The sequence below is a fragment of the Dama dama genome, chromosome 7, assembly GCF_033118175.1.
Source record: "Dama dama isolate Ldn47 chromosome 7, ASM3311817v1, whole genome shotgun sequence".
Taxonomy (NCBI): Eukaryota; Metazoa; Chordata; class Mammalia; order Artiodactyla; family Cervidae; genus Dama; species Dama dama.
The window spans coordinates 36666938-36739026 of NC_083687.1; the positions used below are offsets into that span (position 1 = coordinate 36666938).

Genomic DNA, 72089 nt, shown 5'->3' on the forward strand with positions numbered 1-72089 from the left:
TTCATCTTCACTACACAAGTCCTTGACTCAGTTTCCTTTTGCTGCTCTTCCTTCTTTCTCTCTTTCTCTTCCTTCTCTCTTTTTCATCCCCCTTTCCCTTCTATCTTTTGATTTCCCATATTTTGTTTACTAGGAATTACTGCTAAAGCCCTAAAGATGCTGCACAACCAGCCCAGCAACATCACTGACTTCTTAGGAGAGCCAGTCAAGAGATTGGCCCTCATCCCAGGTTGTCTGGAGGCTGTTGAGCAAGCTGAGCAACCCTAATCCAGTCACACTGCTCCAGTCTCAGTAGAGACTCAGTCTATTTGGAGGATTTTATAGTCCAGGGACCTAATAGGGCATGTTTGTAAGGCCAAATAATTACTGACTAGTATAGTTACTCTAAAAGGAAGAAAGAATGGTATCTCACTTCTCAGATAATTGTGTTTTTTAATCCAGCTTTCTGATCTCCTTGGTGTCTATGTGACCGGTTGGAGAATTGTCCAGAGGCCACAGGCAGGGGACAGATGCACACCAGTATTTCTGCCATTCAATGGTTCAGAGTGTTTATGATACATGGGTTTCCTGTGGGTCAGCTAGTAGGCAGCTCACTGTGGGCTACTTAATATTCTCCAGATGGTGCTTGCAGAGTGAGGGAAACAGAGAGGCTGTGGTCATAACTGCAGGTGGTGAGCTGTGGGGACCAGAACATTTCCCCTGATTAAAAAGGAAACTATGGCATTGGGGATCCCCAACTTGTGAAAGTCCGGGATAATCACAAGGACACCCCACAAGAGAAACACTTGTCAGTCAGGGGGAATTTCAGATCAGTCTGTCTCGACCAAGAGAAGGCTACAACAGCACCGTGTAAGTCAGTGATGTCAGAACTTTCCCATCTTGTTACCATCTACCGTTTTCCAACATGGCCCAAGGAATGAAGATCCAGAGAGGGAGAGAGAAGAAACCTTGCAGAAATGGACACATCGATGCTTCCTGGTAGGTCCCCTGGGCCTCAGCAGGGGAGAGGGAAACATTGAATAGGCTGAATATGAGATGGAGTTGACACTTGACTGACCTGGCCTTGTGAAACCCAGAGTGACAGAATGTATGGAACGGTTGCAAGATGATGCAGAAAATGAGGATGCAGTGGAGTGTGGGTGAAGACAGCCACTGGAGGAGGATGGAGCCAGTTCACGTTTCTATCTGCTATGGTCTCAAACTTTGTGTTCCCCAGAAGTTTCATATGATGAAATCCTGATTCCCATGGTTATAGCATCCGTAGGTGGTGCCTTTGTGAGGTGATAGCGTGATAAGGATGGAGCCTCCTCAATGAGATGAGTTCTTTTATGTATAAGAGACACACAGACCTCCCGAGACCTTCCCCCCATTTGAGGATACAATAAGAAGTGTGTGACCAGAAAGGACCCTGCATGACCACACTGTGGAAATCCATTTCCATATTTATAAGTTTGTGACATTTTGTTATAGCAACCCAGAAGGACTGAGACAGCATCCTAACAATCTTCAGACAGTTCAGTAAACCTCATGCTATTTGTACAAAGGTACGAAGCACTGATCCTGTCTGGTGTAACACTGTGACAGTGGGCTGACCATTCACAGCTGGCTCATAAAGAATCCTGAGGATTCAGTCTTCTTGGTTGCATGACCAGAACCATGAATAATTTTTAATACTTTGATTCTCATAACTTGACCCAGAATAATTTTCTGATTCTTATGTAATCTCTTAATCGTCTTCTTTGTAATGCCAGCTTCTGTTGTTTTTGACTAATTTTAATATGAGCTTCATTCTCTCAATTGTAGGGGTGGATTTTCTTTTGATTTTCAATTAAATGAAAATAAGAAAAGTTAACAAACTACCCTCTTAGTTTTGACATCTCTACAGAGTCTGTGTTTATTTTTTTTAAGAGGAGACCCATTTGTGTCTCTTTTTCTGTTTTGCATATCCTGTGGGAGAAGGTAAGGGTGGGATGTTTCCAGAGAACAGCATCAAAACATGTATATTATCTAGGGTGAAACCGATCACCAGCCTAACTTGGTTGCATGAGACAAGGGCTCGGGCCTGGTGCACTGGGAAGACCCAGAGAGGTCGGGTAGAAAGGGAGGTGGGAGGTGGGATCGGGATGGGGAATACATGTAAATCCATGGCTGATTCATGTCAATGTATGACAAAAACCACTACAATATGTAAAGTAATTAGCCTCCAACTAATGAAAAAAAAAAAAAATAGGAGACCCATTTCACAGAGCATGCATTAAAAAGCTGTAAATTTCAAAGAAGCTTGCTATGGGATAGATCATTAGGACCATCTCAGAGCTGGATGGGATGGATGCGGATTTAGCACTCGTCGCTGATTCGGCACGCCAGTATCTTGCTGTACATGTCAATTTTACGGGAATCCCTGCTCAGGCACTTCAACAGCTTATAAAATGCAGAATGATGCGTATCTCCATTGCTGGACACCAGGGATCGGTATCCTGACCAGTAAATGCGATTCTTGGTCAACTTCAATCTGAGTGGATCAACAATCTGAATACCCACAAGAAAATGACTTTTTATTCATTTTATCATTATTTGCTCATCTTTGTCCCTTGTAATTATAAATTAAGATTTGGGGAACACATACGAATAGAAAACTCTCTAGATATGGATTTTGGAGCCAGCCTATGAGAAAACAATTAGGAATCTCAAAGTAGAAACATAACTCAAGTTTAATTTTACTTTTCTCTTTTTTCCTTCCCATTATCATCCTTTGATTTCAGAAGAACAGAGAAAGAAGGCAAGTGGAAATTCAACAGCAGATGTACTGGGATACTTTGAGGAAAATGCTGAGCTTGGAAATTCTGTTCTCTAGTTCTCTTACTCTTGAAAATATTTCAACCACCTGTGCCTAGGAAGAGGCAAACTTTTGGTGGAATTGTGTGCAATTGAGGGAAAGCTGCACATGACAAAAAAATGCAGTGAAATTCTGATTCCTTTACAGTAGAATCCATCACTATGAATGACTAGGCTCCTGCTTTATGTACTAGCAGTCTAGCATACAGAAGTCATGAATCTTTTTCTTACAAAATGAGATATTTCAAATCTCCTTATGCATTACAGACTCATCAACAAAACAAGAAAGCCCTCTGCCGGATGCTCACCTGGCTGAATCGCATCTTTAAGATTATTTGAAGACTGAATAATTTTTAAAAATTTCTTTTGGCACTTGATAGGATAGTATCTGAGAGGTGTTTCTTAAACCGCACGTCATGGGCTAGATCATACAGAGCATCTCTCCAGAGGTACTGTAACATGAGTATCCCCTTAGTAAGGTCTTCATTCTAAGCAAACATAAGAAACAGCTTCATTAAAATAATCATAATTCAGTGATTTTGGTAACATGTGATCTTTGCTCAGAGCAGCTGACCTACAAGACTTCTGTTAATTCTTATGTGTATGCAGAGATTTTTGAAGGCAGTAACAGATGAAAAATGATAAAATGTAAGCATTAGCTCACAGTTCGCTGAATTATTAACAATCTGGTTTATTTTAGGCATTAATTCTTCTGATGAGTTTTAATTTATAACATGAAGAATATTCTTTTTTCCTCTGAAATTCTACCACCCACTGAGTGAGGTCTTTTATGTTTGTATATTTGCTTGAGAGAAATCTAAGTATTTTTTGACAAGTCAGTATGTGCCTGCAGTACCTGACTCAGGAAAGAGGCATTCTACCTGTGCCCACATCATTGTCACCCAGTGATTCTTTCGTATTAATTAATCAGATGAGTCATTCGTATTGAGTTTCGATTTTTGATCTGTTTTATGATGCTACCAGAAAGAGACAATGAAGAAGACATACATTCCCAAACAGGCTTTCTTTCCTCAGTTGATCCCAACACCAGCCCCCAAGCTGGTATCAGAAGACTCTGTCTTGTTGACCTGTGTCCGGGCAGAAAATGGCACAGCGTTGTCTTTAGTAACAGCATCAGTGGGATTCACAATGGAGGGTTTTCCCCCCAGGTTCACTACTACTAGTAGAATTGAGCATGTAAATGCCGGGAGGCTGAAGATCTCTAGTTAGTATGCTTGATTTCATTATAGCCTTGAACTGTTTTAGTGGTAAAGAACAGAGAACTAAGTAGGATGAAATATAGTAATGCACATAAAGTGCTTAGTAAAATGTATGGCCATGTAGTAACTCTCAATAGACTTTAAATTCAAGCTTATTGAAAAATCCCTTGTCCTCCTCCATTTTGAACTTTTCCTTTACTTAATCATCCTTATTATTAATGAGCTTAACAGAGGAAAAGAATGCTGATATCATTAAGAAAGTTGTAGAGAGAAAAGATAGAATTTTAAGGGGGGATGCAAGTCAAAATATTTTAAATAATGTTAAGACAAACGGTAATGCAGGAAATCAGAAAGGAGAGATTACAACGGTGAAAATTTGGAGCTGCCATTAATCATTGAGGCTTGTATGTAACCTGTGTTGTCCTCAGAACAGAGGCAATTGTTGCGGCCATGAAAGGCAAAACAATGTTTTATAGGCCATTGTGGGGGAAACTTACAAATTAAAAATAAAAGATGACAGAGGAGTCATTGAGAGTGACGAATGAAGGAGGTGTCATTTAAGTAGAAGCAGAGTCAGGAGAGCTTTGAAAGGCAGAGGCGCTGGCTCGAGTGGTGCAGTATAGGACTCCCACGTACAAGTCACTAGTAACAGGGAGTGCTCAAAACTGGGGTGTGTTTCTTACATACTCATGAATTTTGCAATCTTATATTTTACACATGGAAGTTCCCATTCTTTTCATGATTTTGTACAGAATCATAGCTGCAATCCTGTGTCTAATGCATTGCTTGAACTAAATTTGTCTGCATGGACAATTTATAGATCTGTTATTAATTTTGCTACTACGAAATCCCTTGATTTCACTCATGCTTCATCAACTGCATAATATAATTTCTCCTCAACTGCTTACAGTTCCTCCAACATTTTCTGCATGTACAGTTACCATTACCTTTAATAATCTGAAGCTTGGTAAGCTAGATACAGTCTCATTTGATCCGGTGTAAAACCCAGGTGAAAGACTCACGTTCATCTGTTGGATTTTTTCTCTTTCTTCAGGAGCATGGACTGAATTGGTGTGGCAGTCGTAGGTGGCATTGATATAATCTGGTTTACTCTGGGAATACTTTTCATCCTGAAAGTGATCAGGCAATTAGTTAGGGATGTTAGATATTCAGTAGATGAGCCCATTACCAGAAAGAACATTAACATGTTTTATAGACCTGCAATTTTTTATCGGAGGGGCATCACAGAATGTGAAAGTCATTCTTTTCCTACTTTTTCTATACATTGTCTCTATAAAAATGATTTTACATCTAACTTTTCTAAGTTCAGATTTTTCCCTTCTCTATTTTATTATTATCATTTTTTTTTCTATTTTTTAGGATTTGAACCAAATATAGTACTTTCGTACCAATACTTGGTGCTTCCCAGGTGATGGTAGTGGTAAAGAGCATTCCTGCCAATTCAGGAGATATAAGAAGCCTCAGGTTAGATCTCTAGGTGAGGAGCATCCCTTGCAAGAGTGTGCAGCAGCACACTCCTGTACTCTCACCTGGCGAATCCTATGGACAGAGGAGCCTCTTGGGCTACATCAGTAGGGTTGCAAAAGTTGGAGACAACTGATGTGACTTAGAATGCATGGATGCACATATATTTAACCATTTAATCTCTTGTTTACTGTGGGTTAGAGCCAACATATTCCCTTGTAAGGACTAATACTGTAATGACTCTAACTTATCTCTGAACACGCTCAGCAAAAAGCTTAGTGTTCATTCCAGGTGCAGAATACAATGCTGTTTAAGGTGACAAAATGGTGAGTCAGAAAAAAATGTTGTAAAGTTATAGGAAATACTAAGCAATGGACTGAGAATAATAAGATTAGAAAAATCTAGCTAACACTTTGATAGAGAAAAACTAATCTCTAGCGGAAGTTATGAACATTTGAAGAGATTACTTGGAAGAGGTGGAAAAAAATGGACAGTCCAAAATGGAGGATGAAACAAAAACTAGTGAGTACAAAGAACTACGTGAATTTAGTAGAAATCTTTAGCACCGCTTTTTATTAGCTGTCTGCTCTACTGTGTGCTCCTTGATTGACCTAAAATAATTAACATACAACTAGCAAATGCCTTCATCAGAAAAAGAATAATTGTGTCCAATTGTAAACTCCCCTTCTATTGTAGCATGAAACCTAGTCACTGCAAATCTTAAAGCAATAATTTGTAGCATTAAAAAAACTACCAGTATTCATTTTTGTGACCAGGATTCAGCTTTGTTTAACATGTTCCATCCACCCAGTTCACTGCAGAGCAGTTCTCATTTATTGCCTATTTACTCTGAGCCTGGAGAAGAAAGCCCAGAGAAATACTGAAGGACCAGAAAATCACCATGCTTCCTTTTCCCCAATCCAAAATAAAAGTGCTTTCTGTCAGGTAGTATTATGGACTGAATGTGTATTCTTCAAATTCATGTGTTAGAGCCCAAACTGCCAAAGTACTGTGTTTTGAAAAGGGTTCTGACTTTTTGGCACGCCATGGTCTATAGCCCACCAGACTCCCCTGTCCATGGGATTTCTCAGGCAAGAAGACATACAGATGGCTAACAAACACATGAAAAGATGCTCAACATCACTCATTATTAGAGAAATGCAAATCAAAACCACAGTGAGGTACCATTACACGCCAGTCAGGATGGCTGCTATCCAAAAGTCTACAAGCAATAAATGCTGGAGAGGGTGTGGAGAAAAGGGAACCCTCTTACACTGTTGGTGGGAATGCAAACTAGTACAGCCGCTATGGAAAACAGTGTGGAGATTTCTTAAAAAACTGGAACTAGAACTGCCATATGACCCAGCAATCCCACTTCTGGGCATACACATTGAGGAAACCAGGTCTGAAAGAGACACGTGCACCCCAATGTTCATCGCAGCACTGTTTATAATAGCCAGGACATGGAAGCAACCTAGATGCCCATCAGCAGATGAATGGATAAGGAAGCTGTGGTACATATACACCATGGAATATTACTCAGCCATTAGAAAGAATTCATTTGAACCAGTCCTAATGAGATGGATGAAGCTGGAGCCCATTATACAGAGTGAAGTAAGCCAGAAAGTTAAAGAACATTACAGCATACTGACACATGTATATGGAATTTAGAAAGGTGATAACGATAACCCTATATGCAGAACAGAAAAAGAGACACAGAAATACAGAACAGACTTTTGAACTTTGTGGGAGAATGTGAGGGTGGGATATTTCAAAAGAACAGCATGTATGCTGTCTATGGTGAAACAGATCACCAGCCCAGGTGGGATGCACGAGACAAGTGCTCCGGCCTGGTGCACTGGGAAGACCCAGAGGAATCGGGTGGAGAGGGAGGTGGGAGGGGGGATCAGGATTGGGAATACATGTAAATCCACGGCTGATTCATATCAATGTATGACAAAACCCACTGGAAAAAAAAAAAAGAATACAGGAGTGGCTCGCCGTTCCCTTTTCCAGGGAATCTTACAGACCCAGGGATAGAACCCAGGTCCCTCCTATTGTGCAAATATTCTTTACCATCTGAGCCACCAGCAAAGGACATTAAGGTTAAATGAGCTCTTAAGGTGCAACACTCATCCAATAGGTTTGTTGTCTCCATGAAGCGAAACACCAGAGAATTTTCTCTTCTGTCTCTGTGTCTGTGTGTCCTTTCCTCTGTCTCTCTTCCCCACCCCCACCCTGTGAGAGGACGCACGGAGAAGCCATCCTGGGAAGAAAGAGTTCTTACCAGAACCTCACTTTGCTGGTGCCCTGATCTGGGATCTAGCCCCCAGAGCTGTGAGGAAACAAATTTCTGGTGTTTATTCCACTGAGTCTATTGTATTCTTTTATGGCATTCCTAGCTGACAAATACAAAATCATTTATTTTAGAAATTTAAAGAGAAAATGAATGAAAGGAAACTGAAAATTTTATTGCACTTCTTAGGAGTCTTTGATATTTCACATAACTGGTACTTTCTTTGATATCCACACCTTATGAGCTGACTGCATCTTTAACCTAGAGAGTGTGTTATTTGAAGTTTGGCTGATGCAGCCCTCTTGTTGAAAGGACAGTTTGGCCCAGTCACTTATGTGAAGGTACCTTCTGGGAGCCTGGCGGGCTACAGTCCATGGGCTGTCAAGAGTTCGACACGACTTAGCAAATAAACCACCACCACCAGATTACTTACAAACTCATGGAACATTATCGTGGATAGGTTATGCATGTCATGGGACAGCCTGGAGACATGGCTAAACATTTTTCTAAGGAACTTCAGGAGGACACCAAATACATCAGGACCGCAGGACTGGCCTACGTTGCCTTGGCACAGGAGCAGATTTGACAGGACCAGCAGCAGAAGCAGGAAGGACCCTGCTTAAATAAAAACATGAGCTATTCTGAGATGATCTAGTCACATGAAGTTATCAATCCATCCTGTGGAGGGAAGCCTTCTTTTTCCCTGTTGCTCTGTGCAGGAATTGGAGCTGTAGTAGCTGGGGTGGTAAAGAAGGAGCACCTTCTGTGTAAATTTAGGAGGATGATGATATTTGCACAGATGGATATTTGGAGAAGTAGGTTACTCCCTGCATTTTTGTATTGCTCCCAGAAGTACTTCTGTGCCAGAGTATTTTGTCCATTCTTTTAAAACAGTTTAATGTTGGAACTGCAGACTATGAGCAGCCAGGCCCTTAGGAGTTTGTAATTTATTTACTCTACATTGACTAATGCTTGAATTTTAGACACTGAAATGACAAGAAGTGTACAGTTGTTCTGTGTGGTTTACCATCACTCTGGGGTAAGAGTAAACATATGACTGACTGATCGCTACTATTGAGTACAGAGAGAATACTAAGAGAAAAAGGTACTGTACCTTAGATCTGCTAACTCACCTTCCTAACCCCATGCATGTCTTTGATACTTTCCCAAAAGCTTTAAAACATGTTAAAATCTATGTTTCACGGTAACCTTGTGAGATAGCCTTCATCTTCACTGTGAACATCAAGTGATGTTAATGAAGATGCAATGTCTTGGAAAGGACAAATAATTTTCCCAGGTCCCACTATTAGCAGTTGGAGGTGACTGGGCACCAATGCAGTCATCTGTTCACTTCCTGACGTCACATCACACATGCCTGTGGGCTCTCAGTCTTCATGTGTGTAACCAGGACCATATCAGGAGCTGTGATGACTCAGCTTAAAGAGAAAAATATTTTGTCTTTGACTGCAAAACATCAGTGACCCTAGAGCACTGGTTTTATCCACTTGTTCTGCTCTGTCTATAAAACACTCACTGTTAACGTCTTTGACATTATCAGTGTGGAGGTCTGGTTCTCCTGGCTAGACTTTCTTCTAGGCAACGTGACAGCTCTTCTACTTTTATGCATCCTTAATCTTCTCATTACGTTTGTTTCTTTGAGAAAATGGCAGGTAAATCTCCAGATGGTCATCCAAGAATCTTACCTGCTCAGCAACCAGGACCCTGTCACTGACTCTGTGGACACGGCCTGGCGTTTCCTGACTGTGATGTTTCAGGGAGAAAATCCATCTGTCTGGTCGTGAGCACATCCTGACAACCATGGGGCTGAGTTTTCGAACCATCTCCAAACATCTCCTCTTGATAGGAGAACTAAAACTTCATGCTTCCATGGTGTATTGTAATATTTCAGAAACTATTCCCGGCCCTACCTTTGGCCAACAGAAGCATAAAATCATAGACTCTTGCAGGCATGATTTTAAAATTACTTTTCCTGTCTGTCCCTTGTAAATAATCAGAATTTAAGACTGAGGTGAGCCAGAATTAGTTTGGACAAGAGAACTGATAAAATAGAGATTTTATCCTCCTGAATGAGATCTCAACATGATTCTTTTTCCAATTTACCGGAAGAGTGGTAATTTAATTAATGATAAGATATCAGCATTTACTAGGTTTTCTCTGCTCTTAGTTAGTTTAAAGGGGCATGGTACCTAAGAATAAAATGGTTATTTAAAATTAGGTGGTGAAAACCAAAGAAGTGGTTCTCAAAAAGAAGATATATAAGTTGGAGAAATTTGGGACTCTCTCTCTCATCAACTAAAGAGCTTATTGTGACAGGCAAGAGGAACAATAGCTTGTATAACATAGACGTATTTGTGTGCATATATTTCTGTGCATGTGTACATGTGTTACGAATACATATATGCTTAATTACTAAATGGAACTTTGGACCTTTTAAAATTCAGTTTTATAACATGCAGTAAATAGAGCAGAATACCCTAATTCCTAAAGTATTTGATCATTTGTTTGTTGATGACTAACTATATGATTTTTTTTCTGTTAAAGTGTTATATTTGTGTTTGCTTTGGTAGTACATATATTTAAAAATTAGAATAATACTGAGAAGATTAGCATGGCCCCTGCCCACCGATGACACACAAATGTGTGAAGCCTTCCATATTTTTCTGTAACAACTTCCAGGGGTGCAATGTGAAGAAAGGTGGGGAGGAGATTCAAGGTTGATGGGACATAGGTAAACCTATGGCTGACCCATGTTGATGTTTGGCAATCCAGTATTGTAAAGGAATTGCACTTAATTAATGATCAATAAATTTAACTATTAAAACTGTTACTGGCGATCATATAACAGTTTCAGATATCCATTGTATGACTAAAGAGGATCTGACTGGAAACTGAGGTGTCAATTATCATTGCTTAGTGATTCATTAACTTTTTAGTTGAATGAGAAAAGTGAACTAACAAATATTATAATCTGTGATTCAGTATCATAGCAAGCTATAATCCTTGTCTGTGTTCACCTTTAGGTGGTATAGTGCCCAAACTTTGAAACTGAGGCTGTTTCCAGAAGCGCACATTCATGTGTCCTGCCTAGGGTTTCTGTTCCTGATGCTGGAGGCTTCTGTTCGCTGGTCCACTAAGTGGGAAACTTTCTCTCCTGAGCATTCTCTGGATCTATCATGTGCACAAGTCTTTGTATTTTGGTTGTCTAATTTGATTCTCTTATTCTTTTGATCAGACTACCAAGTCTCTTTACAGTTTACTTTTTAGACACTTTTGTACTTTGATTTTTCTGATGCTCATTAGTGTATTTGCTTCCATGTCTACCTCTCTGAGTAGTTTTCAGTCTCTACATATACAATACCTTATTCGCTAACTGTCTGGATTTTGGCATTCAGCATCAGCATATTTTTATGAACTTTGTTTTCCTTCTGGTGAAGTTTCTGGTATACAGCTTAAGCTGGTTGGCTCCCATCTGGCTTGTTCGAGTTGTCTCCAAAAAATTAGAGAACTCTGCTATCTTTCCACGCAATACTGCCCATTCTTTTCATACCATTGCTAAGTTTCTGTGATTTCACTTCCTGTGTCATAAGCTTTGTCTTTCTCAATATATTGTAAATTGAAGGCTATGTGTCTCTATTGGTATTACAATTTTATTTTGTTAATTTTAATTGGAGGCTAAATACTTTACAATATTGTATTGGTTTTGCCATTCATTGACAGGAATCTGCCATGGCTGTACATGTGTTCCCCATCCTGAACCACCTTCCCACCTCCTTCCCCATCCCATCCTTCTGGGTCATCCTAGTGCACAAGCCCCGAGCACCATGAATCATGCATCGAACCTGGACTAGCGATTCAGGTCACATGTGATAATATACATGTTGCAATCCCATTCTCACAAGTCATCCCACCCTCACCTCGCCCACAAAATCCAAAAGACTGTTCTATACATCTTTGTGTCTTTATCTGTTCGCATACAGTGCTATTGTTCCCATATTTCTGAAATCCATATATATGCGTTTGTATACTTTATTGGTGTTTCTCTTTCTGGCTTATTAACTCTGTATAATAGGGTTCAGTTTCATCCACCTCATTAGAACTGATTCAAATTTATACTTTTTAATGGCTAAGTAATATTCCATTGTGTATATGTACCACAGCTTTCTCATCCATTCGTCTGCTGATGGGCATCTAGGTTGTTTCCATGTCCTGCCTATTATAAACAGTGTTGCAATGAACATTGGGGTACACGTGTCTCCTTCAATATGGGTTTCCTCGGTGTGTATGCCCAGTAGGGGGATAGCTCGGTCATATGGCAGTTCTATTTCTAGTTTTTTAGGGAATCTGTACCCTCTTCTCATAGTGTCTGTATTACTACTTTAAAGAAATATCAATCTAGTATACCAGAGAATTAAAGGGAATAAAATTACAATAGTATTAATAATAATACAGTCCCCCAAATTATAATCCAGTAATGCTCCCAGTTTTAAATGACCTTCTACCCATGTATTATTGAGGTCCCCTACTCACTCCTTACTAAGTGTTTCAATTTTGAAATAGAATGTAGAAAACAATGGAGTGGAAAGTTCTGAAAATCACCTTGGATTTTAGATGCCTCAAGATTAAGTATGTAATTATTAGTTTTTTTATAGTTAGTAGGGCGATTCATAGCACACAGCTCAGTGTAGGGTGATTGCTATTGAGTGAAGGATGCATACTGTTAACTGCAATCACCAAACAGGTGATTGAAAATAAAGAAAGCAATGCCAGGAAGACAGAGGCTTTTATTCTGGAAGGAAAAACTTACAGTGTCTCTCATCTACAGTCTGATCTTCAGATTTTTCAAATCACTTACTCTTCCTTTCTTCATTTAATAATTTGAGTTGTTTGATTTTTTTTCCCACTGAGTTGCATGAGTCTCTTATATAAACTATATATGAAGCCCTTACCAAATATGTGATTTACAATATTTTTTCATTCCAAAGGTTGCCATTTAGTTTTATTCATGGGTTCTTTACTCTGAAGAAGGTTTTGATTTTGATGTGGTCTCAATAGTTAATTTTTGCAGCTCTTTCTTTCCTTTTGATGACTGACTTGTTTGAGCTGCTTGTATTTTGGAAAGCGATCCTTTATCAGTTGTATTATTTGCTATTACCTTCTCCCATCCTTACCAAAAGACACAGACTGAATGAATGGTTACAGAAACAAGACCCATATATATGCTGTCTACAAGAAACCTACTTCAGTCTTACAGACACACACAGACTGAAAGTCAGAGGATGGAAAAAGGTGTTCCAAGCAAATGGAAATCAAAGGAAAGCCAGATTGGCAATTGCCATGTCAGAAAAAATAGACCTTAAAATAAAAACTATTATAAGATATAAAGAAGGACACTACCAAATGATCAAGGGTCAGCCCAAGAAAAAGACAGAACAATTTTAAATATTTATGTAGCCAACATAGGAGCACCTCAATACATAAGGTAAACACTAACTGACACAAAAGGAGAAATTAACAGTAACACAAAAATAGTAGGGCATGTTAAGACCGCATCACTACCAATAGGCAGATCAAGAAAACAGAATATTAATAAGGAAACAAGCCTACAAGGAAATATTAGAGAAATCAGACCTAATTGATATCTTCAACACATTCCATCCAAATGCAGAATAAACTTTCTTCTCAAGTGCACATGGAACATTTTCCTCATTGTGGGTCACAAATCAAACCTCAGTAAATTTAAGGAAATTAAAATTATATCAAGCTTTACTCTGACCACAACACTATGAGACTAGATATAGATTATAGGAAAAATAAAACAACTTTAAAGAACACAAACACATGGAGATTCAACCACACATTTCTAAATAATAAACAAGTTACTGAAGAAATAAGGCAAATCAAAACATTCTTAGAAACAAAGCACAATGAAAACATGATGATTTAAACGTATAGGATGCAACAAAAGCAATTCTAAGAGCGAAGGTCATAGTAATACAAATCCTACCTCAAGAAACAAGTTGAACAGACAACCTAAGTTTACATATCTTTAGCTCTTTTTAAATTTCTCTTATCATTGTCTTAGAGGTTTCGTATAAAATCTTTATCACCTTGCTTAAGTGTATTTCTGTGTTTTATCTTTTTGTGATGCAATAGTAAATGGGCTTGTTTACTTTATTCAACTTTCTGATAGTTCATTCTTGATATATAGGTAGGCAATAGAGTTTCATATATTGGAATATAGTAAACATAATATATTCTACATCTTTATAGTAAACATAATGTGGGAAAAGAATAGACCTTTTTCCCACAACTAAGACATATAGATGGTCAAGAGGTATATGACAAAATGCTTAGCATTGCTAATAATCAAAGGAAATGCAGATCAAAAGCACAAGAGATATCACTTCACACCTGTTTGAATGGCTAGTACCAAAAATGTAATAAATGACAGATCTTGTGGAGGTTATGGAGAAAAAGGAGTGCTTATGCACTGTTGGTAGGGATGTATACTGGTCCAACTCCCATGGAAAAATACTATGGAGGTTACTCAAGAAATTTAAAAGAGAATTGTTATGTGATCCATTATTCCACTTCTGGATATACAGTCAAAGGAAATGAAATCATTTTCTCAAAGAGAGATCTGTATCCCCATGTTCATTGCAGCATTATTCACAATAGCCTTGATATAGGAATAAGCTGAGTATCTTTCAACAGGTGAATGGACTAAAACAATGTGATGTGACACATATAGGCAAATATTATTTAGCCATTAGAAAAAGAAAGAAATCCTTCCATTTATGGCAACATGGATGAAACTGGAGGGCATTACACTAAGTGAACTAAGCCAGTAAAAGAAAAATACAATACGATCTCAATTGTAAGGAATCTCAAAAAAAAAAAAAAAAACAATCTCTGAGAGAGTGGACATCATTGAGTGGCATACAGACTCATTGGACATGAGAGTCCGGGGATGGAAATGGAAGCCCGGCATGCCGCAGTCCATGGGGTCGCAAAGATTTGGACACAACTGAACTACTGACTCAACTCAGGAGAGTGGAACTTATCTGTATTCTCCTCAAAAAAAAGTTAAACATGTGTGGTGATGGCAATGTTACTTAATAGAAAGGGAAACTCATTTCTAATACATCCACAAATAGGGGTGGACAAGGTGATGGAGGGGTAGGTGGAAGTGGGGTACACCTCTCTCCACCAACGCATCAAGAAGGTCTGAAGACGCAGCTGTTCTCACAGAAGGTCAGGTGAATGCTGGCAGGAATCCCTGACTACTGAGAAGTAATATCTGGATCCATACAGAACTCGGCAGGACAAAGGAAAGAAGGCACAAGGAGGAAGGGGAAAGAAGGAGGAGAGCAAGTGGGACCAGCCTGCACCTTTGGATGAGGGAGCTGAAGCGCAGGGGAGAGATCCTCACCTCCATGGCCGTCCACTGGAATGGGGGAGTCATTTGAAGCTGTTAGGGAGTGAACTAACAAACCTGTGACTGACAAAGGAGTCAGAACCTCATAGACAAATCGTGCTGCAGCCTTTCATACCTCGGACAGGGTTGTAAGTCCACTGGTGTCCACGGAAGCTGGGAGCTGGAGACATGGGGATTGCGGAATGATCCCAGGGTGAGGACTCCTGTTGCCCGTGGGGAGTCAGCCGGACGGGATGGGATGGAGGAAATCTGTTGCATCAAATGCTTCTTAAGGAAAGCCACAAGGCCATAAAAGTAGGGTTCAACTACCTGTGGAGTAGAGCTATCTCTTTCTGCATGCTGGTACCTGTAGGTTGAGCAATAGAGAAAGACTTCAGTGAGGGTGGTCTTTGAGTGCCTGATGCACTAAGCAATGAAGAATTTGAATGTCTATATACCCTACGTTACCCTATTCTCTGTCTAAATTGTGGGTTTTAGCATTGTAATATTTTTGTGAACTTAAATTTCCTTGGTAGAGTTTCTGGTTTACAAATAAAGCTAATTCGTCATATCTGGCTTGTTCTTGGTGTTTGAAGAAACTTTGAGAACCTTCCTTCCTCTCAAGGCAATACTGCCCTTTACTTTACTACCATTGCTGACTTCCCATACTTTTACTTCTTGCCTACTATAGTCTATGTCTTTCTCTATTCACTATAACTTTAGTAGTATGTGTCTCTATGTTGCTATTAATATTTATAATAAATTATTACCTGATGCAGTAGAGAATCAAAAGGACTACAGTTTCAACACTAGTAATAAATTACCTCCAAATTATAATCCATGAATCCTCCCATTTAAAACTGATTTTCTGTTGATATATTAGTGAGGTCTTTTTTTTTTATTATTTATTATTAGTTGGAGGCTAATTACTTTACAACATTTCAGTGGGTTTTGTCATACAATGACATGAATCAGCCATGAAGTTACATGTATTAGGTCTCTTAACTCATTTTCCTTACTAGGTGGCTCAGTTTTGAAATGAAATATAGCAAACAATATAGTGGTCAACTCTGGAAATTACCTTCCTTTTGATATGCCTCATTAGTAAGTATGCAAACATTAGTTGTTTTTTTTTTCCCCTGTGAGGCTGTTCTTGGTACATATTATAGCTCACTGTGGTGTGATTTCTATTGACTGAAGAATGTACAATGTGAACTGTAATTATCAAACAAGTGAGTGGAGATGAAGAAAGTAATGCCAGGAAGGCACAGGTTTTTGTGGTTCTAGCAGGAAAACCTTGCTGTGTCTCTCATCTATAGTCTAATCTTCAAATTTATTGAAACTCTTACTTTTCTTATACGCCATTAAAAATCTGGGTTATTTGGATTTTTTGCCCTCGAGTTGAATGTCTCATGTATTTTTGGCTATTAAGCCCTTATGAAATATCTAATTTGGAAATATCTTCTGTCAATTTGTAAATTGCCATTTGATTTTGTTGATGTTTCTTTCTTTGGAGTTTGATGTGGTCCCACTTGTTTGTTTTTGCAGTTGTTGCCTTTGTGTTTAGTGTGAAACCCAAAAACTCATTGCAGAGGCCGATGGCAAGAAGATTACCTCAATGTTTTCTTCTAGGAGTTTAATCGCTTAAAGTCTTATGTTCAACATTTTAATCCCTTTTTAGTTGACTTCTGTGTATGCTAAAAGACAGGGGTACAGTTTCGTTGTTTCATAGCACTATCCATTTTTCCCAGTGCCATTTTGAAAAGTTTGTCCTCTCTGCACTGGATATTCTTGGCTCATTTTTCATAAGCTAACTGACAATATATGGGTGTGCGTTTCTTTCTGGCTTTGTTGCTCTGTTCTTTTGATCTATGTGTATGTTTTTAAACATTTCTTTCATGAGTGTCTTGAATATTTGCATACATAGATCTTTCAACACATTCCTTAAATTTATTTATAAGAATTTTATTTTTTTGATGCAATTATATTGGAATTATTTGTATTTCTGTCATTTCTTTTGCTGTATGCATAGGTAACTGAGTTTTATATATTCAAATACAGTATACACAATGCATGATATTTTTTACAGAGTAGACAATTTTCCCCCCAAATAAGACACACAGAACGCCCAAGAAGTATATGACAAGATGCTCAACATCACTATCAGTGAAGTGCAAATCAAAAATACAACATATACCACATCACTCCTAGTTAAATGGCTTTTACCAAAAAGTAAGAAATCAGTGTGATTGAGGATGTGTAGAAAATGGAGATCTTAATGGATTACTAGTTGGAATGTATATTGGTGCAACTTCCCTGGAATACCTTCAGGAAGTTTCTCACAAAATTTCACACTTCTGGATACATATTCATTTCTGAATATATATTCAAAGGAAATGAAATAATTATCTCAAAGAGAAATGTGTACTCCCATATTCACTGCAACAGTATTAACAGTAGCCTGCTGATGCTGCTGCAAAGTCACTTCAGTCGTGTCCGACTCTGTGCAACCCCATAGACAGCAGCCCACCAGGCTCCACATTCCCTGGGATTTTCCAGGCAAGAACACTAGAGTGGGTTGCCACCTCCTTCTCCAATGCATGAAAGTGAAAAGTGAAAGTGAAGTCCTGTCTCTTTGCAACACCATGGACTGCAGCCTACCAGGCTCCTCAGTCCACGGGATTTTCCAGGCAAGAGTGCTGGAGTGGGTTGCCATTTCCTTCTCCATCACAGTAGCCTAGAAACAACCTATTCTAGGAACAATCTAAGTATCTGTCAGCAGGTGAAGAGATTAAAACAATGTGATGAGATATATATATATATATACATATATATATATATGAATTATATTTACGCAGGTGAAGAGATTAAAACAATGTGATGAGATATACATATATATATATATATAAATTATATTTAGGCATTAAAAAAGAAACAAATTCCTCCATTTGTGGCAACACAGATGAAATTGGAGGGCCTTATGCTAGGTGAAGCAAGTTAGAGAAAGACATATACTGCATGATCTCAATTGTTAAGAATCTAAAATAAAAAGGTGGAACTCCGAAACAGCATAGGAAAGTGATTGCCAGGGCTTGGAGAGTGGAGGAAATAGGAACAGGTTTGTAAAAGGTTATACATTTTAACATATGAAAATTATAAGGTCTGAGGATCTAATGTGTAGCATGATGACTATAACTGATAAAATTGTGTTGTATAATTGGTGATGTCTAAGAGAGTGGAACTTACCTGTGTTCTCTTCAAAAAATAAAAGGTAAACATGTCAGATGATAGCTATGTTACTTAAGTTAATAGAAAGGGAAACTCTTTTCTAATACATATGTAAATGAGGGTCAGCACTATGGCAGAGGGGTAGGTGGAAATGGCAAGTGTACTGGAGTGGGTTGCCATTTCCTCCTCCAGAGAAGATTCCCGACCCAGGGATTGAACCATCGCCTGTGTCGCCTGCATTGCAGGCAGATTCTTTAGCTGCTGAGCCATCAGGGAAATCCTAACAAAACTACCATAAGACCTAGAAATTCTACTATTGGGCATATACCCTGAGAAAACCATAATTCAAAAAGACACATGTACCCCAAAATTCATTGCAACAGTGTTTACAATAGCCAGGACATGGAAGCAATCTAGATGTGCACTGAGAGAGGAATGGATAAAGAAGTTGTGGTACATCTGTATGAGGGAATTTTAATTAACCTTAAAAAGAAGTGAATTTGGGTCACTTGGGCTGCGGTGGATGAAAGGACAGCCTGTTATGTAAAGTGAAATAAGTCACAAAGGGAAAACCAAATATTGTATGTTAATATATATATATGGAATCCAGAAAAATGGCACTGGTTAACCTATGTTCAGGGCAGGAACAGAGGCACAGACAGAGAACATGTTTGTGGACACAAAGGGGAGGAGAAGGCAAGTTGAGTTGAGAGAGTCGCATTGAAACACAGTACATTACCATGTGTAAAATGTTAACGGACAGTTGGTGGGCAGTGTCTGTATGAGACAGGAAGCTCACCCCGTCTGTGTGACCACCTGGAGAAGCGGGACGGCGTGCGAGTGGAGGACTCAAGAGGGAGGGGGTATATGTACACTTATGGCTGATTCACATCATTGTACAACACATTTTAAAGAAACTAAAAGTAAGTTTGTAAAATAATATATACACATACCAAATTCTCATATTATATACTTTAAATATCTTACAGTTTTATTTGCCAATTCTGTCTCAAACAATACTCTGCTTGCTACTCACTATTCATGACATTTGATTTATACATGTTGGTGTCTACATAGAAAAAAAATAAAACTTTGCAGTATTTACTGAGAAAGGCAAAATGGAGACTTTTGATGCTTAAATATCACTTAAGCAAAAGGATTAATAATTAAGTAGTTACCAGTGGATGATTAGGCCCTCAGCCTCGCAACCAAAAAAATAAAAATGCTAAAAAAAATAGCCCCTCCACAGTGCAATCAAAAAATAAAACTGTTAAAAATAAGAATTGTTGGTATCTTTGCAGCATAGTGGCTTTAGGTATGAACTTTAGCGTCATTTAGCCCTTATGCATTCTCCCATTCCACCACTCACTAGCTCTGAATCTTTAGGCAAGCCTTATTTTACTTCTCTCCATAATGCCATTCAAACTAGTGTCCACCTCATGGAGTTGCATTGGAATTAATGAAGACAATGGAAACAACAACAACAACAATTTTCAGAGAAAGACCAGAAGAAGATAAATGCTTGACCAATGTTTCTCTCTTCACATTTTGTTATTGTGAAGTTACAATGAGAGAGCCTTGTCAAGCAAAACCAGCCACCCAGCTCTGTAGTGAAGGTCTCAGCCTCATCCAAGGGGAAGTCTGGACTTTGTCCTTGTTTCCTGGGAGCTCCTCTCTAAACCCTTAGGCTGTTTCCTCTGAGAAAGTGTGACTAAATGTCTCAAAGGTTGACATTGAGAAAAGTGCTTTTGTTTTTGTCAGGGTCTTTGGCCAGCCTGATAGGGATGTCAGCACTGTGATTTAGAGTAAAAACTTTGGGCCTCAAGAATGATGTGATTCAGGATGGGGGTTTTGGTCATGCAGTATCAGCTGCACCTCTAGAGAGGCTTGAGCCTGAGATCAGCTGTATGGACCGTCAGTCATTCCTTGGCAATGGAGCCCCAGTAAAAACTCTGGACACGGAGCCTGGACTGAGCTCCCATGTCTGCAAGTGCTCACTGCTGGCACATCGGTGCTGGGAACACAGAGCTGCCCATGACACCCTGGGAAGACGAACCAAAGTTCCATGTTTCACATTTCCTTTGACCTATATGCCTTTTCCTGGGCAGTTTTTTATCTGTATCTTTTAAAAAGCTGCAATCCCCTGGATATATACCAAAAGAAAATCACACTTTGTAAGAGAGGCACCTCAGTGTTCCTTGCTTCATCAGGGCTTCCCTGATGGCTCAGATGGTAAAGAATCTGCCTGCAGTTCAGGAGACCTGGGTTCGATCCCTGGGTGGGGAAGATCCCCTGGAGGAGGGGATGGCAACCCACTCCAACCTTCTTGCCTATTATTCTCCACAGGGACTATCCCGATGGACAGAGGTGCCTGGCAGGCTACAATCCATGGGGTCGCAAAGAGTCGGGCACGACTAAGCGACTAAACATATCAGTTTTCATTGCAGCACCGTTTACAATAACCAGAATATGGAAGCAACCTAAATGCCCATCAACAGAGAAATGGGCAAAGAAGCTGTAGTGCAGATATGCATTGTAATTTTACTCAGCCATAAGAAGGAACAAAATAATGCTATCAGAAGCAATATGTATGGACCTGGATATTGTCATACCTTGTGAAGTAAGTCACACAGAGAAATACAAATGCATATGATATCACTAATATGTGTAATATTAAAAAGTGGTACAAATGAACTTATTTACAAACAGGAAGAGAGTCACAATGTAGAAAATAATCTTATGGTTCCAGGGGGAAGAAGGGAGGGATGAATTGTGACATTGGGATTGACATGTACAAACTAATATATATAAGATAGATAACTAATAAGGACCAACTGTATAGAACAAGAAACTCTACCCAACTCTCTGTAATGACCTACCTGAGTTCAGTTAAGTCCAGTCGCTCAGTCGTATCTGACTCTTTGTGACGCCATGGATTGCAGCACGCCAGGCTTCCCTGTCCATCACCAACTTCCGGAGTCTAACCAAACTCATGTCCATTGAGTCGGTGATGCCACCTAACCATTTCACCCTCTGTCATCCCCTTCTTCTCCTGCCTTCAATCTTTCCCAGCATCAGGGCCTTTTCAAATGAGATAGCTCTTCACATCAGGTGGCCAAAATATTGGACTTTCAGCTTCAACATCAGTCCTTCCAATGAACAGCCAGGACTGATCTCCTATAAGATGGACTGGTTGGATCTCCTTGAAGTCCTAAGGACTCTCAAGATACTGCTCCAACACCACAGTTCAAAAGCATCAATTATTCAGTGCTCAGCTTTCTTTATTCTCCAACTCTCACATCCATACATGACCACTGGAAAAAAAAAAGCCTTGACTAGACAGATCTTTGTTGACAAATTAATGTCTCTGCTTCTTAATATCCTGTCTAGGTTGGTCATAAATTTCCTTCCAAGGAGTAAGCATTTTTAATTTCATGGCTGTAATCACCATCTGCAGTGATTTTGGAGCCCAAAACAATAAAATCAGCCACTGTCCAGGTTCCCCATCTACTTGCCATGAAGTGATGGGACCGGAGGCCATGATCTTACTTTTCTGAATGTTGAGCTTTAAGCCAAATTTTTTGCCCTCCTCTTTCACTTTCATCAAGAGGCTCTTTAGTTCTTCTTCTCTTTCTGCCATAAGGGTGGTGTCATCTGTATATCTGAGGTTATTGATATTTTCCCAGCAATCTTGATTCCAGCTTGTGCTTCATCCAGCCTGGTGGTTTTAATGATGTACTCTGTATATAAGTTAGATAAGCAAGGTGACTGTACACAACCTTGTCATACTCCTTTTCCTTTCTGGAACCTGTCTGTTGCTCCATGAGAAAAGAATCTAAATAAGTGTGGATATATGTGTATGTGTGTATATATATATATATATATATATAAGTTATGCACTGTTCAACAAAAACTGACATTTATAGCATTGTAAACCAATTTTACTTCAGTGAAAATAAATAACGAATTAAAAATAAAACAAAGATCTGGAATAAACCATAACCACATGTATAACAGCTTTCAGGAATTCTTGGAGTCCTAGAAGATTATGGAACGCAAGAATGGTGTTGGGAGATCCCAAACTTGTAATTGCGATCTGAAGTGAATAAAGTCTTGAGGACTTTCCACTCTGAAATTTGTGTCTGCAAAGACCCCTTTCTTCATATGAATCGTCGTGATATTATCATGTTGGTCAAATGGTACTTTGTCTAAGAACTCAGTAATTAACTCATATTTCAAATAAGAACACATATAGAGGGGGGGATTCCTCAATGACTGATAATCAATGAATACTCTGGAGATACTCATATACTGTTGTGAAATCCATCAAGGAGTTTGCCATCTCAGACCCTCCACCTGGAGCTGCTGGTCCTTATTCAACTTCCTTAGTCCTTGGCTTCCTATCAGCACCACAGAGCATTCAGTATGCATGAGGCATTGGTTTACTTCAGACAAGTCAGTCTCCTCGTTGGGTGCCATGGTCTAAATGCTTGTGTTCTTCCAAAATTCATATGTTGAAAACCTAATCCCCAAAGTGATGATTATAGGAGGTGGGACCATTGGAAAATGATTAGGCCATGAGGGCAGAGCCCACATGAATGGGATTAGGGCTCTTGTGAAAGAGGCCTGAAATACTTCCTCATCCCTACTATTTAGAAATATGTCCTGGAAGAGGCCCGCACTCCCTCAACCATGCTGGCACCCTGATCTTGGACTTCTAGCCTCCAGACCAGTGATAGATAACATGGTTTATAAACCTCCCAGACTCTGGCATTTTGTAACAGCAGCCTGCACGCACTAAAACACAGGACATGTTTAAGTGGGGAAAAAAAAAAAATGTCAATCTTGTTTTCCCTTCCAAGGTCATGAATGTGGAACACGTAGCATAGATATTCAATTCCAAATAAAGTGGCACATGGTAACATATTCCATAGAATTGCACATTTGTTTAAATTGTAATTCTTTGCTCACCTGGGAACATATTTTCTTAGAGGTGCTTAACATTGAAACCTATAGATTGTGGAATTATGTGATCAGTTGAGGGCCTGAAGAGCAAAGAAAGAAGTTTCTCAAAATAAAAGCAATTCAGCCTGAAGATGGCACCTTTACTGGGTAGCCCTGTCACCAGCCTCTCATTAGAATCCTAGCATAACTGCTCTTTGACTTGGAAAACCTAGCTTCATGTCACTAGGGCTTGGTTTTCTCAACTGGAAAAGGTAAATTAGAGTAGAAAATCCTTTACCTTTCCAAAGATTATGCAAATCTCAGTATAAAACATGATTCCAAACTGAGGTTTGTTCTTTTTTCCAAAAAGAAAATTATCACTTGGTTGAGCAGCTTCCCTGTTTGGATCTCTTATCCTTCTCATTATCTGCTCTATTTCATAACGTTTTTGTCTAGGTTACCTTTTTTTTTTTTTTTTTCCTAGGTTACCTTTAAGAGCAAATTATTGATAGAAATAATTACTTGACTGTTATGGAATATTACTTTGTTCTTCCATTGACAACCAGGAGTTGTAGTTAAACACACTAGTGAGAGAAACTGTTTCTCAATGTCCATATGTCAACTTGAGAAGTTTGCTGTGTGTAGTTGCTCCATCTTATCCAACACTTTACGACCCCATGGACTGACGACCCCTTGGACTGCAGCCTGCCAGGCTCCTCTGTCCATGGGGATTCCTTAAGCAAGAACACTGGAGTGGTTTGACATGCCCTCTTCCAGGGATCTTCCTGACCATGGATGGAGCCCAGGTCTCCTGTACTGCAGGCGGACTCTTTACTGTCTGAGCTGCCAGCTCCTAATAAAATGGGTCTTGAAATATACAGAACATGAGTGAGTTGTCTACTTTTATTTCCTGCAACAGTGGGTTTTTTCCCAGCTAACATATAAGTCCCATTTCTATTTACCTGAACACTATCTAGAATGCAAGTTCTCTCTAAAAGAAAGACATTAACACAAAAGGAACTTTTATCTGGAATAGCAGTTAAGATTTTGTCCAGTTGTCAGTTTATCCAAAATACCAGAGGCTGGCTATTTGTTTTTAATTATAATATTTACCTCAGAAAGAACAAATGGTGGCCAGTTTCTGCCATGTTCGATACTCAATGGAAAGTAACTTCAGGGCAGTTGGTGTACCCAGGTAGCCCCAGTGGAACTGATTTAAAGGAGTGGGGATTGGTGTTGTTCAGATAATTGGCTATAATATAAGTCAGAATGTGGAGAGGGAGATAAAAATGGTAAGAATGAAATTAGGGAGCCATAAGGAGGAAGTTGGTATTTTCATCTAAGAAAAGTAGGTAGCAATTCATCAAGGAGGGGAATCCCTTTTGTACCTTCGAAGAAGGATTAGGTATTTCTGTACAATGTAAGAATATTTGATTTGTAGGTTCTTCTTTAAGTATTTTTATCTGTCATCATCAGAGAGTACAGCTAAGAAGGTAAACTCCTCTAGTGAAATTAACAATACTATGGTAAAAAGTAGACCCAAGTGGCAGGTTTCGTGCACTCTTTCTAGTTCTGTCCTATTCAGCCTTTTAGTCAGTGACTCAATTATCACATTATCTGAGGACAGGAAACTGTGAGGGCTAGTGTATGTGGAATAAAAGACCAAACATCCAGAGCTGTCCTTCTAATAGGGTAACAATTAAAAGCAAATGCATCCACAGTTCTGTGAAAGAAAGTCACTCAGTTGTGTCCGGCTTGTGACCCCATGGACTACACAGTTCATGGGATTCTCCAGGCCAGAATACTGGAGTGGGTAGCCTTTCCCTTCTCCATGGAATCTTCCCAACCCAGGGATCAAACCCAGACCCCTCACATTGCAGACAGATATTTTATCAGCTGAGCCACAAGGGAACCTCCACAGTTCTAGCTCTGTAATTATGTCCAAATAATAAGTGTATGAGGGTTTGGGTGGGAAGAAAAGACCTCATTGGTTTTAGTTCACTGCATGCTGTGAGAGCAGCATCAAAATTCACTGGTATTTTACTCAGCACATGTAAAAGTGTTTCATTGAACAAACACCTAATGGAGGCCTGTTTGATGCAAAGAATGGACATTAGTGAAGAGCACACATGTGGACTTTGTAAATTAGGACTTAAATTTTAATAGAAAAACAGAAATGAGGTAAATTTCAAAGTTAAACGCTATTGGGATCGTGTCAAGAGGGAAAAGCACAGAATACCATATGTCCACATAACAAGGAGACCTGAGCTGTGTCAAAATCACGAAAGCCTGCTTTGTGGAAGTGGTTTTTACTGAGATCTGAAAGATTTTGGGGAGCTAATGAGGTAAAAGAACGAGGGTATTCCAGGGAAATGGAATGGCATTGATAAAGCACTTTAGCCATAAGTGAGAATATAGAGTGAGAAGAACAGACATGAAGGATTCGTCAAGGTCTATTTCATTTCCTGTATCTCTCACATCCTTTGTGTCTTTTCACTTGGCAGAGTCCTCTTTGATTTTTAGTGTCATAATATTCCCAGCTCTTTCTGCTCTCTTTCTTATTCTCTACCAGCACCAACAGCCACAACTCCTCAATCCACATTTTAAAGTTTCTATTGGAGAGTATATAACTCCATTGCTAACACTAGCAAAGGGGTACTCTTTTGCCCCCTTATGATGCCTATGTCAGAAGCTTTCTCTATCTCCTTTATACTTTAATAAAACTTTATTACACACACACACACACACACACACACACACAAATCTTCTGGACATTCAGCTCTCTTGAACTAAATGTTCTTGGTTTCCTGTTGTTTTGTAGAAAAAAGACAAACTCTCCAAAGTGGCATATGTGATTCTCCCAAATGCATAAAAATCCATACAAGCATTTCTCCATTCTAACCCTACAATAATATATAAAGTATATCATGGGAGCATAATCAGGAGAGATACAACATGAATGGTAAAAAGTGAACATTGCTTGTGTTTTTGTCAGACTTGATTATTCACTGATACCTTATAATGCTATATGTATTAATATCTCAGTTGCCTTGATCTAGCATGTCAGAGAAACTTCCTTCATAAGATGATCCTAAATGAATCGACAGATATACTGTTTTCCTATTTTTCCACATCAATATCCCATCAACCTTTCAAAGCTCCATCATAAACCCATCCCATTTGCATCACTCCTATGACACATTCAGATTGCTCCTAGCTTTACCTCAATCTACTGTAGCAACGTGTTGGCTTCATGTCTTCTTCTTCACCCTACCATGCAATATAGTAATTTGTGTATTTATTTCACCCTCTCCTTCTCCACAAGTGGAGGGCCTGCTTCTGGAAAATAGAGACTTTTTCAAACTTCAGTTGAAGTCCTCACTGTATCCATGACATGTGAGTTACTAATCTATAAAGTCAGTGAACTTCAAAGGTGCTTCATTTGTTTGTTTCCCTTCAGTAACCACTGCTGCTATTCTTGATATAGCAGGGCCATTTCTTCAAATGTAATCTTACAAGAAAATCTGTAAAAGAGGGGAAAATCAAAGCTTTCTGGATGGCAAGGGAGTGATTGTTAAATTCTGTCCAAATATCCCCTCCTTGGCTATTCCTGACTGACTCTATAGAATATCTATGGCTCTGTTCAATATTGTCTGAAATCTACCATATTCAATTTATATCTCACAGTTAAGCAAGGAAAGACTTCTCAGTGTCACCACCTTTGTTCTTGATGTAAAGTCCTAAATTTATGATGAAAAAAATTTTATAAGAGACAAATACATAAGATGTGTGTGGTCTATTGGTGAGTGTATGTTTCCTCCAATTGCATTGTCCCCTTTATTGCCAAATTTTCCCTCAAATAAATACCATCCTCTCTGCTGGAAATATCTAGACATTGAAGGAAAGAAAGGTAAGCAATAACACAATAGAATTAGATGTTTTGGGCTGTAAATGACTTAGAAAGTGCTTACAGGTTTTTGTTTTTTTTTTTTTTTTTTTTTTTTTGGTCTTTTACATTTTGGAAGAAGAAAGTGAAAATACAAGAAAGCTGACACTTTATATGCATGAAGGAGCCAAAGGAGGTATTCATAGATTGCTTTGAGGCAGAGTATTCTGTAATGTTCTGAAAGGTTTGGGCCATCCCAGGTAGAGGCATGGGCAGGACTCAGTAAACAATAATCCTGGCTATGAGGGAAGAGGCTGGTTTTGGTGGACAGTGTTCCTGTATGTGGGCGAAAGGAGTCTTTGTATAAAAGAAGATAATTTGGCTGGAATCTGTCCTGAAGAGTTGCCAGGCTTTGTTCATCTCTAGAACTATGGCATCTAGTAATAGCAGAGGTGTACTCCTAATATAAAGGACAATTTAAGGAAATAGGGGAGAGAAGAAAAAATGGAACTAAAAGGGAATATGAGATATTTGGACCTGCATGACCATGCTGTGGAAATCCATTTCCATTGTTATAAGACTGTGATATTTTGCTATAGCAACCCAGAAGAACTTAGATAGCATCCTAACAATCTTTCGAAGGTTCAGTAAACCTCATGCTATTTGTACAAAGGTGTGAAGCACTGATCTTGTCTGGTGTAACACTGTGACAGTGGGCTGACCGTTCGCGGCTAGCTTTCATAAAGAATCCTGAAAATTCAGTCTTCTTGGTAGCAAGACCAGAACCATGAACAATTATCTAATTCTTTGATTCTAATAACTTGACCCAGAATAATCTTCTGTGATTATTACATAATCTCTTAATGGTCTTCTTTGTAATGACAGATTCTGCTATTTGTGACTAATTTTTTTTCATTTATTTTTATTAGTTGGAGGCTAATTACTTTACAATATTGTAGTGGTTTTTGTCATACACTGACATGAATCAGCCATGGATTTACATGTATTCCCCATCCCAATCCCCCCTCCCACCTCCCTCTCCACCCGATTCCTCTGGGTCTTCCCAGTGTACCAGGCCCAAGCACTTGTGTCATGCATCCAGCCTGGGCTGGTGATCTGTTTCACCCTAGATAATACACATGTTTCGATGCTTTTCTCTCTAAACATCCCACCCTCGCCTTCTCCTACAGAGTCCAAAATTCTGTTCTGTACTTCTGTATCTCTTTTTTGTTTCGCATATAGGGTTATCGTTACCATCTGTCTAAATTCCATATATATGTGTTAGTATACTCTATTGGTCTTTATCTTTCTGGCTTACTTCACTCTGTATAATGGGCTCCAGTTTCAGGAGCTTCATTCTCTCAATTATAGGGGTGGATTTTCTTTTGATTTTCAATTACATGAAAATAAGAAATGTTAACAAATTACCCTCTGAGATTTTGACATCTCTACAGAGTATGTGTTTAATTTTTTAAGAGGAGACCCATTTCACAGAGTATGCATGAAAAAGCTGTAAATTTCAAAGAAGCTTGCTATGGGATAGATCATTAGGACCATTTCAGAGCTGGATCGGATGGATGTGGATTTAGCACTCGTCGCTGATTCGGCAGGCCAGGATCTTGCTGTACATGTCAACTGTACGGGAATCCCTGCTCAGGCACTTGAACAGTTTATAAAATGCAGAATGACGCATATCTTCATCGCTGGACACCAGGGATCGGTATCCTGACCAGTAAATGCGATTCTTGGTCATATTCAATCTGAGTGGATCAACAATCTGAATACCCAAAAGAAAATGACTTTTTATTCATTTTATCGTTATCTGCTTATCTTTGACCCTTGTAAGTATAAATTAAGATTTGGGGAATACATACGAATAGAAAACTCTCTAGATATGGATTTTGGAGCCAACCTTTGAGAAAACAATTAGGAATCTAAAAAGTAGAAACATAACTCAAGTTAATTTTAACTTTCTCTTTTTTCCTTCCCACTCTCATCCTTTGATTTGAGAAGAACAGAGAAAGAAGACAAGTGGAACTTGAAGAGCAGATGTCCTGGGATACTTTGAAGAAAATGCTGAGCTTGGACATTCTGTTCTCTAGTTCTCTTACTCTTGAAAATATTTCAACCACCTGTGCCTAGGAAGGGGCAAGCTTCGGTGGAATTGTGTGCAATGCAGGGAAGGCTGCATATGAGAAAAATTGCAGTGAAATTCTGATTCCTTTACAGTAGACTCTATCACTATGAATGACTAGGCTCCTGCTTTATGTAGTAGCAGTCTAGCATGTAGAAGTCATGAATCTTTTTCTTACAAAATGAGATATTTCAAATCTCCTAATGCATTACAGACTCATCAACAAAGCAAGAAAGCCCTCTACAGGATGCTCACCTTGCTGAATCGCCTCTCTAAAATTGTTTGCAATTGAAATAATTTTTTAAAATTCTCTCTGGCACTTGATAGAATAGTATCTGAGAGGTCGTTCTCAAACCGCAGGTCATGGGTTAGATCATACAGAGGACCATTCCAGAGGTACTGTAAGGTGAGTATCCACTTAGTAAGGTCTTCATTCTAAGCAAACATAAGAAACAGCTTCATTAAAATAATCATAATTCAGTGGTTTTGGTAACATGTGATCTTTGCTCAGAGCAGCTAACCTACAAGACTTCTGTTAATTCTTATGTGTATGCAGAGATTTTTGAAGGTAGTAAAAGTTGCAAAATGATAAAATGTAAGTGTTAGCTCACACTTCACTGAATTATTAACAATCTGGTTTACTTTAGGCATTAATTCTTCTGATGAGTTCTAATTTATAACATGAAGAATATTCTTTTTTCCTCTGAAATTCTACCACCCACTGAGTGAGGTCTTTTATGTTTGTATATTTGCTTGAGAGAAATCTAAGTATTTTATGACAAGTCAGTATGTGCCTGCAGTACCTGACTCAGGAAAGAGGCATTCTACCTGTGCCCACGTCACTGTCACCCAGTGATTCTTTCGTATTAAAGAATCAGATGAGTCATTCGTATTGAGTTTCGGTTGGTAATTTGTTTTACAATATTACAATGAAGAAGACATGACATTCACAAACAGGCTCTCTTTCCTCAGTTGATCCCAACGCCAGCCCCCATGCTGGTATCAGAAAAGTCTGTCTTGTTGACATGTGTCCGGGCAGAAAATGGCACAGCGTTGTCTTTAGTAACAGTATCAGTGGGATTTACAATGGAGGGTTTTCCCCCCAGGTTCACTACTAGTAGTAGAATTGAGCATGTAGATCCCAGGAGGCTGAAGATCTCTAGTTAATATGCTTGATTTCATTATAGACATGAACTGTTTTAGTGGTAAAGAACAGAGAACTGAGTAGGATGAAATATAGTAATGCACATAAAGTGCTTAGTAAAATGTATGGCCATGTAGTAACTCTCAATAAACTTAAAATTCAAGCTTATTGAAAAATCCCTTGTCCTCCTCCTTTTTGAAGTTTTCCTTTACTTGATCATCCTTATTATTAATGAGCTTAACAGAGGAAAAGAATGCTGATATCATTAAGAAAGTTGTAGAGAGAAAAGATAGAATTTTAAGGGGGGGATGCATGTCAAAATATTTTAAATAATGTTAAGACGAAGGATAATGCAGGAAATCAGAAAGGAGAGATTATAATGGTGAAAATTTGGAGCTGCCATTAATCATTGAGGCTTGTATGTAACATGTATTGATCTCAGAACAGAGGCAATGGTTGCAGCCATGAGAAGCAAAGCAATGTTATATAGGCCAATGTGGGGGAAACTTACAAATTAAAAATAAATGGTGACAGAGGAGTCATTGAGAGTGACAAATGAAGGAGGTGTCATTGAAGTAGAAGCAGAGTCAGGAGAGCTTTGAAAGGCAGACACGCTGGCTATAGTGGTGCAGTATAGGACTCCCACATACGAGTCACTAGTAACAGGGATTACTCAATACTGGGGTGTGTTACTTATGTATTCATAAATTTGGCAATCTTGTGTTTTACACATGGATGTCCCATTCTTTTCATGATTTTGTACAGAATAATAGCTGCAATCCTGTGTCTAATGCATTGCTTGAACTAAACTTGTCTGCATGGACAATTTATAGATCTGTTATTTATTTTGCTACTACAGATCTTTAGTCACCCCTTGATTTTGCTCATGCTTCATCAACTGCATAATATAATTTCTCTTCAACTGCTTACAGTTCCTCCACCATTTTCTGCATGTACAGTTGCCATTACCTCTAATAACCTGAAGCTTGGTAAGCTACATACTGTCTCATTTGATCTGGTGAAAAACCCAGGTGAAAGACTCACGTTCATCTGCTGGACTTTTTCTCTTTCTTCTGGAGCATGGATTGAATTGGTGTGGCAGTCGCTGGTGGCACTGATATAATCTGGTTTACTCTGGGAATACTTTTCATCCTGAAAGTGATCAGGCAATTAGTTAGGGATGTTGGGCATTCAGTAGATGAGCCCATTACCAGAACATTAACATGTTTTATAGATATGTAATGTTTTTATCAGAGGGGCATCACAGAATTTGAAAGTCATTCTTTTCCTACTTTTTCTATGTATTGTCTCTATAAAAATGATTTTACATCTAACATTTCTAAGTTCAAATTTTTCCCTTTTTTATTTTGTCATTATCTTTTTTTTTTTTTCCTATTTTTTAGTAATTGAACCAAATATAGTACTTTTGTACCAATACTTGGTGCTTCCCAGGTGACGGTAGTGGTAAAGAACATTCCTGCCAATGCAGGAGATACAAGAAGCCTCAGGTTAGATCCCTTGGTGAGGAGCATCCCTCGCGAGAGGGTACAGCAGCACACTCCTGGACTCTCACCTGGCGAATCCTATGGACAGAGGAGCCTCTTGGGCTACATCAGTAGGGTTGCAAAGAGTTGGACACAACTGATGTGACTTAGAATGCATGGATGCACATATATTTAACCATTTAATCTCTTGTTTGTGGGGCTTAGAACCAATATATTCCCTTATAAGGACTAATACAGTAATGACTCTGAATTATCTCTGAACACGCTCACCAAAAAGGTTAGTGTTCATTCAAGATGCAGAATACAATGCTGTTTATGGTGACAAAATGACACGTCCTGGAAAAAATGGCCTAAAGTTATAGGAAATACTAAGCAATGGACTGAGAATAGTAAGAGAAGAAAAATCTAGTTAACACTTTGATAGAGAAAAACTAATCTTTTGCGGAAGTTATGAACAATTCAAGAGATTACTTGGAAGAGGTGGAAAAAAATGGACAGTCAAAAAAGCACCGCCTTTTATTAGCTGTCTGCTCTACTGTGTTCTCCTTGATTGACATAAAAGAATTAACATACAACTTTCATATACCTTCATCAGAAAAAGAATAATTGTGTCCAATTGTAAACTCCCCTTCTATTGTAGCACGAAACCTATTCACTGCAATTCTTAAAGCAATAATTTGTAGCATTAAAAAAACTACCAATAATCGTTTTTGTGATCAGGATTCAGCTTTGTTTAACATGTTCCATCCACCCAGTTCACTGCAGAGCAGTTCTCATTTATTGCCTATTTACTCTGAGCCTGGAGAAGAAAGCCCAGAGAAATACTGAAGTATCAGAATCACCATGCTTCATTTTCCCCAATCCCACCTAAAAGTGCTTTCTGTCAGGTAGTATTATGGACTGAATGGGTGTTCTTCAAATTCATGTGTTAGAGCCCGAACTGCCAAGGTACTGTGTTTTGAAAAGGGTTCCGACTTTTTGGCACGCCATGGTCTATAACCCACCAGACTCCTCTGTCCAGGGGATTTCTCAGGCAAGAATACTGGAGGGGCTTGCCGTTCCCTTTTCCAGGGAATCTTACAGACCCAGGGATAGAACCCAGGTCTCTCCCATTGTGGGCAGATTTGTTACCATCCGAGCCACCAGCAAAGCCCATTAAGGTTAAATGAGCTCTTAGGGTGCAACACTCATCCAATAGGTTTAGTGTCTCCATGAAGCGAAACACCAGAGAATTTTCTCTTCTGTCTCTGTGTCTGTGTGTCTTTTCCTCTGTCTGTCTTCTCCACCCCCCACCCTGTGTGAGGACACACGGAGAAGCCATCCTGGGAAGAAAGAGTTCTTACCAGAACCTCACCTTGCTGGTGCCTGATCTGGGGCTTCTAGCCCCCAGAGCTGTGAGGAAACAAATTTCTGGTGTTTATTCCACTGAGTCTATTGTATTCTTTTATGGCATTCCTAGCTGACAAATACAAAATCTTTTATTTTAGAAATTTAAAGAGAGAAATGAATGAAAGGAAATTGAAAAATTTATTGTACTTCTTAGGAGTCTTTGATATTTCACAAAGCTGGTCGTTTCTTCTATTCCACACTTATAAGCTGACTGCATCTATAACCTAGAGAGTGTGTTATTTAAATTTAGGCTGATGCAGCCCTCTTGTTGAAAGGACAGTATGGCCCAGTCACTTACGTGAAGGTACCTTCTGGGAGTTGTGGGCTACAGTCCATGGGGTCTCAAGAGTTTGAGACGATTTAGCAACTAAACGACCACCACCACAGTACTTACAAACTCATTGAACATTATTGTGGAAAGGTTAAGCATGTCGTGGGACAGCCTGGAGACACGGCTAAACGTTCTTCTAAGGAACTTCAGGGGGACGCCAAACACTTCAGGACCGCAGGACGGGCATACGTTGCCTTGGCACAGGAGCAGATGTGACATGACCAGCAGCAGAAGCAGGCAGGACCCTGCTAAAATAAAAACATGAGCCATTCTGATGATCTAGTCACCTGAGGTTATCAAATCCATCCTGTGGAGGGAAGCCTTCTCTTTCCCTGTGGCTCTGAGCAGGAGTTGGTGCTGTAGTAGCTGGGGTGGGGAAGAAGGAGCGCCTTCTGTGTAAATTTAGGAGGATGATGATATTTGCACAGATAGTTGTAGAAGTAGGTTACTCTCTGCATTTTTGTATTGCTCCCAGAAGTACTTATGTGCTCTGCAAACATTTAGAACTTAAATCTGAGCCAGAGTATTTAGGCCCTTCTTTTAAGACAGTTTAATTTTGGGACTCTGCAGACTCTGAGCAGCGAGGCCCTCTAGGAGTGTGTTATTTATTCACTCTACACTGAATAGTGCTTGAATTTTAGACACTGAAATGACAAGAAGTATACAGTTGATCTGTGTGGCTTACCATCATGCTGGGGTAAGAGTAAACATATGACTGACTGATCACTACTATTGAGTACAGAGAGAATACTAAGAGAAAAAGGTACTGTACCTTGGATCTGCTAACTCACCTTCCTAACCCCATACATGTCTTTGATATTTTCCCCAAAGCTTTAAAACATGTTAAAATCTGTGTTTCACAATAACCCTGTGAGATAGCCTTCATCTTCACTGCAAACATCAAGTTATGTTAATGAAGATGCAATGTCTTGGAAAGGACAAATAATTTTCCCAGGTCCCATTATTAGCAGTTGGAGGTGACTGGGCACCAATGCAGTCATCTGTCCACTTCCTGACATCACATCACACATGCCTGTGTGCTCTCGGTCTGCATGTGTGTAACCAGGACCACATCAGGAGCTGTGATGACTCTGCTTGCAGAGAAAAATATTTTGTCTTTGACTGCAAAATAGCAGTGACCCTAGAACACTGGTTTCATCCACTTGTTCTGCTCTGTCTACAAAACACTCACTGTTAAAGTCTTTGACAATTATCAGTGTGGGGGCCTGGTTCTCCTGGCTAGCCTTTCTTCTAGGCACCTTGACAGCTCTTTTACTTTTATGCATCCTTAATCTTCTTATTACGTTTGTTTCTTCGAGAAAATGGCAGGTAAATCTCCAGATGGTCATCCAAGAATCTTACCTCTCAGCACCCAGGCCCCCGTCACTGGCTCTGAGGACACGGCCTGGCGTTTCCTGACTGTGATGTTTCAGGGAGAAAATCCATCTGTCTGGTCGGGAGCACATTCTGACAACCATGGGGCTGAGTTTTTGAACCATCTCCAAACATCTCCACTTTGATAGGAGAACTAGACCTTCAGGCTTCCATGATGTATTGAAATATTTCAGAAATTATTCCTGGCCCTACCTTTGGCCAACAGAAGCATAAAATCATAGACTCTTGCAAGTATAACTTTAAAATTACTTTTCCTGTGTGTCCTCTGTAAGTAAGCAGAATTTAAGACTGAAGTGAGCAAGAATCAGTTTGGACAAGAGAAATGATAAAATAGAGATTTTATCCTCCTGAATGAGATCTCAACATGATTCTTTTTCCAATTTACCAGAACAGTGGTAATTTAATTAATGATAAGGTATCAGCATTTACTAGGTTTTCTCTGCTCTTAGTTAGTTTAAAGGGGCATGGTACCTAAGAATAAAATGTTTATTTAAAATTAGGTGGTGAAAACCAAAGATGTGGTTCTCAAAAAGAAGATATATAAATTGGAGAAATTTGGGACTATCTCTCTCATCAACTAAAGAGCTTATTGTGACAGGCAAGGAGAATAATAGCTTGTATAACATAGACGTATTTGTGTGCATATATTTCTGTGCATGTATACATGTGTTACGAATAAATATATGTTTAATTCCTACATGGAACTTTGGACCTTATAAAATTCAGTTATAAAACAGGCAGTAAATGTAGCAGAATACCCTAATTCCTAAAATAATTGATCATTTGTTGTTTGATGACTAACTATATGATTTTTTTTTTCTTTTAAAGTGTTATTTGTATGTTTGCTTTGGTAACACATATATTAAAAAATTGGAATAATCCTGAGAAGATTAGCATGGCCCCTGCCCAAGGATGACACACAAATCTGTGAAGCCTTCCATATTTTTCTGTAACAACTTCCAGGGGTGCAATGTGAAGAAAGGTGGGGAGGAGGTTCAAGGTTGACAAGACATAAGTAAACCTATGGCTGACCCATGTTGATGTTTGGCAATCCAGTATTGTAAAGGAATTGCCCTTCAATTAAAAATCAATAAATTTAACTATTAGAACTGTTAATGGGGATCATATAACAGGTTCAGATATCCATTGTATGACTAAAGAGGATCTGACTGGAAACTGAGGTGTCAATTATCATTGCTTAGTGATTCATTAACTTTTTAGTTGAATGAGAAAAGTAAACTAACAAACACTATTGTCTGTGACTCACTGTCATAGCAAGCTATAATCCTTGTCTGTGTTCGCCTTTAGGAGGTATAGTGCCCAAACTTTGAAACTGAGGTTGTTCCCAGAAGCGCACATTCATGTGTCCTGCCCAGGGTTTCTGTTCCTGATGCTGGAGGCTTCTGTTCGCTGGTCCACTAGGTCCGAAACTTTCTCTCCTGAGCATTCTCTGGTTCTATCACGTGCACAAGTCTTTGTATTTTGGTTGTCTAATTTGATTCTCTTATTCTTTTGATCAGACTACCAAGTCTTTTTTACGATTTACTTTTCAGACCCTTTTGTGCTTTGATTTTTCTGATGCTCATTAGTGTATTTGCTTCCATGTCTACATTTCTGAGTAGTTCTCAGTATCTACATATACCCTACTGTATTTCCTTACTGTCTGGATTTTGGTGTTTAGCATCAGCATACTTTTATGAACTGCATTTTCCTTCTGGTGAAGTTTCTGGTATACAGCTTAAGCTGGTTGGCTCCCATCTGGCTTGTTTGTGTTATCCAAAAAAATTAGAGATATCTTCTTTCTTTCTAGGCAATACTGCCCCTTTTTTTTTGATACCGTTGCTAATTTTCTGTGATTTCACTTCCTGCCTCATAAGCTTTGTCTTTCTCAATCTACTGTAACTTGAGTGCTATGTGTCTCTATGTTGGTATCACAATTTTATTTTATTTTGCTAATTTTAATTGGAGGCTAAATACTTTACAATATTGTATTGGTTTTGCCATTCATTGACAGGAATCTGCCATGGCTGTACAAGTGTTCCCCATCCTGAACCACCTTCCCACCTCCTTCCCCATCCCTTCCTTCTGGGTCATCCTAGTGCACGAGCCCCGAGCACCCTGGATCATGCATTGAACCTGGACTAGCGATTTGGGTCACATATGATAGTATACATGTTTTAGTGCCATTCCCACAAGTCATCCCACCCTCACCTCTCCCACAGAATCCAAAAGACTGTTCTTTATGTCTTTGTGTCTTTATGTGTCTCACATACAGGGCTATTGTTCCCATCTTTCTAAAATCAATATATATGCATTAGTATACTGTATTGCTGTTTCTCTTTCTGGCTTACTTCACTCTATATAATAGGGTCCAGTTTCATCCACCTCATTAGAACTGATTCAAATCTATTCTTTTTTAATGGCTGAGTAATATTCCATTGTGTATATGTACCACAGCTTTCTCATCCATTGGTCTGCTGATGGGCATCTAGGTTGCTTCCATGTCCTGCCTATTATAAACAGTGTTGCAGTGAACATTGGGGTACACATGTCTCTTTCCTTTCTGGTTTCCTCAGTGTGTATGCCCAGTAGTGGGATAGCTCGGTCATCTGGCTGTTGTGTTTCCAGTATTTTAAGGAATCTCCACCCTGTTCTCCATAGTGTCTGTATTACTACATTAACTAAATATCAATCTAATATACCAGAGGATTAAAGGGAATAAAATTACAATAGTATTAGTAACAATAAAGTCCCCCAAATTATAATACAGTAATTCTCCCAGTTTTAAATGACTTTCTACCCATGTATTATTGAGGTCCCCTACTCACAATTTACTAGGTGTTTCAATTTTGAAATAGAATGTAGAAAACAATGGAGTTGAAAATTCTGAAAATCACTTTGGATTTTAGATGCCTCAAGATTAAGTATGTAATTATTAGTTTTTTATGTTTTTTTATGGTTTTTAGAGCAATTCATAGCACACAGCTCAGTGTACGGTAATTGCTATTGAGTGAAGGATGTATACCGTGAACTGAAATCACCAAACAGGTGATTGGAAATAAAGAAAGCAGTGCCAGGAAGACAGAGGCTTTTGTTCTGGAAGGAAAAGCTTACAGTGTGTCTCATCTACAGTCTGATCTTCAGATTTTTCAAATCACTCACTCTTCCTTGCTCAGTTAATAATTTGAGTTGTTTGATTTTTTTTCCCACTGAGTTGCATGAGTCTCTTATATAAACTATATATGAAGCCCTTACCAAATATGTGATTTGCAATTTTTTTTTCATTCCAAAGGTTGCCATTTAATTTTATTGATGGCTTCATTTACTATGCAGAAGGTTTTGAGTTTGATGTGGTCTCACTAGTTTATTTTTGCAGCACTTGTCTTTGTTTTTGATGACTGACTTGTTTGAGCTGCTTGTATTTTTGAAAGCAATCCTTTATCAGTTGTTTTATTTGCTATTATCTTCTCCCATTCTTACCAAAAGACACAGACTGGATGAATGGTTACAGAAACAAGACCCATATATATGCTGTCTACAAGAGGCCCATTTTTGTCCTACAGACACACACAGACTGAAAGTCAGAGGATGGAAAAAGATATTGCATGCAAATGGAAATCAAATGAAAGCTGGATTGGCAATTTGCATGTCAGAAAAAATAGACCTTAAAATAAAAACTATTATAAGAGATAAAGAAAGACACTACCAAATGATCAAGGGTCAGTCCAAGAAAAAGACAGAACAATTTTAAATATTTATGTAGCCAACATAGGAGCAACTCAATACATAAGATAAACACTAACTGACAGAAAAGGGGAAATTAACAGTAACACAATAATAGTAGGGCATGTTAACACTGGACCTGTACCAATGGACAGATCAACAAAACAGAATATTAATAAGGAAACATAAGCCTACAAGGAAATATTAGAGCAAACAGACCTAATTGGTATCTTCAGCACATTCCATCCAAATGCAGAATAAACTTTCTTCTCAAGTGCACATGGAACATTTTCCTCATTGTGGGTCACAAATCAAACCTCAGTAAATTTAAGGAAATTGAAATTATATCAAGCATTTTCTCTGACCTCAACACTATGAGACTAGATATAGATTATAGGGGAAAAAATAACTTTAAAGAATACAAACACATGGAGATTCAACCACACATTTCTAAATAATAAACAAGTTACTGAAGAAATAAGGGAAATCAAAACAATCCTAGAAACAAAGCACAATGAAAACATGATGATCTAAAACCTATAGGATGCAACAAAAGCAATTCTAAGAGCGAAGGTCATAGTAATACAAATCCTACCTCAAGAAGCAAATTGAATAGACAAGCTAACTTTACTTATCTTTAGCTCTTTTTAAATTTCTCTTATCAATGTCTTAAAGGTTTTGTATCAAATCTTTCATCACCTTGCTTTAGTCAATTTCTGTTTTATCTTTTTGTGATGCAATAGTAAATGGGCTTGTTTGCTTTATTCAACTTTCTGATAGTTCATTCTTGATATATAGGTAGGCAATAGAGTTTCGTATAACATAATATACATTTTCCCACAAATAAGACATATAGATGGTCAAGAGGTATATGATAAGATGCTTAGCATTTCTAATAATCAAAGGAAATGCAGATCAAAAGTACAAGAGATATCACTTCACACCTGTTTGAATGGCTAGTACCAAAAATGTAAGAAATGACAGATCTTGTGGAGGTTGTGGAGAAAAAGGAGTGCTTATGCACTGTTGGTAGGGATGTATACTGGTCCAATTCCCATGGAAAAATACTATGGAGATTCCTCAAGAAATTTAAAAGAGAACTGTTATGTGATCCATTATCCCACTTCTGGATATACAGTCAAAGGAAATGAAATCATTTTCTCAAAGAGAGATCTGTATCCCCATGTTCATTGCAGCATTATTCACAATAGCCTTGATATAGGAATAAGCTGAGTATCACCATTTCAATAGGTGAACGGATTAAAACAATGTGATGTGACACATATAGGTTAATATTACTTAGCCATTGGAAAAAGAAAGAAATCCTTCCATTTATGGCAACATGGATGAAACTGGAGGGCATTACACTAAGTAAACTAAGCCAGAGAAAGAAAAATAAAATATGATCTCAATTGTAAGGAATCTCAGAAAAAAAAAAAATCTCTGAGAGAGTGGACATCATCAAGTGGCATGCTGACTCAATGGACATGAGTTTGAGTAACCTCTGCGAGTTGGGGATGGAAAGGGAAGCCTGGCATGCTGCAGTCCATGGGGTCACAAAGATTTGGACAAAACTGAATGACTGACTCAACAGAGGAGAGTGGAACTTAACTGTAATCTCACCAAAAAACAAAAGTTAAACATGTGTGGTGATGGCAATGTTACTTAATAGAAAGGGAAGCTCGTTTCTAATACATCCACAAACGGTGGTGGACAAGATGATGGAGGGGTAGATGGAAGTGGGGTACACCTCTCTCCACCGATGCATCAAGAAGGTCTAAAGACACAGCAGTTCTCACAGAAGACCAGGTGAATAGTGGCAGGAATCCCTGACTACTGAGAAGGAATATCCGGATCCATACAGAACTCAGTAGGACAAAGGAAAGAAGGGACAAGGAGGAAAGGGAAAGAAGGAGGAGAGCACGTGGGACCAGCCTGCATCTGGGGGTGAGGGAGCTGATGCGCAGGGGAGAGATCCCTGCATTCATGGCCGTCCACTGGAATGGAGGAGTCATTTGAAGCTGTTGGGGAGTGAACTAACTAACCTGTGACCGTCTGAACGGAGTGAGAACCACATAGACAAGCCATTCTGCTGCCTTTCATACCTCGGACAGGGTTGTAAGTCCACTGGTGTCCACGGAAGCTGGGAGCTGAGGCCATGGAGATTGTGGAATGATCCCAGGGTGAGGACTCCTGTTGCCCGTGGGAGTCAGCCAGATGGGATGGTATGGAGGAAATCTGTTGCATCAAATGCTTCTTAAGGAAAGCCACGAGGCCATAAATGTAGGGTTCAACTGCCCGTGGAGTAGAGCTATCTCTTTCTCCATGCTGGTACCTTTAGGTTGAGCAATAGAGAAAGACTTCAGTGAGGGTGGTCCTTGAGTGCCTGATGCACTAAGCACCGAATAGTTTTGAATGTCTATATACCATACCCTACCCTATTCTCTGTCTAAATTGTGGGTTTTAGCATTGTAATATTTTTATGAACTGAAATTTCCTTGGTAGAGTTTCTGATTTACAAATAAAGCTAATTCCTCACATCTGGCTCGTTCTTGGTGTTTGGAGAAACTTTGACAACCTCCCTCCTCTCAAGGCAATACTGCCCTTTACTTTACTACCATTGCTGACTTCCCATACTTTCACTTCTTGGCTAATGTATTCTATGTCTTTCTATATTCACTATTACTTTAGTACTATGTGTCCGTATGTTGCTATTAATATTTATAATAAATTAGTAACCCAAATGCAGTAGAAAATCAAAAGGACTACAGTTTCAACACTAGTAATAAATTACCTCCAAATTATAATCCATTAACGCTCCCATTTGAAACTGATTTTCTATCGATATATTAGTGAGGTCTCTTCCCTCATTTTCTTTAGTAGGTGGCTCAATTGTGAAATGAAATACAGAAAACAATGGAGTGGTCAGGTCTGGAAATTTCCTTCCGTTTGATATGCCTCATTAGTAAGTATGCAAATATTAGTTGTTTTTTTTTTCCCCCTGTGAGGCTGTACTTGGTACATTATTTTAGCTCACTGTGGGGTGATTTCTATTGACTGAAGAATGTACACTCTGAACTGTAATGTCAAACACGTGAGTGGAGATGAAGAAAGTGATGCCAGGAAGGCACAGGTTTATGTGGTTCTAGCAGCAAAACCTTGCTGTGTCTCTCATTATAGCCTAATCTTCAGATTTATTGAAACTCTTACTTTTCTTATGCTCCATTAAAAATTTGGATTATTGGGGTTTTTTTGCCCTTGAGTTGTATGTCTCATTTTTTTTTTTTTTTACTATTAACCCCTTATGAAATATATGATTTGGAAATATCTTCTGTCAATTTGTAAATTGCCATTTGGTTTTGTTGATGATCCTTTTTTGGAGTTTGATGTGGTCCCACTTGTTTGTTTTTGCAGTTGTTGCCTTTGCTTTTAGTGTGAAACCCAAAAACTCATTGCAAAGACCAATGGCAAGAAGGTTACCTCAATGTTTTCTTCTAGGAGTTTAATCACTTAAAGTCTTATGTTCAACATTTTAATCCCTTTTTAGTTGATTTCTGTGTATGCTAAAAGACAGGGATACAGTTTTGATTTTTCATAGCACTATCCAGTTTTCCCAGTGCCATTTTTGAAAAGTTTGTCCTTTCCACACTGGATATTCTTGGCTCTTTATCATAAGCTAACTGACAATATATGGGTGCGTTTCTTTCTGGCTTTGTTGTTCTGCTCTGTTGATCTATGTGTATGTTTTCGTGCCAGTCAATAAATATGAAATATGTTTCCTTTTGTGTCTTTTAAACATTTCTTTCATGAATGTCTTGAATATTTTCATACATAGATCTTTCAACACATTCCTTAAATTCATTTCTAAGAATTTTATTTTTTTTGATGTAATTATAATTGGAATTATTTTATATCTGTCATTTCTTTTGGTGTATGCATAGGTAACTGAGTTTTATATATTCAAATAGAGTATACCAAATGCATGTTATTTTTTTACAGAGTAGACAATTTTCCCCCCAAATAAGACATACAGAATGCCCAAGAATTATATGACAAGATGTTCAACATCACTATCAGGGAAGTGCAAATCGGAAGTACAACACATACCACCTCACTCCTGTTTAAATGGCTTTTACCAAAAAGTAAGAAATAAGTGTGATTGAGGATGTGTAGAAAATGGAGGTCTTATTGAATTATTGGTTGGAAAATGTATTGATGCAACTCCCATGGAATATCTGCAGGAAGTTTCTCACAAAATTTCACACTGCTGGGTACATATTCATTTCTGAATATATATTCAAGGGAAATGAAATAATTATCTCAAAGAGAAATCTGTACTCCCATATTCACTGCATCAATGTTGACAGTAGCCTTCTGCTGCTTCTGCAAAGTCACTTCAGTCATGTCCGACTCTTTGCGACCCCATAGACAGCAGCTCAACAGGCTCCCCCTTCCCTGGGATTCTCCAGGCAAGAACACTACATGGATTGCCTTTTCCTTCTCCAATGCATGAAAGTGAAAAGTGAAAGTGAAAGTGAAGTCCTGTCGGACTCTTTGCAACACCATGGACTGCAGCCTACCAGGCTCCTCCATCCATGGGATTTTCCGGGCAAGAGTACTGGAGTGGGTTGCCATTTCCTTCTCCATCACAGTAGCCTAGAAACAACCTACTATAGGAACAATCTAAGTATCTGTCAGCAGGTGAAGAGATTAAAACAATGCGATGTGATATATATATATATGTATATATATATGTGAATATTATTTAGGCATTAAAAAAGAAACAAATTCTTCCATTTGTGGCAGCATGGATGAAATTGGAGGGCCTTATGCTAGGTGAAGCAAGTTAGAGAAAGACATATACTGCATGATCTCAATCGTAACGAATCTAAAATAAAAAGGTGGAACTCAGAAATGGCATAGGAAAGTGATTGCCAGGGCTTGGAGAGTGGAAGAAATAGGAACAGGTTTGTAAAAGGTTATATATTTTAACATATGAAAATTATAAGGTCTGAGGATCTAATGTGTAGCATGATGACTACAACTGATAAAATTGTGTTGTATAAATGATGATGTCTAAGAGAGTGGAACTACCTGTGTTCTCTTCAAAAAATAAAAGGTAAACACGTCAGATGATAGCTATGGTACTTAAGTTAATAGAAAGGGAAGGTCTTTTCTAATACATATGTAAATGAGGGTTAGCACTATGGCAGAGGGGTAGGTGGAAATGGCAAGTGTACTGGAGTGGGTTGCCATTTCCTCCTCCAGAAAAGCTTCCTGACCCAGGGATTGAACCATCGCCTGTGTCGCCTGCATCACAGGCAGATTCTTTGGCTGCTGAGCCATCAGGGAAGTCCTAACAAAACTACCATAAGACCTAGAAATTCTACTATTGGGCATATACCCTGAGAAAACCATAATTCAAAAAGACACATGTACCCCAAAATTCATTTCAACAGTGTTTACAGTAGCCAGGGCATGGAAGCAATCTAGATGTGCACTGAGAGAGGAATGGATAAAGAAGTTGTGGTACATCTATTCAAAGGGAATTTTAATTAACCTTAAAAAGAAGCGAATTTGGGTCACTTGGGCTGCGGTGGATGAAAGGACAGCCTGTTATAAAGAGTGAAGTAAGTCTCAAAGAGAAAACCAAATATTGTATGTTAATGTATATATGGAATCCAGAAAAACGCCACTGGTTAACCTATTTTCAGGGCACGAAGGGAGGCAGAGACAGAACATGTTTGTGGACACAAAGAGGAGGAGAGGGCAAGTTGAGTTGAGAGAGTCACATTGAAACACAGTACATTACCATCTGTAAAATGTTAACAGACAGCTGGCGGGCAGTGTCTTTATGAGACAGGAAGCTCACCCCGTCTGTGTGACCACCTGGAGAAGCGGGACGGGGTGCGAGTGGGGGGACTCAAGAGGGAGGGGGTATATGTACTTATGGCTGACTCACAGCATTGTACAACACATTTTAAAGAAACTAAGTGTAAAAAATAATATATTCACATATTAAATTCTCATGTTATATATTTTAAATATCTTACAGTATATTTTTCCAATTCTGCTTCAAACACTACTCTGCTTACTACTCACTATTCATGACATTTGATTTATACATGTTGTTGCCTACATATGAAAAAAAAAACTTTGCAGTATTTACTGAGAAAGGCAAAATGGAGACCTTTCTGATGCTAAATATCACTTAAGCAAAAGGATTAATAATTAAGTAGTTACCAGTGGATGATTAGGCCCTCAGCCTCGCAACCAAAAAAATAAAAATGCTAAAAAAATAGCCCCTAGCAACGCAATCAAAAAATAAAATTGTTAAAAAAAAATGTTGGTATCTCTGCAACATAGTGGCTTTAGGTGTGAACCTTGGAGTCCTTTAGCCCTTGTACATTCCCCCATTCCACCACTTACTAGCTCTGAATCTTTAGGCAAGCCTTATTTTACTTCTCTCCGTAATGCCATTCAAACTAGTTTCCGCCTCACGGTTTTGCATTGGTATTAATGAAGATCATGCAAAAAACAAACAAAAAAAATTCAGGGAAAGACGAGAAGAAGATAAATTCTTGACTAATATTTGTCACTTCACCTTTTCGTATTGTGAAGTTACAACGAGGGAGCCTTGTCAAGCAAAACCAGTCACCTGGCTCTGTAACGAAGGGCTCCGCCTCATCCAAAGGGAAGGCTGTACTTTGCCCTTGTTTCCTGGGAGCTCCTCTCTAAACCCTTAGGCTGTTTCCTCTGAGAAAGTGTGACTAAATGTGTCAAAGGTTGACACTGAGAAAAGTGCTTTTGGTTTTGTGAGGGTCTTGGGCCAGCCTCATAGGGATGTCAACACTGTGATTTAGAGTAAAAACTTTGGGCCACGAGAATGATGTGATTCAGGATGGGGGTTCTGGTCATGCAGTATCAGCTGCACCTCTAGAGAGGTTTGAGCCTGAGATCAGCTGTACAGACCCTCAGTTATTCCTTGGCGACGAGCCCCAGTAAAAACTCTGGACACGGAGCCTACGGTGAGCTCCCGTGTCTGCAAGTGCTCACTGCTGGCGCATCGGTGCTGGGAGCACAGAGCTGCCCATGACATCCTGGGAAGAGGAAACCAAGTTCCATGTTTCACATTTCCTTTAACCTATATGCCTTTTCCTGGGCAGTTTTTTATCTGTATCTTTTAAAAAGCTGCAATCCCCTGGATATATACCAAGAGAAAATCATACTTGTAAAGACAGGCACCTCAGTGTTCCTTGCTTCATCAGGGCTTCCCTGGTGGCTCAGATGGTAAAGAATAGGCCTGCAGTACGGGAGACCTGGGTTCGATTCCTGGGTGGGGAAGATCCCCTGGAGGAGAGGATGGCAACCCACTCCAATCTTCTTGCCTATTATTGTCCATAGGGAAAACCCCCATGGACAGATGTGCCTGGCAGGCTACAAACCATGGGCTTGCAAAGAGTCGGGCACGAATAAGTGACTAAACATAGCAGTGTTCATTGCAGCACCGTTTACAATAGCCAGAACATGGAAGCAACCTAAATGTCCATCAACAGAGAAATGGGCAAAGAAGATGTAGTGCAGATATACAATGTAATGTTACTCAGCCATAGGAAGGAACAAAATAATGCTAACAGAAGCAGTATGAATAAACCTGGATATTGTCATACTAAGTGAAGTAAGTCAGACAGAGAAAGACAAATGCATATGATATCACTTATATGTGTAATATTAAAAAGTGGTACAAACAGGAAGAGAGTCACAATGTAGAAAATAATCTTATGGTTCCAGGGGGAAGAAGGGGGGGATGAATTTTGACATTAGGATTGACATGTACACACTAATATATATAAGATAGATAACTAATAAGGACCTACTGTATAGAACAGGAAACTCTACCCAACTCTCTGTAATGACCTAATGACTTCAGTTCTATTCAGTCATTCAGTCGTGTCTGACTCTTTGAGACCCCATAAACCGCAGCACGCCAGGCTTCCCTGTCCATCACCAACTCCTGGAGTCTACCCAAACTCATGTCCATTGAGTCGGTGATGCCATCTAACCATTTCACCCTCTGTCATCCCCTTCTTCTCCTGCCTTCAATCTTTCCCAACATCAGGGTCTTTTCAAATGAGTCAGCTCTTTGCATCGGGTGGCCAAAATACTGGAGTTTCAGCTTCAACATGAGTCCTTCCAATGAACAGCCAGGACTGATCTCCTTTAGAATGGACTGGTTGGATCTCTTGCAGTCTAAGGGACTCTCAAGAGTCTGTCCCAACACCACAGTTCAAAAGCATTAATTCTTTGGCACTCAGCTTTCTTTATAGTCCCACATCCACATATGACTACTGGAAAAAACATAGCCTTGACTAGACGGATCTTTGTTGACAAAGTAATATCTCTGCTTTTAATATGCTGTCTAGGTTGGTCATAACTTTCCTTCCAAGGAGTAAGCATCTTTTAATTTCATGGCTGCAATCACCATCTGCAGTGATTTTGGAGCCCAAAACAATAAAATCGGCCACTGTCCAGAATCCTCATTTACTTGCCATGAAGTGATGGGACCGGATGCCATGATATTATTTTTCTGAATGTCGAGTTTTAAGCCAAAATTTTTCTCTCCTCTTTCAACTTTCATCGAGAGGCTCTTTAGTTAGGGTTAGTTAACACTAACCCTCTTTAGTTCTTCACTTTCTGCCAAAAGGTTGGTATCATCTGTATATCTGAAGTTATTGATATTTCCCCAGCAATCTTGATTCCACCTTGTTCTTCATCCAGACCAGCGGTTCTCATGATGTACTCTGTATATAAATATGATAAGCAAGGTGACTGTATACAACCTTGACATACTCCTTTTCCTTGCTGGAACCTGTCAGTTGCTCCATGAGAAAAGAATCTAAATAAGAGTGGATATATGTATATATATACAAGTTATTCACTGTTCAACAAACACTGACATTTATAGCATTGTAAACCAATTTTACTTCAGTAAAAATAAATAATAAATTAAAAATAAATCAAAGAACTGGAATAAACCATAACCACATGTATAACATCTTTCAGGGAGCTCTTGGAGTCCTAGCTGATTATGGAACACCAGAATGATCTTGGGAGATCCCCAAAATTGTAATTGCTATCTGAAGTGAATAAAGTCTTGAGGACTTTCCACTCTAAAATTTGTATCTCTCAAAGGCCCATTTCTTCACATGCATAGTCGTCATATTATCATGTTGGTCAAATGGTACTTTGTCTAAGAACTCAGTAATTAACTCATATTTCAAATAAGAACATGTATAGGAGGGGGGATTCCTCAATGACTGATATCCAAGGAAGACACTGGAGACACTCACATATCATTGTGAAGTCCATCAGGGAGTTTGCCATCTCAGACCCTCCACCTGGGGCTGCTGCTCCTTATCAACTTCCTTAGTCCTTGGCTTCCTATCAACACCACAGAGCAATCAGTATGCATGAGGCACTGGGTTACCTCAGACAAGTCAGTCTCCTCGTTGGGTGCCATGGTCTAAATGCTTGTGTTCTTCCAAAATTCATATGTTGAAAACCTAATCCCCAAAGTGATGATTTTAGGAGATGGGACCACTGGAAAATGATTAGGCCATGAGGGCAGAGCCCACATGAATGGGTTTAGTGCTCTTGTGAAAGAGGCCTGAAATACTTGCTCATCCCTTCTATTTAGGGATATGTCCTGGACAAGGCCTCACTCACTCAACCATGCTGGCACCCTGATCTTGGACTTCTAGCCTCCAAAACAGTGACAAATAACATGGTTTATAAACCACCCAGACTCTGGCACTTTATATGAGCAGCCTGCATGCATTAAAACACTGGACATGTTTAAGTGGGAAAAAAAAATGTCAATCTTGTTTTCCCTTCCAACGTCATAAATGTGGAACAGGTAGCATAGATATTCAGTTCTGAATAAAGTGGCACATGGTAATATATTCCATAGAATTGTACATTTCTTTCAAATTGTAGTTTTTGACACGCTCACCTGGGAGCATATTTTCTTAGAGGTAATTAACATTTAAACCTATAGATTGAGGATTGTATGGGATCAGTTGAGGGCCTTAAGAGCAAAGAAAGAAGTTTCTCAAAATACAAGCAATTCAGCCTAAAGATAGCACCTTTACTGGGTAACCCAGTCTCCAGTCTGTCAGCCTAAAGATGAAGCATCTGAACCCTAAGGCCTGTCACCGGCTCTCATCAGAAACCTAGCATAACTGCACTTTGAATTGGAAAACCTATCTTCATTTCTATAGGGCTTGTTTTTCTCAACTGGAAAAGGAAAATTAGAGTAGAAAATCCTTTACCTTTACAGAGATCATGCAAATCTCTGTATAAAACATGATTCCAAACTAAGGTTTGTTCTTTATTCCGAAAAGAAAATTATAGGTTGGTTGAGCAGCTTCCCTGTTTGGATCTCTTATCCTTCTCATTATCTGCTCTATGTCACAATGTATTTCTCTAACTTACCTTTAAGAACAAATCACTGATAGAAATAATTACTTGACTGTTATGAAATATTATTTTTATCTTTGATCTTCCATTGACAACAAGGAGTTGTAGTTAAGCACACTAGTGAGAGAAACTGTTTCTCAATGTCAGTATGTCAACTTGAGAAATTTGCTGTGTGTAGTTGCCCTGTCGTGTCCAACACTTTACGACACCATGGACTGATGACCCCTTGGACTGCAGCCAGCCTGGCTCCTCTGTCCATGGTGATTCTCTAAGTAAGAATACTGGAGTGGTTTGACATGCCTTCTTCCGGGGATCTTCCTGACCATGGATGGAGCCCAGGTCTCCTGTACTGCAGGCGGACTCTTTTCTGTCTGAGCTGCCAACTCTTAATAAAATGGATCTTGAAGTATACAGAAGATGAGTGATTTGTCTACTTTGTTTCCTGCAACAGTGGGTTATTTTCCCAGCTAACATATACGTCCTGTTTCTATTTACCTGAACGCTATCTAGAATGCAAGTTCTCTCTCTAAAAAAAGATATTAACACAAAGGGAACTTTTATCTGGAATAGCAGTTAAGATTTTGTCCAGTTGTCAGTTTATCCAAAATACTAGAGGCTGGATATTTGTTTTTAATTATCAGAGTAACAGTTAAGATTTTTCCAGTTGTCAGTTTATCCAAAATAGCAGAGGCTGACTATTTGTTTTTAATTATGATTTTAACCTTAGAAAGAAGAAATGGCTGGCCAGTTTCTGCCATGTTTGATACTCAATAAAAAGTGACGTTAGGGTAGCTGGCGTACCCATGTAGCCCAAGTGGAACTGAATTAAAGGATTTGGGGTTGGTGTTATATATAAGCCAGAATGTGGAGAGGCAGATAAAAATGGTGAGAATGAAATTAGGAAGCCATAAGGAGGAAGATGGTACTTTCATCTAGGAAAAGTAGGTAACAATTCATCAAGCAGGTGAATTTCTTTTGTACCTTTGAAGAAGTATTAGGTGTCTGTGTACAATGTAAGAATATTTGATTTGTAGGCTGTCCTTAAAGTATTTTTAATCTGTCATGATCAGAGAGTACAGCTAAGAAACCGAACTCCTCTAGTGAAGTTAAGAATCCTATGGTAAAAAGTAGACTCAAGTGCAGGTTCAGAGCACTGTCTCTAGTTCTGTCCTATTCAGCCTTTTAGTCAGTGACTCGATTATCACATTATCTTAGGACAGGAAACTGTGAGGGCTAGTGTATGTAGCATAAAAGACCGAACATCCACTGATTTCCATCTAATAGGGTAACAATTAAAAGCAAATGCATCCACAGTTTTGTGAAAGAAATTTACTCAGTCATGTCCGCCTTTGACAGGTCATGGAATTCTTCAGACCAGAATACTGGAGTGTGTAGCCTTTCCCTTCTCCAGGGAATTTTCCCAACACAGGGTCAAACCCAGACCTCCCACATTGCAGACAGATATTTTATCAGGTAAGCCACAAGGGAAGCCTCCACAGTTTTAGCTCTGTAATTATGTCCAAATAATCAGTGTATGAGGGTTTGGGTGGGAAGAAAAGACCTCATTGGTTTTAGTTCACTGTATGCTGTAAGAGCAGCATCAAAATTCATTGGAATTTTACTTTGCACGAATAAAAGTCTTTCATTGAACAAACCCCTAAAGAAGGTCTGTTGGATGAAAAGAATGGACAGTAGTGAAGAGCACACATGTGGACTTTGTAAATTAGGACTTAAATTTTAATAGAAAAACAGAAATGAGGTAAATTTCAAAGTAAAATGCTGTACCATAATTGGGACACATGTCAAGAGGGAAAAACACAGAATGCCATGTGTCCACATAACAAGGAGGCCTGAGCTGTGTCAAAATCACGAAAGCCTGCTTTGTGGAAGTGGTTTTCACTGAGATCTGAAAGATGTTGGGAAGCTAATGAGGCAAAAGAACGAGGGTCTTCCAGGGAAAAGAAATGCCATTTACAGAGCTTTAGACATAAGTGAGAATATAGAGTGAGAAGAACAGATATGAAGGATTGGTCAAGGTCTATTTCATTTCCTGTGTCTCTCACATCCTTTGCATCTTTTCACTTGGCAGAGTCCTCTTTGATTTTTAGTGTCATGATATTCCCAGCTCTTTCTGCTCTCTTTCTTATTCTCTACCAGAACCAACAGCCGCAACTCCTCAATCCACATTTTAAAGTTTCTCTTTTCCAATTCTGGACATTCAGCACTCTTGGACTAAACGTTCTTGGTTTCCTGTTGTTTTGTAGAATGAAGACAAACTCTCCAAAGTGGCATATGTGATTCTCCCAAATGCATAAAAATCCATACAAGCATTTCTCTATTCTAACCCTACAATAATATATACAGTATATCATGGGAGCATAATCAGGAGAGATACAACATGAATGGTAAAAAGTGAACATTACTTGTGTTTTTGTCAGACTTGATTATTCACTGATACCTTATAATGCTATATGTATTAATATCTCAATTGCCTTGATCTAGCATGTCAGAGAAACTTCCTTCATAAGATGATCCTAAATGAATCGACAGATATACTGTTTTCCTATTTTTCCACATCAATGTCGCATCAACCTTTCAAAGGCTCCATCATAAAGCCATCCCATTTGCATCACTCCTATGACACACTCAGATTGCTCCTAGCTTTACCTCAATCTACTGTAGCACCATGTTGGCTTCACGTCTTATTCTTCTTCACCCTACAATACAATATAGTAATTTGTGTATTTATATCACCCTCTCCTTCTCCACAAGTGGAGGGCCTGCTTCTGGAAAATAGAGACTTTTTCAAACTTCAGTTGAAGTCCTCACTGTATCCATGACATGTGAGTTACTAATCTATAAGGTCAGTGAACTTCAAAGATTCTTCATTTGTTTGTTTCCCTTCGGTAACCACCGCTACTATTCTTGATATAGCAGGACCATTTCTTCAAATGTAATCTTACATGGAAATCTGTAAAAGAGGGGAAAATCAAAGCTTTCTGGATGGCAAGGGAGTGATTGTTCAATCCTGTCCAAATATCCCCTCCTTGGCTATTCCTGACTGACTCTATAGAATATCTATGGCTCTGTTCAATATTGTCTGAAATCTAAAATACTCACTTTATATGTCACAGTTAAGCAAGGAAAGACCTCAATGTCACCACCTCTGTTCTTGATGTGAAGTCCTAAATTTATGATGAAAAAAATTTTATAAGAGACAAATACGTAAAATGTGTGTGGTCTATTGGTGAGTGTATGTTTCTTCCAATTGCATTGTCCCCCTCATTGCCAAATTTTCCCTCAAATAAATACCATCCTCTCTGCTGGAAATATCTAGACATTGAAGGAAAGAAAGGTAAGCAAGTAACACAATAGAATTAGATATTTTGGGCTGTAAATGACTTAGAAAGTGCTTACAGGGTCTTTTTCATGGTCTTTTAACTTTTGGAAGAAGAAAGTTAAAACACAGGAAAGCTGACACTTTACATGCATGAAGGAGCCAAAGGAGGTATTCAAAGATTGCTTTGGGGGAGAGTATTCTGCCATGTTCTGAAAGGTTTGGGCCATCCCAGGTAGAGGCATGGGCAGGATTCAGTAATCAATAATCCTGGCTATGAGGGAAGAGGTTGGTTTTGGTGGACAGTGTTCCTGTGTGGGTGCAAGGTGTCTTTGCCTGAAAGAAGATAATTTGGCTAAATTCTGCCCTGAAGAGTTGCCAGGCTCTGTTCACCTCTAGAACTATGGCCTCTAGTAATAACAGAATACTCCTAATATAAAGGACAATTTAAGGAAATAGGGGAGAGAAGAAAAAATGAAAATAAAAGGGAACATGAGATATTTGATCTTATGATATCAATACATACATGTGTATATATATTATATACAATATAATATATATATATATATATATATATATATATATATATATATATATATATATTTGGGTTCTTAAAAATAAAGAGTTCTAACATCTTTTCATCCTTCACTACCCAAATCCTTGACTCACTTTCCTTTTGCTGCTTTTCCTTCCTTCTGTCTTTCTCTTCCTTCTCTCTTATTCATCCCCCTTTCCTTCTATCTTTTAATTTCCCATATTTTGCTTACTAGGAATTACTGGTAAATCCCTAAAGATGCTGCACAACCAGCCCAGCAACATCACTGACTTCTTAGGAGAGTCAGTCAAGAGATTGGCCCTCATCCCAGGTTGTCTGGAGGCTGTTGAACAAGCTGAGAAACCCTAATCCAGTCACACTGCTCCAGTCTCAGTAGAGACTCAGCCTATTTGGAGGATTTTATAATTCTGGGACCTACTAGAGCATGTTTGTAAGGCCAAATAATTACTGACTAGGACAGTTACTCTAAAAGGAAGAGAGAATGGTATCTCTCTACTCAGATAAATGTGTTTTTGAATCCAGCATTCTGATCTCTTTGTTGACTATGAGACCAGTTGGACAATTGTCCAGAGACCACAGGCAGGGGACAGATGCACACCAGTATTTCTGCCATTCAATGGTTCAGAGTGTTTATGATACATGGGTTTCCTGTGGGTCAGCTAGTAGGCAGCTCACTGTGGACTACTTAATTTTCTCCAGATGGTGCTTGCAGAGTGAGGGAAACAGAGAGGCTGTGGTGATAACTGCGGGTGGTGAGCTGTGGGTACCAGAACATTTCCCATGATTAAAAAGGAAACTATGGCATTGGGGATCCCCAACTTGTGAAAGTCCGGGATAATCACAAGGATCCCCCACAAGAGAAACACTTGTCAGTCAGGGGGAATTTCAGATCAGTCTGTCTGGACCAAGAGAAGAGCACCATGTAAGTCAGTGATGTTAGAAATTTCCCATCTCGTTACCATCTACCCTGTTCCAACATGGCCCAAGGAATGAAGATCCAGAGAGGGAGAGAGAAGGAACCTTGCAGAAATGGACACATCGATGCTTCCTGGTAGGTCCCCTGGGCCTCAGCAGGGGAGAGGGAAACACTGAATAGGCTGAATATGAGATGGAGTTGACACTTGACTGACCTGGCCTTGTGAAACCCAGAGTGACAGAATGTATGGAATGGTTGCAAGGTGGGGCAGAAAATGAGGATGCAGTGGAGTGTGGGTGAAGACAGCCACTGGAGGAGGATGGAGCCAGTTCACGTTTCTATCTCCTATGGTCTCAAACTCGGTGTCCCCCCAGAAGTTTCATATGATGATATCCAGATTCCCATGGTTATAGCATCCACAGGTATTGCCTTTGTGAGGTGATAGCGTGATAAGGATGGAGCCTCCTCCATAAGATGAGTGCTTTTATATAAGAGTCACACAGAGCTCCCGAGCCCTACCCCCCGTTTGAGGATACAATAAGAAGTGTGTGACCAGAAAGGACCCTGCATGACCACACTGTGGAAATCCATTTCCATATTTATAAGGCTGTGATATTTTGTTATAGCAACCCAGAAAGACTAAGACAGCATCCTAACAATCTTCAGACAGTTCAGTAAACCTCATGCTATTTGTAAAAAGGTGCGAAGCACTGATCCTGTCTGGTGTAACACTGTGACAGTTGGCTGACAGTTCGCGGCTGGCTTTCATAAAGAATCCTGAGGACTCAGTCTTCTTGGTAGCATGACCAGAACCATGAAAATTGTCTAATACTTTGATTCTCATAACTTGACCCAGAATATTTTTCTGTGATTCTTATGTAATCTCTTAATGTCTTCTTTGTAATGCCAGCTTCTGCTATTTGTGACTAATTTTAACAGGAGCTTCATTCTCTCAATTGTAGGGGTGGATTTTCTTTTGATTTTCAATTAAATGAAAATAAGAAATGTTAACAAATTACCCTCTTAGATTTAGACATCTCTACAGAGTCTGTGTTTATTTTTTAAGAGAAGACCCATTTCTCAGAGTATGCATGAAAAAGCTGTAAATTTCAAAGTAGCTTGCTATGGGATAGATCATTAAGATCATCTCAGAGCTGGATGGGATGGATGTGGATTTAGCACTCGTCGCTGTTTCGGCACGCCAGGATCTTGGTGTACATGTCAACTTTATGTGAATCCCTGCTCAGGCACTTGAAAAGTTTATAAAATGCAGAATGACACATATCTTCATCGCTGGACACCAGGGATTGGTATCCAGGCCAGTAAATGGGATCCTCGATCAACCGTGATCTGACTGGATCAACAATCTGAATACCCAAAGAAAATGACTTTTTATGCATTTTAATATTATTTGCTTATCTTTGTCCCTTGTAAATGTAAATGAAGATTTGGGGAACCCATATGAATATAAAACTCTCTAGATACGGATTTTGAAGCCAACCTATGAGAAAACAAATAGGAATCTAAAAAGTAGAAACTTAACTCAAGGTTAATTTTAACTTTTTCTTTTGTTCCTTCTGAGTCTGATCCTTTGATTTGAGAAGAACAGAGAAAGAAGACAAGTGGAACTTGAAGAGCAGATGTCCTGGGATACTTTGAGGAAAATGCTGAGCTTGGACATTCTGTTCTCTATTTCTCTTACCGTTGAAAATATTTCAACCACCTGTGCCCAGGAAGGGGCAAGCTTTTGGTTGAATAGTGTGCAATGCAGGGAAGTTGGCACATGACAAATATTGCAGTGAAATTCTGATTCCTTTACAGTTGAATCCATCACTATGAATGACTAGGCTCCTGCTTTATGTAGTAGCAGTCTAGCATGTAGAAGTCATGAATCTTTTTCTTACAAAATGAGATATTTCAAATCTCCTTATGCATTACAGACTCATCAACAAAGCAGGAAAGCCCTCTGCAGGATGCTCACCTGGCTGAATCGCATCTTTAAGATTGTTTGAAGTTTGTATAATTTTTAAAAATTCTTTCTGGCACTTGATAGATTAGTATCTGAGAGGTCTTTCTCAAACCACAGGTCATGGGCTAGATCATAGAGAGGACCATTCCAGAGATACTGTACCTGAGTATCCACTTAGTAAGGTCATCATTCTAGGCAAACATAAGAAACGGTCTCATTAAAAGAATGATAATTCAGTGGTTTTGGTAACAGGTGATCTTTGCTTAGAGCAGCTGACCTACAAGACTTCTGTTTATTCTTATGTGTATGCAGAGATTTTTGAAGGTAGTAAAAGTTGCAAATCGATAAAATGTAAGCATTGATTCACACTTTGCTGAATTATTAAAAATCTGGGTTACTTTAGGGATTAATTCTTCTGATGAGTTCTAATTTATAGCATGAAGAATATTCTTTTTTCCTCTGAAATTCTACCACCACTGAGTTAGTTCTTTTATGTTTGTATATTTGCGTGAGAGAAATCTAAGTGTTTTATGACAAGTCAGTATGTGCCAGGAAAGAGGCATTCTACCTGTGCCCACATCATTGCCACCCAGTGATTCCTTCATATTAATGAATCAGATGAGCCATTTGTATTGATTTTCAATTGGTAATTTGCTTTATGATATTACAACAAAGAGACAATGAAGAAGACATGACATTCCTAAACAGGCTTTCTTTCATCAGTTGATCCCAACACCAGCCCCCATGCTGGTATCAGAAAAGTCTGTCTTGTTGACACGTGTCTGGGCAGATAATGGCACAGCGTTGTCTTTAGTAACAGCATCCGTGGGTTTCACAATGGAGGGCATTCCCCCCAGGTTCACTACTACTAGTAGCATTGAGCATGAAAATCCCAGGGGGCTGAAGATCTCTAGTTAATATGCTTGATTTCATTATAGACATGAACTGTTTTAGTGGTAAAGAACAGAGAACTGAGTAGGATGAAATATAGTAATGCACATAAAGTGCTTAGTAAAATATGGCCATGTAGTAACTCTCAATAAACTTTAAATTCAAGCTTATTGAAAAATCCCTCATCCTCCTCCTTTTTGAACTTTTCCTTTACTTGATCATCCTCATTATTAATCAGCTTAACAGAGGAAAAGAATGCTGATGTCTTTAAGAAAGTTGTAGAGAGACAAGATAGAATTTTAAGGGGGGATGCACGTCAAAATATTTTAAATAATGTTAAGGCGAAGGATAATGCAGGAAATTGGAAAGGAGAGATTATAATGATGAAAATTTGGAGCTGCCATTAATCATTGAGGCTTGATATGTAACCTGTGTTGTCCTCCGAACAGAGGCAATCGTTGCAGGCATGAGAAGCAAAGCAATGTTTTATAGGCCATTGTGGGGAAAACTTACAAATTGAAAATATAAAGTGACAGAAGAGTCATTGAGAATGACGAATCAAAGAAGTGTCAGAGAAGCAGAAGCAGAATCAGGAGAGCCTTGAAAGGCAGACGTGCTGGCTCGAGTTGTGCGGTATAGGACTCCCACGTACGAATCACTAGTAACAATGAGTACTCAGAACTGGGGTGTGTTTCTTACATATTCCTGAATTTTGCAATCTTATACGTTACACATGGAAGTTCCCATTCATTTCATGATTTTGTACAGAATAATAGCTGCAATCCTGTGTCTAATGCTTTGCTTGAGCTAAACTTGTCCGCATTGACAATTTATAGATCTGTTATTTATTTTGCTACTACAGATCTTTAGTCATCCCTTGATTTCATTCATTCTTCATCAACTGATTAACATAATTTCTCTTCAACTACTTACAGTTCCTCCACCGTTTTCTGTACATAACCGTTACCATTACCTCTAATAATCTGAAGCCTGGTAAGCTACATACAGTCTCATTTGATCTGGTGTAAAACCCAGGTGAAAGACTCACGTTCATCTGTTGGGCCTTTTCTCTTTCTTCTGGAGCATGGAGGGAATCGGTATGGCAGTCATTGGTGGCAATGATATACTCAGTTTTATTCTGGGAATACTTTTCATCCTGCAAGTGATCAGGCAATTCGTTAGGGTTGCTGGGCATTCAGTAGATGAACCCATTACCAGAACATTAACATGTCTGATAAACGTGTAATTTTTTAACGGGGAGGCATCACAAAATTTGAAAGTCATTCTTTTCCTACTTTTCTATATTCTCTCTGTAAAAGTGATTTTACATCTAATTTTTCTAAGTTCAAACTTTTCCCTTCTCTACTGTATCATTATTTATTATTATTATTATTATTATTTTTAGTATTTGAAACAAATATAGTACTGTTGTACCAATACTTGGTGCTTCCCAGGTGACGGTAGTGGTAAAGAGCATTCCTGCCAATTCAGGAGATATAAGCAGCATCAGGTTAGATCCCTAGGTGAGGAGCATCCCTTGAAAGAGTGTGCAGCACCACACTCCTATACTCTCGCCTGGAGAATCCTATGGGCAGAGGAGCCTGCTGGGCTACAGTCAGTAGAGTTACAAACTGTTGGACACCCTGATGTGACTTAGAATGCATGCATGCACCTATATTTAACCATTTAATCTCTTGTTTACTGTGAGTTAGAGCCAATATATTCCCTTATAAGGAGTAACGCAGTAATGACTCTGATTATCTCTGAACCCGCTCACCAAAAAGCTTAGTATTCATCCCAGGTGCAGAATACAATGTTGTTTATGGTGACAAAATGATACGTCAGAAAAACAAGGCATAAAGTTATAGGAAATACTAACGAATGGACTAAGAATAATAAGAATAGAGAAATCTAACTAACACTTTGATAGAGAAAAGCTAATCTTTAGCCGGAGTTATGAACATTTGAAGAGATTACTTGGAAGAGTGGGAAAAAATGGACAGTCAAAAATGGAGGATGAAACAAAAACTAGTGAGTACAAAAAACTACGTGAATTTAATAGAAACCTGTAGCACCACCTTTTTTTTTGTTTTGTTTTTTTTCTTTTTTTTTTTATTATTTTTATTTTTTTTTTCCAGTGGGTTTTGTCATACATTGATATGAATCAGCCATGGATTTACATGTATTCCCAATCCCGATCCCCCCTCCCACCTCCCTCTCCACCCGATTCCTCTGGGTCTTCCCAGTGCACCAGGCCGGAGCACTTGTCTCGATGTAGCACCACCTTTTATTAGCTGTCTGCTCTACTGTGTGCTCCTTGAATGACCTAAAAGAATTAACATACAACTTCCAAATACCTTCATCAGAAAGAGAATAATTGTTTCCAATTGTAAACTCCCCTTCTATTGAGCTCAAAACCTATTCACTGCAAATCTTAAAACAATAATTTGTAGCATTAAAAAAAGTACCAGTATTCATTTTTGTGACCAGCTTTGTTTAACATGTTCCATCCACCCAGTTCACTGCAGAGCAGTTCTCATTTATTGGCTATTTACTCTGAGCCTGGAGAAGAAAGCCCAGAGAGACACTGAAGGACCAGAAAATCACCATGCTTCCTTTTCCGCATTTCCACCTAAAAGTGCTTTCTGTCAGGTAGTATTATGGACTGAATGTGTATTCTTCAAATTCATGTGTTAGAGCCCAAACAGCCAAGGTACAATGTTTTGAAAAGGGTTCTGACTTTTTGGCACCCCATGGTCTATAGCCCACCAGAATCCCCTGTCCATGGGATTTCTCAGGCAAGAATACTGGAGTGGCTTGTCGTTCCTTTCTCCAGGGAATCTTACAGACCGTGGGATAGAACCCAGGTCCCTCCCACTGCAGGCAGATTGTTTACCATTTGAGCCACCAGCAAATCCCTTAAAGTTAAATGAGCTCTTAGGGTGCAACACTCATCCAATAGATTCAGTGTCTCCACGAAGCGAAATACTAGAGAGTTTTCTCTTCTGTCTCTGTGTCTGTGTGTCCTTTCCTCTGTCTGTCTACCTCACTCCCACCCTGTGTGAGGATGCATGGAGAAGTCATTCTGGGAAGAAACAGTTCTTACCAGAACCTCAACTTGCTGGTGCCCTGATCTGGGACTTCTAGCCCCCAGAGCTGTGAGGAAATAAATTTCTGGTGTTTATTCCACTGAGTCTATTGTATTCTTTTATGCATTCCTATCTAACAAATACAAAATCATTTATTTTGGAAATTTAAATAAAGTAAATGAATGAAAAGAAATTGAAAAAGTTATTGCACTTCTTAGGAATCTTTCAGATTTCACAAAACTGGTCCTTTCTTCGATTTCCATATCTTATGAGCTGACAGCTTCTTTATCTAGAGAGTGTGTTATTTGAAGTTTGGCTGATGCAGCCCTCTTGTTGAAAGAACAGTATGGCCCAGTCATTTGATCGAAGGTTTCTTCTGGGAGCCTGGCTGTCTACAGTCCATGGGGTCACATTCGGACATGACTTAGCAGCTAAACCAACACCACCACAGTACTTGCAAACTCACTGAACATTATTGTGGAAAGGTTATGCATGTCGTGGGACAGCCTGGAGACACAGCTAAATGTTTTTCTAAGGAAATTCAGGGGGACGCCAAACATGGCATGACCACAGGACAGGCATATATTGCCTTGACACAGGAGCAGATTTGGCATGACCAGCAGTAGGAGCAGGCAGGACCCTGCTAAATAAAAACATGAGCCATTCTGAGATGATCTAGTCACCTGAGGTTATCAAATCCATCCTGTGGAGGGAAGCCTTCTCTTTCCCTGTTGCTCTGAGCAGGAGTTGGAGCTGTAGGAGCTGGGGTGGGGAAGAAGGAGTGTCTTCTGTGTAAATTTAGATGGATGGTGATATTTGCACAGATAGATAGTTGGAGAAGTAGGTTACTCCCTGCACTTTTGAATTGTTCCCAGAAGTACTTATGTGCTCTGCAAACATTTGGAGCTTAATTCTGAGCCAGAGTATTTAGGCCATTCTTTTAAGACAGTTTAATGTTGGGACTGCAGACTATGAGCAGCCAGGCCCTCTAGGAGTTTGTAATTTATTTACTCTACATTGACTAATGATTGAATTTTAGACACGGAAATGACAAGAAGTGTACAGTTGATCTGTGTGGTTTACCATCACGCTGGGGTAAGAGTAAACACATGACTGACTGATCGCTACTATTGAGAACAGAGAGAATACTAAGAGAAAAAGGATACTGAACCTTGGATCTGCTAACTCAGCTTCGTAACCCCATGCATGTCTTTGATACTTTCCGAAAAGCTTTAAAACATCTTAAAATTTGTGTTTAACAGAAACCCTGTGATATAGCATTCATCTTCACTGTGATCATCAAGTTATGTTAATGAAGATGCAATGCCTTCGAGAGGGCACATAATATTCCCCAGTTCCCATTATTAACAGATGGAGGTGACTGGGCACCAATACAGTCATCTCTTCACTTCCTGATGTCACATCACACATGCCTGTGGGCTCTCAGTCTGCCTTATGTTACAAGGACCACATCAGGAACTGTGTTGACCCTGGTTAGAGAGAAAAATATTTTGTCTTTGACTGCAAAACAGCAGTGACCCTAGAACATTGATTTTATCCACTTGTTCTGCTCTGTCTATAAAACACTCACTGTTAATGTCTTTGACAATTATCAGTGTGGGGCCCTGGTTCTCCTGGCTAGCCTTTCTTCTAGGCAACGTGACAGCTCTTCTACTTTTATGCATCCTTAATCTTTGCATTACATTTGTTTCTTTGAGACAATGGCAGGTAAATCTCCAGATGGTCATCCAAGAACATTACCTGCTCAGCACCCAGGCCCCCGTCACTGGCTCTGCGGACACGCCTGGCCTTTCCTGACTGTGATGTTTTAGGGAGAAAATCCATCTGTCTGGTCGGGAGCACATCCTGACAACCATGGGGCTCAGTTTTCGAACCTCATCTCCAAACATCCCCTCTTTGATAAGAGAACTAGAACTTCATGCGCCCATGATGTGTTGTATTATTTCAGAAATTATTCCTGGCCCTACCTTTGGCCAACAGAAGCATAAAATCATAGACTCTTGCAAGCATGATTTTAAAATTACTTATCCTGTCTGTCCTTTGTAAGCAGAATTAAGCAAGAATTGAGTTTGGACAAGAGAACTGATAAAATAGAGATTTTATCACCCTGAATGAGATCTCAACATGATTCTTTTTCTAATTTACCAGAAGAGTGGTAATTTAATTAATGATAAGATATCAGCATTTACTAGGTTTTCTCTGCTCTTAGTTAGTTTAAAGGGGCATGGTACTTAAGAATAAAATGGTTATTTAAAATTAGGTGGTGAAAATCAAAAAGTGGTCCTCATAAAGAAGCCATATAAGTTGCATAAATTTTGGACCATCTCTCTCATCAACTAAAGAGCTTATTATGACAGACAAGGAGAATAATAGCTTGTATAACATAGACGTACTTGTGTGCATGTATTTCTGCGCAAGTATACATGTTTTATGAATAAATCTATGCTTATTGCTACATGGAACTTTGGACCTTATAAAATTCAATTTTATAAGAGGCAGTAAATATAGCAGAATATATAATTCCTAAAGTAATTGATCATTTGTTAGTAGATGATTAACTATACGATTTTTTTTCTGTTAAAGTGTTATTTGTGTGTTTGCTTTGGTAGCACATATATTAAAAAATTGGAATAATACCAAGAAGATTATCATGGCCCCTGTCCAAGGACGACAGACAAATGTGTGAAGCTTTCCACATTTTTCTGTAACAACTTCCAGGGGTGCAATGTGAAGAAAGGTGGGAAGGAGGATCAAGGTTGACAGGACATAGGTAAACCTATGGCTGACCCATGTTGATGTTTGGCTGAAAGTAGTCCAGTATTGTAAAGGAACTGGCCTTCAATTAAAGATCAATAAATTTTTTAAAAAATCAATAAATTCAACTAATAAAACTTACTGGGGATCATATAACAGGTTCAGATATCCATTGTATGACTAAAGAGGATCTGACTGGAAACTGAAGGTGTCAATTATCATTGGTTAGTAATTCATTAACTTTATAGTTGAATGAGAAAAGTAAGCTAACAAACACTATTGTCTGTGATTCAGTGTCACAGCAAGCTATAATCCTTGTCTGCATTCGCTTCTATTTTTTTTTTTTTCTCTTTTTTTTTTTTTTTTTTTTATTAGTTGGAGGCCAATCACTTCACAACATTTCAGTGGGTTTTGTCATACATTGATATGAATCAGCCATGGATTTACACGTATTCCCCATCCCGATCCCCCCTCACACCTCCCTCTCCACCCGATTCCTCTGGGTCTTCCCAGTGCACCAGGCTGGAGCACTTGTCTCATGCATTCCACCTGGGCTGGTGATCTGTTTCACCATAGATAGTATACATGCTGTTCTTTTGAAATATCCCACCCTCACATTCTCCCACAGAGTCCAAAAGTCTGTTCTGTATTTCTGTGTCTCTTTTTCTGTTTTGCATATAGGGTTATCGTTACCACCTTTCTAAATTCCATATATATGTGTTAGTATGCTGTAATGTTCTTTATCTTTCTGGCTTACTTTACTCTGTATAAGGGGCTCCAGCTTCATCCATCTCATTAGGACTGGTTCAAATGAGTTCTTTTTAATGGCTGAGTAATATTCCATGGTGTATATGTACCACAGCTTTCTTATCCATTCGTCTGCTAATGGGCATCTAGGTTGCTTCCATGTCCTGGCTATTATAAACAGTGCTGCGATGAACATTGGGGTGCACGTGTCTCTTTCAGATCTGGTTTCCTCAGTGTGTATGCCCAGAAGTGGGATTGCTGGGTCATATGGCAGTTCTATGTCCAGTTTTTTAAGAAATCTCCACACTGTTTTCCATAGCGGCTGTACTAGTTTGCATTCCCACCAACAGTGTAAGAGGGTTCCATTTTCTCCACACCCTCTCCAGCATTTATTGCTTGTAGACTTTTGGATAGCAGCCATCCTGACTGGCGTGTAATGGTACCTCATTGTGGTTTTGATTTGCATTTCTCTGATAATGAGTGATGTTGAGCATCTTTTCATGTGTTTGTTAGCCATCTGTATGTCTTCTTTGGAGAAATGTCTGTTTAGTTCTTTGGCCCATGTTTTGATTGGGTCATTTATTTTTCTGGAATTGAGCTGCAGGAGTTGCTTGTATATTTTTGAGATTAATCCTTTGTCTGTTTCTTCATTTGCTATTATTTTCTCCCAATCTGAGGGCTGTCTTTTCACCTTACTTATAGTTTCCTTTGTAGTGCAAAAGCTTTTAAGTTTCATTAGGTCCCATTTGTTTAGTTTTGCTTTTATTTCCAATATTCTGGGAGGTGGGTCATAGAGGATCTTGCTGTGATTTATGTCGGAGAGTGTTTTGCCTATGTTCTCCTCTAGGAGTTTTATAGTTTCTGGTCTTACATTTAGATCTTTAATCCATTTTGAGTTTATTTTTGTGTATGGTGTTAGAAAGTGTTCTAGTTTCATTCTTTTACAAGTGGTTGACCAGTTTTCCCAGCACCACTTGTTAAAGAGGTTGTCTTTTTTCCATTGTATATCCTTGCCTCCTTTGTCAAAGATAAGGTGTCCATAGGTTCGTGGATTTATCTCTGGGTTTTCTATTCTGTTCCATTGATCTATATTTCTGTCTTTGTGCCAGTACCATACTGTCTTGATGACTGTGGCTTTGTAGTATAGTCTGAAGTCAGGCAGGTTGATTCCTCCAGTTCCATTCTTCTTTCTCAAGATTACTTTGGCTATTCGAGGTTTTTTGTATTTCCATACAAGTTGTGAAATTATTTGGTCTAGTTCTGTGAAAAATACCGTTGGTAGCTTGATAGGGATTGCATTGAATCTATAGATTGCTTTGGGTAGAATAGTAATTTTGACAATATTGATTCTTCCAATCCATGAACACGGTATGTTTCTCCATCTGTTTGTGTCCTCTTTGATTTCTTTCATCAGTGTTTTATAGTTTTCTATGTATAGGAATGGTGAAAAATTGAAAGCATTTCCCCTGAAATCAGGAACAAGACAAGGGTGCCCACTCTCACCACTACTATTCAACATAGTGTTGGAAGTTTTGGCCACAGCAATCAGAGCAGAAAAAGAAGTAAAAGGAATCCAGATAGGAAAAGAAGAAGTGAAACTCTCACTGTTTGCAGATGACATGATCCTCTACATAGAAAACCCTAAAGACTCTACCAGAAAATTACTAGAGCTAATCAATGAATATAGTAAAGTTGCAGGATATAAAATTAACACACAGAAATCCCTTGCATTCCTATATACTAACAATGAAAATACAGAAAGAGAAATTAAGGAAACAATACCATTCACCATTGCAACAAAAAGAATAAAATACTTAGGAGTATATCTACCTGCGTTCGCTTTTAGGCTGTATAGTGCCCAAACTTTGAAACTGAGGCTGATCCAAGAACCTCACATTCATGAGTCCTGCCCAGGGTTTTTGTTCCTGATGCTGGAGGATCTGTTCGCTGGTCCACTTGGTCCGAATCTTTCTCTCCTGAGCTTTCTCTGGTTCTATCATGTGCACAAGTCTTTCTATTTTGGTGTCTACTTTGACTCTCTTATTCTTTTGATCAGACTATCAAGTCTCTTTACGGTTTACTTTTTAGACCCTTTTGTGCTTTGATTTTTCTGATGCTCATTAGTGTATTTGCTTCCATGTCTACCTCTCTGAGTAGCTTTCAGTCTTTACATATAAATACCCTATTGGCTAACTGTCTCGATTTTGGCATTCAGCACCAGCATATTTTTATGAACTTCACTTTCCTTCTGGTGATGTTTCTGGTATACAGCTTAAGCTGGTTGGCTCCCATCTGGCTTTTTCGTGTTGTCTCCAAAAAATTAGAGAACTCTGCTTTCTTTACAAGCAATACTGCCCCTCTTTTTGATACCGTTGCTAATTTTCTGTGATTTCACTTCCTGCCACATAAGCTTTGTCTTTCTCAATCTACTGTAATTTGAGGGCTATGTGTCTCTACGTTGGTATCACAATTTTATTTTATTTTGCTAATTTTAATAGAGGTTAAATACTTTACAATATTGTATTGGTTTTGCCATTCATTGACAGGAATCTGCCATGGCTGTACAAGTGTTCCACATCCTGAACCTCCTTCCCACCTCCTTCCCCATCCCTTCCTTCTGGGTCATCCCAGTGCACGAGCCACGAGCACCCTGGATCATGCATTGAATCTGGAATAGTGATTCGGGTCACATATGATAGTATACATGTTTCAGTGCCATTCCCAGAAGTCATCCCACCCTCACCTCTCCCACAGAATCCAAAAGACTTTTCTATATATCTTTGTGTCTTTTTCTGTCTCCCATACAGGGCTATTGTTCCCATCTTTCTAAAATCCATATATATGCGTTAGTATACTGTATTGGTGTTTTTCTTTCTGGCTTAATTTACTCTGTATAATAGGCTCCAGTTTCATCCACCTCATTAGAACTGATTCAAATCTATTCTCTTTAATGACTGAGTAATATTCCATTGTGTATATATACCACAGCTTTCTCATCCATTCGTCTGCTGATGGGCATCTAGGTTGTTTCCATGTCCTGCCTATTATAAACAGTATTGCAATGAACATTGGGGTACACGTGTCTCTTTCAATTCTGGTTTCCTCGGTATGTATGCCCAGTAGTGGGATAGCTCGGTCATCTGGCAGTTATATTTCCAGTTTTTTAAGGTTCTCCACCCTGTTCTCTATAGTGGCTGTATTATGATTTTAAATAAATATCAACCTAGTATACCAGAGAATTAAAGGGAATAAAATTACAATAGTATTAGTAATAATACAGTCCCCCATATTGTAATCCAGTAATGCTCCCAGTTTTAAATGGCTTTCTACCCATGTATTATTGAGGTCCTCTACTCACCCCTTACTATGTGTTTCAATTTTGAGGTGGAATGTAGAAAATAATGCAGTGGAAAATTCTGAAAATCACCTTGGATTTTAGATGCCTCAAGATTAAGTATGTAATTATTAGTTTTTTTTATAGTTAGTAGGGCTATTCTTAGCACACAGCTCAGTGTAGGGTGATTGCTATTGAGTGAAGGATGTATACTGTGAACTGCAATCATGAAACAGGTGATTGGAATAAAGAAAGCAATGCCAGGAAGACAGAGGCTTATGTTCAGGAATGAAAAACTTAATAGTGTCTCTCATCTACAGTCTAATCTTCAGATTTTTCAAATCACTCACTCTTCCTTTGCTCAGTTAATAATTTGAGTTGTTTGATTTTTTTCCCACTGAGTTGCATGAGTCTCTTGAAACCCTTACCAAATAGGTGATTTGCAATTTTTTTTTCGTTCCAAAGATTGCCATTTAATTTTATTGATGGTTTCTTTTACTGTGCAGAAGGTTTTGAGTTTGATGTGGTCTCACTAGTTTATTTTTGCAGCTCTTGTCTTTGTTTTTGATGAATGACTTGTTTGAGCTGCTTGTATTTTAGAAAGCGATCCTTTATCAGTTGTTTTATTTGCTATTATCTTCTCCCATTCTTACCAAAAGACACAGACTGGATGAATGGTTACAGAAACAAGACCCATATATATGCTGTCTACAAGAGACCCACTTTTGTCCTACAGACACACACAGACTGAAAGTCAGAGGATGGAAAAAGATATTGCATGCAAATGGAAATCAAATGAAAGCCGGACTGGCAATTCTCATGTCAGAAAAAATAGACCTTAAAACAAAAACTATTATAAGAGATAAAGAAGGACACTACCAAATGGTCAAGGGTCAGTCCAAGAAAAAGACAGAACAATTTTAAATATTTATGTAGCCAACATAGGAGCAACTCAATACGTAAGATAAACACTAACTGACAGAAAAGGGGAAATTAACAGTAACACAATAATAGTAGGGCATGTTAACACCGCACCTGTACCAATGGACAGATCAACAAAACAGAATATTAATAAGGAAACATAAGCTTACAAGGAAATATTAGAGCAAACAGACCTAATTGATATCTTTAGCACATTCCATCCAAATGCAAAATACACTTTCTTCTCAAGTGCACATGGAACATTTTCCTCATTGTGGGTCACAAATCAAACCTCAGTAAATTTAAGGAAATTAAAATTATATCAAGCATTTTCTCTGACCTCAACACTATGAGACTAGATATAGATTATAGGGAAAAAAATAACTTTAAAGAACACAAACACATGGAGATTCAACCACACATTTCTAAATAATAAACAAGTTACTGAAGAAATAAGGGAAATCAAAACATTCCTAGACACAGAGAACAATGAAATCATGATGATCTAAATCCTATAGGATGCAACAAAAGCAATTCTAAGAGCGAAGGTCATAGTAATACAAATCCTACCTCAAGAAACACATTGAATAGACAAGCTAATTTTACATATCTTTAGCTCTTTTTAAATTTCTCTTATCAATGTCTTAAAGGTTTTTTATAAAATCATTCATCACCTTGCTTAAGTCTATTTCTGTGTTTTATCTTTTTGTGATGCAATAGTAAATGGGCTTTTTTATTTTATTCAACTTTCTGATAGTTCATTCTTGATATTTAGGTAGGCAATAGAGTTTCATATATTGGAATATAGTAAACATAATGTAAGCTACATCTTTAAAGAATAGACATTTTCCCACAAGTAAGACATATAGATGGTCAAGAGGTATATGACAAGATGCTTAGCATTGCTAATAATCAAAGGAAATGCAGATCAAAAGCACAAGAGATATCACTTCACACCTGTTTGAATGGCTAGTACAAAAATGTAAGAAATGACACATCTTGTGGAGGTTGTGGAGAAAAAGGAGTGCTTATGCACTGTTGGTAGGGATGTGTACTAGTCCAACTCCCATGGAAAAATACTGTGGAGGTTACTCAAGAAATTTAAAAGAGAACCGTTATGTGATCCATTATCCCACTTCTGGATATACAGTCAAAGGAAATGAAGTCATTTTCTCAAAGAGAGATCTGTATCCCCATGTTCATTGCAGCAATATTCACAGTAGCCTTGATATAGGAACAACCTGAGCATCTTTCAATAGGTGAATGGATTAAAACAATGTGATGTGACACATATAGGTAAATATTATTTAGCCATTAGAAAAATAAAGAAATCGCTTCATTTATGGCAACATGGATGAAACTGGAGGGCATTACACTAAGTAAACTAAGCCAGAGAAAGAAAAATTCCATATGATCTCAATTGTAAGTAATCTCAAAAAAAAAAAAAAAAAATCTTTGAGATAGTGGACATCATCGAGTGGCATACCGATGCAATGGACATGAGTTTAAGTAAGCCCTGGGGGTAGGGGATGGAAAGGGAAGCCTGGTGTGCCGCAGTACCTGGGGTCACAAAGATTTGGACACGACTGAATGACTGACTCAACTGAGGAGAGTGGAACTTACCTGTAATCTCATCAAAAAGCTAAAGTTAAACATGTGTGGTGATGGCAATGTTACTTAATAGAAAGGGAAACTCGTTTCTAACACATCCACCAATGGGGGTGGACAAGATGATGGAGGGGTAGTTCGAAGTGGGATACACCTCTCTCCATCGATGCATCAAGAAGGTCTAAAGAGACAGCAGTTCTCACAGAAGACCAGGTGACCACTGGCAGGAATTCCTGACTACTGAGAAGGAATATTTGGACCCATACAGAACTCTGTAGCACAAAGGAAGGAAGGGACAAGAAGGAAAGGGAAAGAAAGAGGAGAGCACGTGGGACCAACCTGCACCTGGGGCTGAGGGAGCTGAAGTGCAGGGGAGAGATCCCCATGTCCATGGCTATCCATTGGAATGGGAAAGTCATTTGAAGCTGTTGGGGAGTGAACTAACTAACCTGTGACCGTCTGAACAGAGTGAGTATCACATAGACAAGCCAAGCTGCTACCTTTCATACCTCGGACAGGGTTGTAAGTCCACTGGTGTCCACGGAAGCTGGGAGCTGGAGACATGGGGATTGCAGAATGATCCCAGGGTGAGGACTCCTGTTGCCCATGGGGAGTCAGCCAGATGGGATGGGATGGAGGAAATCTGCTGCATCAAATGCTTCTTAAGGAAAGCCAAGAGGCCATAAACGTAGGGTTCAACTGCCCGTGGAGTAGAGCTATCTCTTTCTCCATGATGGTACCTGTAGGTTGAGCAATAAAGACTTCAGTGAGGGTGGTCTTTGAGTGCCTGATGCACTAACCAATGAAGAGTTTTGAATATCTATATCCTCTACCCTACCCTATTCTCTGTCTAAATTGTGGGTTTTAGCATTGTAATATTTTTATGAACTGAAATTTCCTTGGTAGAGTTTCTGGTTTACAAATAAAGCTAATTCCTCACATCTGGCTCGTTCTTGGTGTTTGAAGAAACTTTGAGAACCTTCCTTCCTTCTCAAGGCAATACTGCCCTTTACTTTACTACCATTGCTGACTTCCCATACTTTCACTTCTTGGCTAATATATTCTATGTCTTTCTATATTCACTATTACTTTAGTACTATGTGTCCCTATGTTGCTATTAATATTTAAGATAAATTATTAACCTGATGCAATAGAGAATCAAAAGGACTACATTTAACACTAGTAATAAATTACCTCCAAATTATGATCCATTAATGCTCCCATTTGAAACTGATTTACTATTGATATATTAGTGAGGTCTCTTAATTCATTTTCCTTACTAGGTGGCTCAATTTTGAAATGAAATATAGAAAACAATGGAGTGGTCAACTCTGGAAATTACCTTCCTTTTGATATGCCTCATTAGTACGTATGCAAATATTAATTGTTTTTTTTTCCCCCTGTGAGGCTGTTCTTAGTATATATTGTGGGGTGATTTCTGTTGACTGAAGAATGTACACTGTGAACTATAATTCTCAAACAAGTGAGTGGAGATGAAGAAAGTAATGCCAGGAAGGCACAGGTTTTTGTGTTTCTAGCAGGAAAACTTTGCTGTGTTTGTCATCTACAGTCTAATCTTCAGATTTATTGACACTCTTACTTTTCTTATGCTCCATTAGAAATTTGGATTATTTGGAGTTTTTGCCCTTGAGTTGTATGTCTCATGTATTTTTGGCTATTAAGCCCTTATGAAATATATGATTTGGAAATATCTCCCATCAATCTGTAAATTGCCATTTGATTTTGTTGATGTTCCTTTGTTTGGAGCTTGATGTGGTCCCACTTGTTTGTTTTTGCAGTAGTTGCCTTTGCTTTAATGCGAAACCCCAAAACTCATTGCAAAGACTGATGGCAAGAGGATTACCTCAATGTTTTCTTCTAGGGATTTAATCACCTAAAGTCTTATGTTCAACTTCTTAATCCCTTTTTGGTTGATTTCTGTGTATGGTAAAAAATAGGAGTACAGTTTCATTTTTTCATAGCACTATCCAGTTTTCTCAGTGCGATTTTTGAAAAGCTTGTCCTTTCCCCACTGGATATTCTTGGCTCCTTTTTCATAAGCTAACTGACAATATATGGGTGTGTGTTTCTTTCTCGCTTTGTTGTTCTGCTCTGTTGATCTATGTGTCTGTTTTCGTGACAGTCAAAAAATATGAAACATGTTTCCTTTGTGTCTTTTAAACATTTCTCTCATGAATGTCTTGAATATTTTCATACATTGATCTTTCAACACATTCCTTAAATTTATAAGAATTCTTTTTTTTGATGCAATTATAATTGGAATTATTTGTATTTCTGTCATTTCTTTTGCTGTATGCATAGGTAACTGAGTTTTATATATTCAAATACAGTATACACAATGCATGATATTTTTTACAGAGTAGACAATTTTCCCCCCAAATAAGACATACAGAATGCCCAAGAAGTATATGACAAGATGCTCAACATCACTATCAGGGAAGTGCAAATCAAAAGTACAACACATACTACCTCACTCTTGTTTAAAAGGCTTTT

The 72089-nt window shown here is 38.8% G+C and overlaps 3 non-coding genes and 3 pseudogenes across 3 annotated transcripts; 3 read left to right on the forward strand and 3 right to left on the reverse strand.

Annotated features, from left to right (window-relative positions):
- Positions 1-2337: 2337 nt before the first annotated feature.
- Positions 2338-15585, reverse strand: LOC133059318 (placental prolactin-related protein 3-like; annotated as a pseudogene).
- On the forward strand, positions 10409-10517 carry LOC133060023 (U6 spliceosomal RNA). The gene has a single exon (XR_009693692.1). It is a non-coding gene; the product is annotated as a U6 spliceosomal RNA (small nuclear RNA).
- Positions 15586-28917: 13332 nt separating the features above from the next.
- Positions 28918-41232, reverse strand: LOC133059169 (placental prolactin-related protein 3-like; annotated as a pseudogene).
- LOC133060094 (U6 spliceosomal RNA) lies at positions 36069-36177 on the forward strand. Its single transcript, XR_009693756.1, has one exon. It is a non-coding gene; the product is annotated as a U6 spliceosomal RNA (small nuclear RNA).
- A 14184-nt stretch (positions 41233-55416) lies between the features above and the next one.
- On the reverse strand, positions 55417-70259 carry LOC133059170 (placental prolactin-related protein 3-like; annotated as a pseudogene).
- On the forward strand, positions 62803-62913 carry LOC133060026 (U6 spliceosomal RNA). Its single transcript, XR_009693695.1, has one exon. It is a non-coding gene; the product is annotated as a U6 spliceosomal RNA (small nuclear RNA).
- Positions 70260-72089: the final 1830 nt, after the last annotated feature.